Here is a 68684-nt window from a genome sequence, read left to right on the forward strand (position 1 = left end):
GAGTGGGGAGTGGAGCCTGACTTGGGAACAAGTTCTGGCACCTCCATCCAGATAGTGGCACAGGCTGAACCACCTGCCAGGAGGGACAGCTGTAGCAGCAACTCCCGCCCATCCCCAACCCCTGGTGGTCTATCTGGTCAGGGAGAAGGCCAGGCCGTGGAATCCAGGAGGGAAGAGGAGCCATTGAAGAGTTCCCTAAAACCACACAGGCAAGGAGGGGCCAGCCCAGACCCAGCATGGATGAACTCTTCTGCAGAAGTTGAGCCCTTGAGAAAGGCTGATATCGTGTTCTCATCCAGAAGGCAGTAGCAGTGGCTGGCGCTGATTACACACAATGCACTAAACACTGTGCTAGTTACTGTATGTTTATTTCATTTAGCCTTCATAACAATCTCCATTGTTTAGATAGGGGAACTTGAGCACAGAGAAGGTAAGGAATTTGACCAAAATCCCAGAGCTGAGAAGGGTCAGAGCCAGAGTTTGATGGGAGAAAGTGAGGCTCTAGCTTCAGAGCATGGGGGCTCCAGCTGGAGGAGCTGTATTCCCAGGCGAGGGAGCCCTGGGGGAACACCTTGTTCTCTCCCAGCTCTGCCTGTAAAGTGGGCATCACATGAACGAGCTCTGCCCGGGATGAGAGCTTGTTTGGAGAACGAATCTGATGACATGACGGCAGAAGAGTCTTCACCTCTGACTCAGGGCTGAGAAGAGCCTGCAAGTAATTTTCCCTGAGCGTTTGGTGTACACAGGGTGCTGAGAGACCCACGAGGTAATGGGTCATGGATTGAAAGTAGAGTGAGATGGGATCTGAGGGGCATAGAGGGAGGTCCCTGCAGGGGACAGTGGGGACACTGGGGGTCAGGGTGTCTGGGTGGGCGTCAACTCACCCTGCTGCATCCAGCTCCTCAGTGGTCAGGAGTCCCAGGCTGGCTCTTGGCCACTGCTGCATCTTCAGTGTTTGGTTCAGGACCATCATAAGCACAGAGTGATGGAAGTGGCAGGTGAACTGAGGAGGGTGTGTGGAGGCCCTATCTACGAAGCTGTCTCAGTGTGTTCCGTGCACACATCCATGATCTTTCTGTTCCCTAGGAATACCACAGGGAGAGCACAGGACCACTTGGCCTGAAGCCCCCACCCTTGCCTTTTGAAATTGGCAGGACTCCCTGCACTGGGCTGATGGACCAGGTGTGCCCCTGCACCCCGGCACTCACTTGCTCTCTCCTCTGTCCTGGGATAGGACAAGGTCCCCTTCCCAGGCTCCACTTATGGACTAGTGCTCCAGGTTTCATGCAGACCAGGTGTCTGCAGATCTCCTGCCTAGAGGCAGCACTTGGGTTAACCTGTGGTGTTCCTCTTAACATGATGGGATGGGGACCTCAACTGGGTGAGGCTCCCATGGGGGCAGTGTCTGGGGCACTCTGAAGTTCTTTCCTGAACACCAGGTGACCTTAGGAGAAAAGTGATTAAGTGGGACCTGGTCTTAGGGGCTGTTCAGAGTCAGAGGGCAAGGGTATCTTCTGCGCCCACCTCTGGGCACAATTTTTTTTTGAAATGGAGTCTCGTTCTGTCGCCAGGCCGGAGTGCAGTGGCACAATCTCGGCTCACTGCAACCGCCACCTCCCGAGTTCAAGCAATTCCCCTGCCTCCGCCTCTTGAGCCCTACTACAGGCATGCACCACCGTGCCAGGCTTTTTTTTTTTTTTCAGTAGAGAAGGGGTTTCACCATATTTCCCAGGATGGTGTCGATCCCCTGATCTCATGATCCACCTGCCTCGGCCTTCCAAAGTTCTGGGATTACAGGCATGAGCCACCGTGCCCGGCCTGGGCACAATTTTTAAAAGAGAGACCACATCTACTAGAGCAGGGGTCCCCAACTTCTGCACTGTGGACGGGACTGTACCAGTCTCTGGCCTGTTAAGAACCAGGCTGCAGAGCAGGAGGTGAGCTGTGGGTGGGCGAGCATGACCGCCTGAGCTCCGCCTCCTGTCAGATCAGCAGCAGCATTAGATTCTCATAGGAGTGCGAATCCTACTGTGAACTGTGTGTGGGAGGGATCTAGGGTGCAGGCTCCTTAGGAGAATCTATCACCTGACGATCTGAAGTGAAACAGTTTCATCCTGAAACCACCCCCACCACCCACCCCTACTCTTCCTCCCCACCCCACCCCTGTCCATGGAAAAATAGTCTTCCAAGAAAATGGTCCTTGGTGCCAAAAAAGGTTGGGGACCGCTGTACTAGAGAAATGATCACAAGGACCCTGCTGGGAGAGGGGGAGCAGGAGACAGGGCCCCAGACAGAGGACCCATCATGACCTCTTGTTGCTCCAAGGAGACACTGAGGCATAGGAGGTGGAGCCAAGGCGGCAGGTGGGGGTGGGGTGCAGTGCCTCTTTATGGGGAGAGGGGCTAGGACACTGCCCCAGCTGTCCTATCTGGCAAACTGGGAGAGTAGGGCTGGCACATGCCAGGAACTGCTGGTGGGTCTCCCAGCGCCCATGGTGAGAGCCCTCCTTGGGCCTGAGGCCTATATCCTGCCTCCCTGTCCATTCTGGGGGCACTTAATGATGGAGCCTTCTTGTCCCCACCAGAAGATGCTTGGATTCTGCTAATAACTGTGTCTCTTCAAACACACTATGCTGGCTCTTGCTTCTCAAACTTTCTATGTGCCGTTCCCAGCCTCACCCCCGACCTCTTCCCCTTGATTTTCTCCTCCTCACCCTCTAGCACTTGGCCTAGACACTCTTTCCTTCAGAAAGCCTTCCCACCTGCCAGGGCTATGCATCTCCCCAGCATCACACCCCCCACCCTCCTCTGTCACCCAAGGCTGGGACCTCTGCTTGCTGTTTCCTGCTGCTGGATGTGAGCTCTGTGAGCTCCATGAGGAATGTGCTGGCTTAAATCACAGCACCCCACACCCAGCACAGTGTCTAGCGTATAGTTGGTGCTCAGGAGGTATTTGAATGATTGATTGAATGAATGAATGAATGAATAAGAAATGAGGCCGAGACCCCAGGCTAAGACCCTCCCTGTGGCCCAAGGACCATTTCCTCTTCATCTCTCACCACATGGATCCCAGTGCTTGGCATACAGCACAGGATAACAGGTCTGCATTTTCTCCTGGAAGCATGAGAGCCATGCCTGCAGGAAGAGACGAGCCTAACAGAGTGTGGCACTGGGTGGCATAGCTGTGACAACACATGCTCTAGCAAGCAGAAGTGGATTCGCTCTGGCTGGGCGACCACAGGAAGCCTTTCCAGACACCGCTCATCAGGCACTTGCTGATGGGTGGCAAGTGGGAGCCAAGGGAAGGAATCGGGAATTGGGAGAAATTCCATCCCTAACAAAGGGATGGAGGGTCAAGAGAATGTGTCCTCTCAGGCTGTCCTCTGCAGAGGAGGATGGTGGCCTCTCATTGTTTCCTTGTCTTTCTGCCAACTGAAATCCATGCCACCAAGCTGTCCTCTTCAGCTCAGAACCCTGTGGTTTAAGCCCTCGAGGATGCGCAGATCATGGGAGGGGGAAACTGAGGCACCCAGATTAACCCACACCTCTCAACAACTCAGGCCTGAATAGCTGCCCAATAAAACCGGCCTTCCTTCCTTCCTCAAGAGCTCCCTGTCCCTCAGACACCTGGTTCCTAGGGCCCTGGCTAGGAGGAGAAGGAGAATGGGAACCATCCAAAGAGGCCTGCATTGTTCTCCAGTGAGTGACTCACACAGGGAACGCTCTGTCCCCCTCAACAGCATTTTTCCCATGTGCTGTTTTGGTGACTCCCAGGAGCTATGATCAGAAGTCCTTTCCACTGCTCTTGCTTCCTGGGCTGTACCTGGGCCCTCCACCCTCTCCCTAGCTGGAGGCAAGCAGGAGGACCAGACAGGGGAAAGCTCCTCCAAGCTTGGCAGATGCCGGGGGCCTGTGAGACGAAGATCTCACCTCAGTTTCTCTCTCTCTGAAGGGGAAGTGACAGAAATGCCAGTCAGTGTGTGGTGGCTTTTTATTACTGGTGTGAAGTGGGTGTGGGGGCAGGCAGGAGTGGTGGCTCCCACCTAGACCAGCTCCCCATTTCCAAACAGGAGCTGTCTGGGGTGCCCAGGAGGACCCAGGAACTGGGGAAGTGCAGGCTGGAGACAGGTGCAAGCGAGGAGCAGATCTTTGATGAAGGAGGCTGGGCTCTACTTCCAGCGCCCAGTGACTTTGGCCTTCCCGCGGGTCTTGGAGCTGCAGGGGAAGCAGGACCCAGTGACATGGAGACACAGGCAGGGTAGCAGGTCACCATGGGACTTGGGTAGGACAGGGGTGCCAAAGGTGAGAGGAGCAGGCTGGAGCTGCCTCCAGGGGCAGAATAGGGCAGCAGCCTAAAGCTGGAGGGAGGCTTCTCCACCCCATATCCCACACCCACCAGCAAGCAGAGGCCACAGGGAGAGAAGCACGAGGCCCAGGAGGACCCGGAGAAGGAAACCTGTGGGCTGAAGCAGAGGAGGAAAGCCTGGGAGCCTGGTGCGCTCCAAGGAGGAATGGGATGGCTGGAAGGTAGGGAAGGAAGGGGCAGGCGGTGGGCTAAGCGAGGATGACCTCAGACACTTACACTTTCTGGTTATCGTTGATCCTGTTTCGGAGAACATTGATCTGCAAGAAAAGTGGGAAGGACAAAGAACAACACTGAAGCTGATTGGCTCAGGTCCCAGGTGGCCTGGGGATGGGGAGAAGGGGGCTGAGTGCAGTGGTGCAGTAGGAGGAGCATCGAAGAATAGGAGGGTTTAGGATAGTCAAGGGTTAGGAGGGGCCCGTGTGCCATAGGCAGAAGCCAAGGAGCAGCTTCCAGGATGCCTCATGGGCCTCTCACGGTGGGGTTTCAGGGCCATAGTAGGTTCAGGATGAGTCCCATAAGGAGGGCCTCTGAGAGTTGGGCACAAAGCTAGAGGCTGTGTCATGGAGCCCTCCTAGCAGCCCCGCCCAAGACCCCTCTGGGCACCCCTGCCCAGCTGTCCACCATCCCAGAAGCTGTGCCCTTTGAGGGGTAGCATCCCCATGCACCACCCCGCAGGGCGCTGCCCCAAAGTTTGGCAAATCTGTGTCCTGTTGGCCAGTGCGGAGTTCAGTGTGGAACCAAAAAAAAAAAAGAAAAGAAAAAAGTGGAAGACGCAGGCCTAGAGAGGCCATAACAATGGCTGACACCTGCTGAGCATTTAGTGGGTGCCAGGCTCTGTCCCAAGCACCTTCCCAGATATGAACCCATAGGACTGCTATGAGGGCGTAATAAGTGAATACATGGGACATGCTCAGAACAGTGGTTGGAACACTATAGTAATAATAATAATTAGTATTATCTCTGTAACCCTCACAATCACCCTGTGAAGTAGATCGTAGTGTTACCTGTGGAAATGGAGGCAAGGAACAGTAGACTAACTCACCCAATGTCACACAGCCAGTGAGGGGCACAGGTCAGGCATTATGGCTCCAAAGTCCATGCCATTGTCACCAGGCAATACAGCCTTTCTCCGTATTGGGAGGTGGGGGTGCCCTGTAGCCACTGGGGCCTGAGCCTGCCTAGGGAAGGGCTTCTTGCCCAGGGAGGAGTGGTTTGGCAGGAGCAGCAGAGGAGACCCTCCAGGGGAAGCTGAATTCTTTCCTTAGTCAGCAAAGAGGCCCCAGGGCCAGGGCTGAGGGGCTGGATAGGGAAGGGCTGGTGCTCAGGTCTGAGCTCAGGCATGTAGCATCCGTGTCCTCTAAGCCATTTCCTTGCCTGGTATGTGCTCGCCTAGGACCCTCATTAGTGCACGTAAGACCCTGAAAGACTGTGGGCTTGAAGCTCAGCCTAACTGTGCCCACACCAGGGCCTTGGGTGTACATGGGGAGAAGCACCTCTCTGAGGGCAGCCCTCCCCCTCCACTGGGGGTCCTGGCTTGGTGCATCCTGGTCCTTGTATCCAGTTCAGATCACTGAGCTGCTGCCTCACCGTGTTGGGGACCCCCAGGATTGGAACCCCAGGAAAGTGTCTCTGCTCAGCACCAGCAAGCTCTCAGACACTTCCAGCAAGCAGTTGTCAATGCGGTGGACATGGAACACTGCTGAAGGCCAGGCAGCAGGGGCAGATGCAGGAGCTGAAGGGGGCTGGTGGGGCATAGGGACAGGGACCCAGGGACCTGCAGCAGTATTATGGGATGTAGTGAACCAGGAGGAGCATGAGATGGAGACGCTGGGCGGGGACAGCATGGCAGCCCACCTCGTATTTCTGCTGCTTGAACTTCTCCTGCAGGTCGAACTTCTCTGCCTCCAAGTTATAGATGCTCTGCCATAGCTCCTTGGCCTTCTCCCTGCACAGGAGAGGGTGGGAATGGGGTGAGGGCCAGTAAGGAAGGGCCCTCCTGGGCCTCCATCCTGGTCCCAGCCCACCCCCCAGGGTCCCAGCCCTCCTTCCCACCTCCGGGCCTGCCAAGGGTACCCCAGCCCACCCCCTGGGCCTGACCCAGCCTGGGGACCAGACGGTAGCACCCAGTGCTCAGGAATGGACACCAGCGGCTGCCAGGGCAAAGTTCCAAGAACAAACGGGGAGCGGGAGAAGCCCTTCTGGCGCAGGAGAGCATCTAGTTCAATCCCCTGTACTGACACCCGTGTGCAGGTGGGTAAGATGAAGCTCAGAGAGGTGGGGCACCTACTCAGTTCTCTTTGCCCATCAACAAAGCCCAGAAGGGAGCTGGCCCGACCTGTTGGAGCCCAGCTTTGGTCCCACCAAATTTGTCGTGGGAAAATATGTGAGGCAGTCACGCCCTCTGGTGGCTCATAGAAGAAGTGCCCTCGGCCCGACCCCTCCCGGAGCAGATGCGGGCAGTGCCCCAGGACCCCTCCTCCCAGCCCCCACCTCAACTGATCTTCATTCAGGTGGTCAATGGCCAGCACCTTCCTCCTCTCGGCCAGAATCTTCTTCTTCTTTTCCCGCTCGGTCTGCCTCTTCCCACTTTTCCGCTCTGTCTGAAGGATGTGGGAAGCAGAGAAAACTGACCAGATCGCTCCCTCCCTGTCCCCTAACCCTCCCCAAACCCCGTGGGGGTGGAGCAAGGCCTGTAGGAAGGCCAGATTCTTATGCTCATCTTCCTGCCACACCCCACACTACCAACTACATGCATTCCCTGGGGAAACTGAGGCGGGGCAAGGAGGATCACGTCAGCCTCTTCCTTCTTTGCCTAACTAATCTCTTCCATTTCTCGCCAGCTTCCCCCCACCGTCCCTAGCCAGCCCAATCTCTTCACTCCTCCCCTCCAGCAAGGCGCCTTTCCCTCCCAGGGAGCTCCCCAAAACTATGGGGAGGAAGAAGGCTTGAGGTTTTTGGTACCCACCTGGGCCTGCTAAACCGGGAAACCATGAGAGAGAGGCCCAGAGAAAAAGACCAAGACGGCAACAGAGACACAGAGAAGGCGGGAAGACAAAGGCAAGGAGAGACACGGAAGAGAAGATTCAGACACTCGCTGTAGGCAGTCGGGTTTACTAGGACGTGGGTCTGGGGGTTACAGCAGGGGCTGTGTGATAGACTTTGATGCCAAAGTCTTGGCTGGTGTGGTCACCATGGGAGCAGAGGCAGGGGGTGGCCTAGTTCTGAGCTGGGGACTAAGCTGGAAATCTAAGAAAATGTTTTGATTCCTTCCCTACCTGGAGAAAATAAATTTCACATACCCCTCCTCCCTTGAGAATGGAGGATCTAGGAGGAATGGGGCCCAAAAGTTAGGGATTGAGAGTCAGTTTCCAGGAACAAACAACCTCACATCTGTGTGGCACATAGACACTTTCCATGGTAGCTCATCTGAGCTTCTCAAAGCATCAAGGCAGGCAATATGAGTGCCAGTTAAGGAAACCGAGGCTCAGAGGTTGCAAAAGGTCACACAACTGTATGTGGCAGAGTTGGGTCTCCAACTAGAGCTCTGACTGTAGGCACAAGCCTCTTCCAGCTGCACCCAGCTTCCTTGAGGGCTCCTGAGCACTGCTGGGGCCAGGCATGGGGAGCACCATTGGTGCCCCAGGCTCTGCCTGTAGCCCCTATCCCAGCAGGCCCCTCCTAGTGCAAACCACGGTCAGGCTGAAAACCAGCTCAGGGGCTGGGCATGAGGAGACCTCAGTCTCCCACCCACAACAGCTGGGAATCTCTTCCTGGGATCTGACCTAAAGTCTACCTGCTGCAGTGGACACCTCATTCCTCAGGGCTATACCAGGACCTCCTGGCGACCCCTGCTGCTCCCCACCTACCTTCTGGATGTAACCCCCAAAATGCATCATGTTGGACAAAGCCTTCTTCTTCCGGGCCTCATCCTCAGCCTTCCTCCGGTTCTCCTCCTCCTCTCGTCGAGCCCTCTCTTCCTGATTTACAGCCAGGGGGAAGAAAGCAAATTAGGGGAAAGGATGGGAAACCCTGATTCTGAGCTGGAGCTTATGGTCTTTATGGGTGAGTTCAGCTTTCTGTCCGCTGGGCAAGGAGCTTTCTGAGGGGGTAGCTCCCAGCACAGGGCTGGCCCACAGGAGTCCACTGACTGAGAAATGACTGCATGAATAAATGAGGTCCTGATTCCCAAATGTGAGGTCTCGTCACCCCCTCAAGCTGGGAGTGCCTCTGGAAGACCTGTTGCTCTGGAAATGCCTTCAGCAGCTGCATGGAAGAAAGCTATGGGGCCTTCAGTTCCCACGAAGTCTGCACTGGGGAAGGGATGAGGGCTGGAGAGTGTTTTAAAATAACACGTTCATAAGGACCCAGGTGTTTCTCTCTTGTTTGCTGATATATTGTCAGAACCAAACAATGTCCAGCACTTCCTAGGTTGATACTGATTTTTTTTTTTTTTTTTTTTTTTGAGATGGAGTTTCACTCTTGTTGCCCAGGCTGGAGTGCAATGGCATGACCTCGGCTCACCGCAACCTCTGCCTCCTGGGTTCAAGTGATTCTCGTGCCTCAGCCTCCCAGGTAGTTGGGAGTACAGGCATGTGCCACCACGGTCAGTAAGTTTGTATTTTTAGTAGAGACGGGGTTTCTCCATTTGGTCAGGCCAGCATCGAACTCCCAACCTCAGGTGATCCACCCACCTTGGCCTCCCCAAGTGCTGGGATTGCAGGCGTGAGCCACCGCACCTGGCCAATATTGTCTCTTGACTGATTTCATTCATGTTGATGAATAGAGAGGGGTCTGGGGGCCCAGGAGGAGCTGGGAGCATGGGGGGACTCCATGGGCCTGGGCTGGGGGTCACTCACAGCCAGGCGGTTCTGCCGCTCCTTCTCCCGCTCATTCCGGATGCGCTGCTGCTCGGCCCGCTCTGCCCGACGTCTCTCCTAAGGCAAAGAGGCAAAGCCCACCCAGGTGTGCATAGGGAGAAGGTGACATTGCAGGTACAGAAACCTGCATGATGTGGCAAGGGAATTCCTGGGGGGGGGGGGGTTCCTCCCAGAGTCTTGAAGCAGTGGTGCCTGGTCTCCAAGGGCCTCCACTTTCAACCAGCTCCACGGACATGCACAGCAGGGTACCTGCGGTGACCCATCTCCAACATTCCTCATGGTGAGACTGCCCTCCACAATTGGGAAACATCAGGCAGGCTCCTCCTGAGCTCTGCCCCCACCTGCATCCCACCCTACCCTGGCAGCTGCTCTGTGCCATATGCTTGGATAGATGGCCAAGTCATTGCTCCAGCCAGAGCAGCATGTCTGTGGGAAGGCAAGTTTGATGGGGAGAAACAAAAGCAATGAAAGCAGCCTCCATGATCTGCAGGAGGATGTGGGATTCTGCAGGTCACACTCAAGTTCCCTTCATCTGTGGGGGAAGAGGAGGCAAGGGCAGGGGTGGGGCAGCAGGCCTGTGACCAACCAGTCCACAGCCTGGGCCTGAATTAGGCCCTGGGGAGGCCTGAAACAGATCAGACTCAGCTCTGGCGGTCAAGGAGCATCCAGTCGGATGGGGAGAGCAGGCAGGGACCAAGACGCCAGTTAGGGCTGCAGGAGCTGTGCAGAGTGCCAGAGAGCCCCTGAAGGAGAGCTCACACCTAGCTGGGTTTGAGGCACCAGGGAAGGCTGTCTGGAGGAGGTGGGGCCTCACGAAAAGGAAGGAGGACAGACTGGCCATCAGAGAACATTAGGTGGGCAGACTGAACACCTACGATCCTGTCCTTCAGAGAAACGAGCTCCTCCTCCTCCTTCTTCCTGTTCTCAAAGTGAGCCTCGATCAGCGCCTGCAACTCATTCAGGTCCTTCTCCATGCGCTTCCGGTGGATGTCCTGTGGGTGGACCACTGCGGTTCAGAGGCTGCCCCTCTAAAGAGGCCAGGGGAGAGATGGGTGGGCTAGACACACCCCACCACAATGCAGAAGACCTCTGGCAGGGTCTGGCGCCTGGCCAGGGAAGGGGCAACTGTGGCCTGAACCCAGGACCACACTCATGGACGGGCACCCACCCTGGCCAGTGCTGCACCCATCCCACCTGTGCTCTACCCCAGCCCAAAGTCACAAAATCTCTGTCACTGGGGGCCCTTGGGACTATCCCCAGCCAAGGCCTGCTCAACCCACAGCCACCACTCACATCAAAGTCCACTCTCTCTCCATCGGGGATCTTGGGAGGCACCAAGTTGGGCATGAATGACCTGTTGGAGAGAGGAATAGTCAGTGAGCATCAGCCCCATTCTGGACCCAGGGACTAAGAGTGTCCAGGACAGGGTCCTACTCCTTCCTAGAGAATCTTCCAGCACTGCCCCGACCAACCACAGCAATGACATTAACACTGATGTCAACAATGGCAGTCCTCAGCCTTGCTCAGCACCTGGGAAAGCACAAAGCTCTTTCACATATGCCATTTCACTTCATGCTCATGATATGCCCATGAAGTAGGTATTGTTAATCTCACTTCGGAGAATTGAGGCTCAGGGAGGTAGAGTGACTTGCTCAAAGCTACACAACTTGGAATCAAAGAATCTGTGACAAGATGGCATGCTGTCGGACTCCAAATCCCCTGGTGGACCCCGCAGAAACTCGCCATGGACCTGGGAGTCTTGCAGTTTGGTCCTGGTCCCAACACATACTGAGACCCAGGGGGTTCTCTGATTCTTCGTATCTCCACCTTCCCCCAGCTGTGTGGAGCTGAAATGAGATACCGCAGTGCACAAGAGGCCAGGAAAGGGAAAGGCACTGGACAAATGAACGGATCTAGGATGTCTTGGGCTGGTTTCAGAAGCCCCCACTGAAATGGGAAGAGCCTGTGAGTGGGGAGAGGTGCCGTCTGCTGGCAGGGTTGGCATCATCAAAAGGGAAATCTCCCTATACCCCAGCCCCCCAGCAGACACCACCTTCAGGTGGGCTTCACGTGTGTGGCACCAAGCCACCCTGCCCTGCCCCCTCTCAGCTCTCTGAAGCCACCATGCCTAGGCTGACATGGTTTCATTGTTTAGCTCCCCACAATTTGCTTCCCTTTATCCCCAGGTCCCACCTCGGCCATGGAGGAAGGTGTTCTGGCCATACTGTGAGAGAGGAGAGTGTCTGTTCAGGGCTCTTCGTCTAGAAGAACATAGCGTCATCCCTGCCAGGGTGCACGATCAGTGATGGAGTGTTGGGTGGAATTCAGCCCTCACTCCCTTAGGAAGAGATCCTTGTGCAGTACACAACTTGTACAACTGTATGTGGTGGTCTGTGCTCACCAAACCCCCAGCCCATGCCCACTGCCCCTACTGCACTCCTGTTCCATCATTATCCTCTCTCCCTGAGCCTCTGCTCCTGGCTCTACCCAGGTGCAACCCACTCACCTGGGCTTGGGTTTGGACTCCTCCATTGGGCCATCTGGAGGAGACAGAAGCACACAGCCATGGGTCAGGGGGCCCCAGATGTGGTCCCAACTCCACCCTCGATGAGCTAGACTCCTGTGGATTTCCATTGCCCCAGCTGCACAGAGAGTCCCTCCTGGCACAGGAAGCCCTGATTCCAGGAGCATCCAGGAGAATAAAGGCAGCAGGGGCTGCAGATGCCACACTCCCTCTCCCATAGAGTTCTGCAGAGCACACACTCACGCGGTGTGGAATTTCACACAAAGCCTTCTCTCACTCACCAGTTCTGGGCAAAGCAATTTTGCTTCTTTTGGGCTTCACAGTGGGGAGGATTCCTTTGGAAAGGTTCCCAGGGGTCCTGGCCCTAGAATCCCTTCCCAGGTCTTTGCCTCCTTTGTTACCCCCTGGACTTCCTGGTAGCCACAGGGCAGAAGCTGATGACATGATTCCAAGCCCCAGCTGGTTGTCCCCTCCTCTCTGGAGAAGTGACTGGGACCACCTAGAACCCTGGTGAAGGCTGCAGCATGACGATGACTGCAGCAATGGCCCACCATGACCATCTATGCTTTGGGATTTCATCCTACGGATGCCACATCCTACAAGTGACTTCACCTAAGCTCTAGGAGCTTCAGGTGTAGATATGACTTCTGGTTCCCATTGCTCTGTCCAGACCAGGGGGCTGGACAATGGTCCCCTCTCCCACTGGGTGCCACCAAGGCAGCTTCTCTGGGAGGAGAAGGGGCAAAGTTTAAAGCTCAACATCTAAAACTTTGGAAGTGCCACCAAGTTCTGTCCTCTCCTCTCCCAAACCCTCTCAGTGCACACCCACTTCCCTGGAAGGAGCACGGTGGGCATTCTCCTCCAAAGCTGCAGTGAGGGGTTCCTTTGCCTCCTTTGTACCTCTCTCCTGATATCCTTACCTTCAGCTTCCTTTGCTTCCTCTTCTTCTCCATCTTCTAAATGAAACACGAGAAATCAATCAAGGTCCTTGTTCTGAGCTCAAGTCCCCCCATCCCACCAAGAGCCTCCCCCACAAATAAGTCCTAGCCAAGATGCACTCTGTTGGTTTTTGGAGTCACAGAGCTCTGTCTCACATGCACATTCCCCTGGACCCAAGACTCTGCCTGACACAAGAGAAGGGCTGGGTCAATGTTTGTTGATTGGGCAATCAATGGTTGAATCTTAGCCAATAGGAGAATCAGGTGCACATGGGAAAGCCTGTTCTGGGGTTTCTTACTGCTTCAGGAATGGCTCCCAGGGCGCTCACCACCGCCTGAGCTCCCTGCACCCTCATCCAGAGACTTACCTTCTGCCCTGGTCTCCTCGGTCTCAGCCTCTGCTTCAGCCCCATCCTCAGCATCCTCTTCTGCTGCCTCCTCCTGCTCTAGAGAAGTGAAGCAGACAGAGTGAAGAAGCAGGCCCCACTCATGCTATCAGGCAGAACCCAGAGGAGAGAACAGGCAGTGGGGAGTGGGGATGGGGGTCAAGACATCTAGGTCCAGACGAATTTGGGGACAACCAACGTGAATGCCAGGGGGCTGCCATTCTTGGTTTTGACTGTCAGCTGCCTCCTCCCACCCAGCTTAGCCCCACTCATCCCAGAGACCTCCCTGATGACAGGACACCACCTCCTTCCCCAACTTTCCAGCCCAGAAGTTCCACCCCGTGTCTGGCACCACAGAACATGCCCTGCTTAAGCTGAGGTGTCTGGAAGCTCCTGTTCTGAACCTAGTGACTCTAGACACCCTCAATCCACATCTCAAAGAAACCAAAAGAGTATGACTGTGTGGCTGGATGGTACACCCAACATCTGGATCTTCATACTATCCAGAAAGTGGACAGGATTTTTCTATTTTCATCCATTTGTTTGGCAGGATGTTGCCCCCATCTCAATCAGGCACTTGGAGTAGACAGACAGACACAGATAAGGGAGACAGGATGCTGCCTGGCCTGGGCTCTGCCTGTAGGAAGTGTTCTGTGATGCCTGTTCACTGATGCACTGGGAAGTGGGTGCCTCTTGGCAGAGGGAGAAGAAAAAGCCTCAGGCAGGAGGAAGACACCATCATGGGAGAAGGGTCGGCCTTCATCCTCTCTGTCCTCCCTTCCCAGGTCTGAGTCCTCTCTGAAGCCTGGAGATGCCTTTTCTTTGATCCCTGCAGGAGTCTTGCCTCAAAATGATCCTTCTAGAAGGTGTGAAAGCAGAGGGCTAGCGAGGAAGGACATGGCCATTGTGGGGTTCACCTTTAGGCCATCTTGTTCACACCTCTGCCACCTCATCTGACATGTCACTTCTCTGTACAATGTGGCCCACCCCACCCAGTGGCCAGGCCACATCCCAAGGATGGGGAGCTTACTGTGTCCCCAGTCCAACTACTGCATCTTGAGATATCGCTGTCAAGACACACTTTCTAAAATTATGCCCTGGTCTCACTCCCTTGTCTTGGTCCTGTGCTCCCCATCAGCAGGGCGCATCTGAAGGCTGCCATCATGTCCTTCCTGCTCTGGCTATTTCCAGTCTCCCTGGCTGTTCTCCAGAGAACTTTGTCCCCAGACCCCCCAGTCAAAACCCTGGCCACCCTGCCTGGTGCTGTCCAGCTCCTAAGGAGGGCCAAGCACAGAACACTGGGATGTGCGCGGGGGCAGAGTGGCGCTGCTGGCTTCCAGATGCCAGGCCCCCTCTATGGCCACATTTGGAGCAGCTTGGGAGACCAGCCAACTTGGGTCCCTCTCACCGCCCAGCCCAGGGAAAGGATCAGGAACCAGGAAGAGGAGCCAGTGGCCCTGAAGGTCAGGCATGATGAGCAACTTGGAACTGTGATCCTGGTCCCTGGGACGACTGACCCACTCCATCCCTGACCCCAATTCACACCCCCCAGCCCCCAGAGCAGGGTCACTGGACAAGCAGGCTGCACTCGGGACAGCAGGCAGCAGAAAGCACCACAGAAGGAAAGGCTGTACTACCGTCTTCGTCCTCTCTCCAGTCCTCCTCTTCTGAGGTTCAGGGAGTGGCCGCAGCAGAGGGGAAAAGCGAGACAGGTTAGTCTAGGAGCAGAGAGCCCAGGGCAGGAGCAGCCACCCAGCGCAGTGGTTTTAAGAGTGTGGGCTTTGGAGTTAGGCTGGCGTTCCAATTCCCAAGCCACTACTTTCCAGCAATAGGGGCAACTCTCTTCTCAGTTGCCTCCCTGAGCCTCAGGTGCCTCATCAGTAAAATGGGGATCATTCTACTCACTTCTCAGCCCTGGTGAGGACTGAATGACCTAGCATGCATAGAGTGCCCAGCAGGTGCCTGGCATAGGAGCAGCACGCTATCTGTGGTAACTGCACTGCCTCTAGACAACAGAGCCTCGGCTTCCTTCTTACGAAGACAGAGGCCCCTAAAGAGGAGAGAGTGGGGGATAATTCACTCCCATCAAACTTCCTGCTCTCAACGAGCATGCCTATGTTCCTGCTCTGAATGAGGCTCTTGGGTATTCTGCAAACCATGTCCAATTTCCAGAAGCCACACTTTAGAAAGGCTCACTGGAGAGCCTGGCCCCAGGGGAGATTTTCCCGGCCTTTTGGGAGGAGGCTGCCCCATCTGAGAAGGGTCCAGCATTATAACCCTAAGGAAAGAGACTGCATCTACAACAGTTGTTCTATGTACAAATATCTGCCCAAAAAAACAGTTCCAGCAAGTGGAACAATTCCTCTCCTGGAAGAAGGACACTTGGCACTATCTATCCTGCAGGCTTAGTGGACACCCATCTAGATGTTGCTCTCTATTCATCATTTGCAGCCAGATCCTCAGCTGTGTGGGAGGCGGGTCTCATCTATTCATGGCAAGCAAGGCAGATGCTACATGGCTCAGACCCCAGTGCAGTGGACAATGACTCTGTTAACTCACAGCCAAATTCTACTGTGTGTGGCAGGCAGATTGGTCGCAAATCCAGAGATCTATGTCTCAAACTCCACCACCCCAAACCTGTTACAAGGAAGTGGAAAATCCTCCAAAACAAAGGAAGGGCTACCATATCAAGAGTCTGTTCAGGGAACACAGCAGAATTTGGAACCAGCTAGATTTTTGATTCAAAAATGTATTTCCAATAGCTTCTGAAGTATCTGGTGTTCTTTGAAAACCAAAAAGGATACCTGTGGCCTCTTTCAGTTTCTCCTGTGACTTTCTCTTTTGTCTCCTCTTTGGCCAGACACCCCTGGAACAGCCCTAAATGTGCAGGAGGTTCCCCATTTTCCCTAGGAGCCATGGGGAGCAAGGGAGGGGCCATCTGAGCTCCCCCCTTGGACCTTCATAGAGACCCTTCTCCTAATGTCTACACGCCACATGCTGAAGTGATACCTGAGCCACTAAAAGGCAGGGTCCACCTGCCTGGGGTGTAGGGGGAGGACTGGCATGAAGCCTCTGAATCACTTCCATGCGCCAAGCTCTCAGGAAGAAGGAAAAGTGAGGGCATTCTTTCAGAGAGATGTGGGACCCACAGCTGAGGAGGGCAATGGGTTAACTGATCAGAACAGGAGCAGCAAGAGGGCCTTCTGCAAGCTCAGAGTCATAACAAAGCTTCATGCCGAGAGAAGACTTCTCAGATCACTGAGCAATTTCATACTCACAATCGCATTTGAGAAATTACTAAATGGAATCTTTTGGGGCGTATCATGGCATTGTGGTTATGTTTTTTAAGTAGTACTTATCTCTTAGAGATACAGTGTAGCGAAATCTTGAAGCATGAAATGACATGGTGCCTGGGAACAATTTTGGACATCTGCTCCAAAATAACTGGGGGAAGGTGGAGTATAGAGGAAAGAAGATTGGCCCTAAGATGATGATTGTTGAAGCTGGTAATGGGTACATTGGGCAGGGGGAGCATTATTATTATTATTGCTACCTTTATATGCATTTAAAATTTCCCATGATAAAAGGGAAAAGAAGCAAAAATAATTGGGAAAAGTGGTCACTGGGTTTGAAGCAAATGACAGACAGAAGATACAGGTTTAAATTGTTTGCCTCAAGACCCGAGCAACCCAGATAGGACTGATTCCCATTTTAGAAGGCACCGCTGTTGGAGGATCTTGCTGAGCTGAGAGTGAGGAGCAGGGACAGATGAGCTGCTTTCCCAGGGCTCCCAGGATTTCCACATTCCTGAGCCTGCCCCTTTCTGGCTCTCGATCTGCCTGAGGTACATACCTTCAACAGCTGCTTCTGCTCAGAAGAGAAGTCCAGGCAGCAAGAGAAGAGAGAAGAGGTGGGTCAGTTTCAAACCAGGCTGTCTTTGATCCAAATGAGTACACACGTTTACGCTTACCTTCCTGCTCCCTGAGAGCAACAGGAAACACTGTTAGTAGCTCGCACACATGCACATGCAAACACACATGCCTGCACACATATGTACACATGCATGCATGCACACACATGCACGCACAGGCTTGCACACACTGGCCTTTCCCCAAAGATAATCCCCCTTTTTTCCCCTTGTTGGCTAGTGGAGTCCACGCTGCCCTGCCCACCTTGCGATGACACCTACTAGTCTGGCCTGCCCTTCTCATGCAGGGCTGCCTCCTACCATCCTCGGCAAGCCTCCGTCCCGGCCAGCTTGGTCTCACCAGCTTTCTGCTCACTTACTTTTTCCATCTTTGCCCAGGCTGTATCCCTTTCTAGAAAGTCCTGCCCTCTCCCAAATCTCTTATCTCTCCAAATTCTACACAGGTAGGACCTGCCTTCTCCACACAGCCCCCTGACTATTCCAGCCCCTGATCTCCCTCTCCTCAGAACTCCTGCACTACCAACCGCCCGCCTTTCACACCGGGTCCCATTTGCTAATGTCTTCCCCCAGTTTATGTCTTCATATCTCAACAAGATAGTAAGTTCTGTGAGGGCAAGAGCTGTGCCTATACCTCTGTCTCCTCCCTGGTAATCACTATCCTCCATAGTTATTGGATTGGCTGTGTCCCATCCCCTGGCTTCCCTCTGGGACAGGACTGTGGGCAGGGCACTGTCAGGGAGAGTAGGGATCCAAGGCGGGGTGATAACACTGGGTTCTTTGGGACGGGACTGTGGGCAGGGCACTGTCAGGGAGAGTAGGGATCCAAGACAGGGTGATAACATTGGGTTCTGAGCTGGGTTTTGGGGAGCACAATCAGTTCTGTGGCCTCTGGAGAGTCATTGAAACTTCCTCAGTCAGTTTCAGGAGACCCAATGTCTCAGCTTCTCTGTTCATGGCCAGTCCCCTAGCCAGGACTGGCCAAGGACCCCAAAGACTCTGGAGCTGAACCTCTGTGCTTCCCAAAGTCCCTCGGCCTGTGCTCTGCCTGGGATCTATAACCCAGGGGTACAGGAGTGGAAAGGAAATGGCTATATCTCTCCCCAGGGTGCCCAAAACACACATAGCCACTTCTACCCAGAATCCTAGGACAGCTGGGAGGCTCCTGGACCAGGCGTCAGGGCAGCGGGGGGAGGGAACCCCACTCAGGCAGGATGCTCCAGATACTCACTCCTCCTCGTACTCTTCCACCACCTCTTCCATGTCAGACATGGTCTCTGCTCTGCCTCCAAAAAGAGAAAAAAGTCAGTGCTGGTGCAAAGGGAAGCCTGCCTTCCTCAGAAGAGCTCTGGCCCCTGTTTTACAGAGATCAGAGAGGCCTGGGCTGAATCTAGCTCCACCCCTTATGAGCTGTATGACCTGCAACAAAAAGCCTCTTTCATCCCCTGCCAGGGGAGATAGTGACACCCATATGGCAGCAAGGTCACCTGCTGACGTCCACTTCATTCCTTGCCCCTGAACAGGCAACACTGCCTGGGATGCTGCGTTTCCATCTGTGACACTCAAGACAATGTCTGCAGTTTCTCAACCTTTCCGTCCACTCTGCCCACCCCCACTCCACAGGATCTGTTTAGCACTGCACAAATCTTCACTGCACAAAGGCTCACTGCAGCCTCAACCTTCTGGGCTCAAGCGATTCTCCCACCTCAGCCTCCTGAGTTGCTGGGACTATAGTTGTGCACCACCATGCCCAGCTAATTTTTATATTTTTAGTAGAGCTGGGATTTCGCCACATTGCCCAGGCTGTTTCAAGCTCCTGGGCTCAAGGGATCCTCCTGCCTCAGCCTCTTGAAGTGCTGAGATTACAGGCGTGAGCCACCACACCCATTTCATCTGTGCTGGACAAAAGTGAGACCTGGACAAAAGGTATTTGGGCACCCCAAGAGACCGGCCTGGACAAAATTTATTTAGAGACCCTGTCTCTAAATAAATAAATAAAAGCACACAGAAGGGATCCTTGTGGTTTGGGATCTTTTCAGTATGTCAACTATGGTGATGGATACATGAACCTACACAGGTTAAAGTTGTTTAGAGTTTCTCACACACAAGGTGCAATTGTGGGCAAATCTGAATAAGATCATAGATTGTATTGATGTCCAATCTTGGTTTTGATATTGTACTAGTTTTGCAAATGTTGCCCTTGGGAGAAACGGCACCGTGTGTAAGGGCTCGCTATTAAAGACAACTGCATATTAGTCTTTAATTATCTCAATGAAATTCTGATTAAAAAAATGTTCCCCCAGGAAACTCATTCTGAGATCATCTTCTCACTGCACTGGGAACAGATAATCTAGATTCAGATCCTCTTCCATTAGCTTGCTGAGGGTGTTTAGGCAAGTCTTTTTAACATCTCCAAACCTCAGCCCTTTCTCTGTCTCATGGAGATAAAGTGTACACATCCTGGCTACTCAGGGTCTTTATGAGGCTCCAGTTGACATTAACAAAAGGGGAAGGCATTAGGCAATGTCAGGTGTTACAGTGCGGGTGTAATCACAGGGAGGGGGCAGACAGCAAGCGCTTGAGTGTGAGACTAATCTCATTTTGAATGCTGGCTCCAGCATGCATTTGCCTGCGACCTTGGCAAGGTCACTTAACCTCCCTACATCTCAGCTCCCTTTGCTGTGAAATTGCTGCTCTTCTTGGGTAGGTATGAGGAACAGAGCTGGTGTGAAGTGTAGGCATTTAGCTAATAACTGCTATGACCCAACCCTCCTGGGCCATGACGGTGCACTGCTCCAGGGACGCAATCACGTTGTTTGAAACGTGAACAGCAGCTTCTGTTGTAGTGCAATATGCCAGCCCCACAGCCTCCCTGATGTTGGCTTCCAAGGGAGAGAATGGACGGGGTGATGTGACAGTGAGGCTGAAGTGAGGTGGGAGAAGAATGAGAATGATGGCAGGACCACCCTCCAATGCTCCTCCTCTGCTGCCCGCCTCCTGCCCCACTCACGCCTGCCAGCGCTGCAGCACCAATTTCAGACCCAAGCCTCAGGATGAGGCCAGAGGCACATAGATAGCCCTGCTCACTCCCTCTCCACCTCTCCCTGCACACCCCCGCAGAGTGGCTGAGACCAACCCCAGGCATTCATCTGTGGACATCCAGCAAGAGCCAGGGCTCTGGTTGGGTGGGGTGATGACCGCCGTAAGGCAGCCTCTTTGAGGCTGAGCCATTCCAAGGGAGCTGCCACTGCCCAGCTGCCCCTCTAGGTGGAGACTTCCCCAGACTCATCACCCACTGCAGCCCTGGATTGACTGCCTTCAGACCCTGCTCCCATTGTGTCCAGTCCTGCTGGGTTAGAAACAAGCACAGCTGCAGCAGAGTGGTCCCTCCCCTGCTCCCTCTGCTGGAGCAGGATGAGGACAGTGAGGGAGGAGCCTTGTTTACAAGGAGCTCTGGACCGCAGCTCTGAGCCACTTTTTTGCCCCAACCCCCAGGGCGGGGTGGGCGGGTGAGCAAAAGAGACGTCAAGTGTGCGAGGTGCTATAATGGGGGATCAAGCCTCATTCTGCTGAAAAAAGACTCAAACCCCAGAGAGTCTCCAAATGGGTCTTAGGATGAGCGTGGCCAAAGAGAATAGCCTTCCTAACCCCAGGATGGGTGGGGGTGACAAGTGTTACCCAAAGCCCCAGAGGAGTGGCCAGAACTAGTGACTTGAGAACTTGAGGAGCTCCTACCTGAGCCCCAGAAGGAGCCTGTCCCTCAGTGGGAGGGAGAAAATTCTCAGAGGAACCGTGCATGTCCAGCCTGGGTGCATAGCTTCTAGCTTTCTCTCTCCTCTCCTATTGTGCCCTTCCACCAGTTCAGAGCCACTGGGCATGGTGCTGGGGGCTCACAGGAGGACAGAGCAGCTTGGACTCCTCTCCCTGTTCCTGGGAGCACCATCCAGCTCCCAAAAATAGCATGCAGACATGGAGGATGGAGGAGGGCCTTCAGCCAGCCCAGGGGACACCACCACACCAGTGACTCAAAGACAGGACCTGATGCAGGGGAAAGAGGTGGGCTGAGACTGGAGGCTGCAGAATGGGAGAGGGTCAAGAACCTGGCAGGGCAAGGGTCCCAGAATGTCTTGAAATACCTGTGTCCTCACACCCAAGTCCCACCCCCTTCCACAGGCAGCTTTCTAGCCTAACACATTCACAGCCAAGAGATCAGGGTCACCTTTCTTGGAGAGTAAAGCAAAGACAACGGAAGGCATAAAGCATACTGACCTTGGGGTCAAAAAATCTGGGCTTAAAACCCAGATTTTGCTGTGTGGCTTTATTTAAGTCACCTAGCCTCTCTGACTTCAGTTAACCAACTATAAAACAGAAGAGCCTTGAGTCCTGTCCTTGTAGAAACAGTCTCCGAGTTTCTGAGAAACACAGGCCCCACCCCTCAGTTCTTGTCCCCAGCATTCGACTGGGATTTTCCTGAGCCAACAGCTGTTAGCGCACCAGGAGAGCGGAGGTAAGGGGATGGGGAGAGAGCAGGGGGAGTGGAAGTGGCGGGCAGAAAGTAGGAGGCAGCAGGCAACCTGATCCTCTCAGATTCCACTTTTGCAGAGAGAAGGAAGATTCGCCCTCTAAGACACGGGTCAGAAAAGGAATTTGGGAGGGCAGGTAGCTTCCTGGCTACAGCAGGCCAGGAATGTGCTCTGAAATTCCTTACACACCAGGCAACCCCCTCCCCGAATAGTCTTCAGCCTGCCCAGGAGAAACTAGAAACCAAGGGAATCTTTCTCCACCACTCCTGGGCACAGGGCAAGGCCTGTCCCAAGATGGGGTGTGGGGTGGGATGGAACAAGGGTTACACTTACAGGGACCCAGGTTAAACCCTTTAATGCCAACCAGCTGGGCTCACACACAAGGAGAGGTTCTCCCAGTGAGGCCTTTCCCCATCTGCCCCTCAAGTGCAGCTCAGTTCAGGGTCCTTTCTGGGAGGGAATGGCACTGAGTCAGTGGCATCAAATGGAATTCCTGCGTCGGCCTGGAGAGGCGCTGCAGTGGACCCTGCACATCTGGTGGTTCTCAGTGCTTCCAGAACAGTTTCTGAGTTCCTGGCCTTGAGAATATGACCAGGGGACTCACCTGACTGACTGACAGGGCTGCAGTCTCACTCTGCTCTCTGGGACTCAAGAAGGACCTGCCTGGAAAGGTATAGGCGACCCTCGGCCTGGAACAAGCAATTTGGGGGAGTCCCTGTTGGTTAGAACCTCATTGTATTTAGAGTAGGCAGAGGCCTAGCAAATATTTAGCCCACTCTACAGATGAGAAAACTGAGGCCTGGGGAGGGAAAGTGCCTCACCCAAGAGTTTACAACTCTACATCTTTAGTGGCAGGTCCAGGACTCCAACCCTAGTCTCCAATGGCTACCATGGGATTCTCTCTCTCTGCTCTATTGTACCAATCTTGGAGCCCAGTCCTGGCAACCCCTCCTCTGAAGTGTGACTTCCACCAGGAGGGGCCATGGACTTCTGTGGACACAGGTGGACTCTGGGTAAAGATGCCAGGGCCCAAGACCCTCACATCTCCCCGTCCATTCTCTGTTCTCCTCTTCCCCAGAGCCCTACCCGAGCCTTACCTCAGAACAGCAGCTGCCGACAGATCCTGGAGGTGTCTGCTCAGCCTCGGCAGGGACTGGGTGAGGCAGAGGATGGAGAGGGCTTTAAGCAGGCATGTGGGCTGGGGCCTGGTGAGCCAGCCCTGCGGAGGGAGGAATGCAGGACAGGGGATGGGTGGGGCAGGGGGATGGCGGTGGGGGTGGGGGGTGTTGGCTGCTATTTTGGCAGGTGCCAGGGACAAGGCTACAGGAACATGTACCCCACGCCATATAAGCCCATGTGGTCCTCCAGCTGCTCAGATAAGCTATTTAAAACCAGAGCAGATATGCAGGGAACAATCATGCAACATAAACCAGCTGTCCCTCTTGAGAATCCTGATAAAGCAGAGGCCAGAAACCCAGGCCTGGGAGGGCCGGCTGGGAACAAGGTTGGGGGGCAGAAGGTAACCTCCAAGACACTCCGTAAGTCTCAGCACCAGAATCTTGGAAGGCAGAGGGCAAAAGCTATGTGCTGCTCCACTTGAACTGATGCTGGGGGTGAAGACACCTTCCAGGCTACCAGCTCCTAATGGGCTGAGCAGCCTTGGGCAGGTGACTGGCTCTGCCAGCCTCCGTGAGGGCATCTGCAAGATGGGTCTTCTCCATGACCCCCAAAGTCATGTGGCACACCCTCCTCACAGGGAATGGACTTAAACCACTACGGGCGGCCAGATACAAGGTAGAACTTTCAGTCAAGAACCTTGAACAGGCGGCTCGTTGTGCGAGAGGGGTGATGCGGACTCTCGAAAGTCATCCCCTAACGGCTTTAAAATCAAACAGTGCCGGACCATGACCTGCTAAACCTGCTAGAGTGCAGATGCATGTGTCAGGCCCTGGGCTTTCGCTTGCTTGCCTGTGTCTGACCATGTACATGCACTTGTACGTTCAGGGCTGGCCCACCCATTGCAGGGTTCGGTAGATTATGAAAATGAAAGAGACAGGAGGAAAGCAAGCCAGTGGGCAGCTGAGCTGACTCTCCCCTCCATCTCACTCTGAATCTTCACAGCCTAGGTCCTGCTTGACTCTGAAACAGGAATGGTCCTCCTCTGGACCAGGCCCTCCCCTCCCCCATGACCCCCCTGGCACTTAAAGATCTTGCCCATTCATGATCCACACTCCTCTGTTTCTCTGTGGGCAAAGAAAGCAATCTCGCTATTGTCTGCTCTCTTCTCCCATCACCCAGTCACGTGTCCTGCCTTCCCAGTCCTCAAACTCTTCTCTCAAACCCTCTATCTTGGGAGTTACTATGCTGCCTCTACCACTAATGTCCTTGAAAAGGTCCTCTGCACAGGGGACTTGCATTTGCTCCATACCCATGCTGCTGTTAGACTCTTGTCCCATCACTCAGCTGACTCCGTCCCCTCCATAGTTCCCTGTGGCCTCTGAGTCCAGTGGCCTTGATTGCCCAGCTCCAGGCTTATCCCCTGCCACGTGGGTCTCCACACTGCCAGCAGATCTGTGGCAGGGCAAGCTGAAGCCAACCGCCTGCTGGCCAGCATCATGGGACTGAGGAGGACCACAGGGAAGTAGGGAGACTTTGTAGAGAGACAGGCAGATGGAGGGGAGATTCCCGAGGGATAGTGAGGAAGGAGCCAGGCTGTCCAGAAGAAAGTAGGGGGAGCCCCATCATCTATCTCTCCCAGTCTAGCCCATGAAGCAGGGCCCAGTCTTCCCTCGGGTCCTGGCCTGTAATAACGTAGAATTTGGAATTACTTTTCCCAAACCCTTTTTTAACTTGAGGGTGGGTTACTGTTCCTTGTAAGCCCAATAAACTTTCAAACAGGCCACAGTTTATTTGCATGGATGCCTAGAAGAGGGGTCTGGGCACCTAGATCACTACAGAGCCCCATGGGAAAAGCCCAGTAGATCCTTAGTGTCGTAGGCCACACCTGTACGGCTTCGAATTGTTCTAAGGCAGGAGCTTCGTTCAGAGCACTGAGACAACTACTCAGACGAGGAAATCCAGCCCCCATGCAGCAGCCACTCCTGGGCATAGCAGGGTTACGCTCAGCCCTTTTTTTTTTTTTTTTATATCCCTGTCCTTGCAAAGAGATGTAAAGTGAAAACAAAGCCAGAGTGGAATGGGAAGCTTATGCTGAAATAGTGCATGTAAATTTGAGGATCCACAACAGGACGGGCCACTTGTGGGGTCACAGGGCCCCTACGGCAAGAGAGCAGGAGGGTGCAGCCAGGAGTGGTGAGTGGGAGCCCTGTTCTATCTCCAGAGGGTGCCCAATGTCACCCGTCCAGAGGCCTCCCCACCTGCCTGGACATCCAGTCGCTACCACTCATCTATCCCCAGCTGAGGTCATCTTGGGCACACGCTGGTCTCCTTGTTTACTGGCTGCGTCCCCAATAGGAACAAGGGCAGGGCCCTCCCGTATTGGATTCACAGGGGAAGGGGCTGTGCTGTGGCACCCCCTGACATTTCCCCTAGCAGCCAGCCCTCACTGGGCACTCCAGGGGAAGGGGGTGCAGGCATGAAGGGCCCTGCTGAGGCTGCAGCTGCAGGAACAGGCCCCTCAGTGTCCTCCTAGGCTCTTACTCCAGGGTAGGGCCCTGCCTGGGGAAGGCTTTCAGGAGGCTCTCCTGACTCTGGGTGGGGACAGTTTTGTTTACTGGAAAAGTTCACCTATCATGGCATGAACATGTGAAAGTCCTCTGAGGTCATCTGCTTGAGATTCAGAGAAGGGAAATGGCTCAGGGTCACACCTGAGGTCTGGGCAGAGCCACAGCCGTTTAGATGTCCCGAGGCTCCAGGCAGGACTCACTCCATCCCTTGGCCCTGCCCATCCTTGTCCTCCAACTCTTAGCTGTGAAGTTGGAACACTCACAAAGCCCCAGCACTAGCAGTGGGTAGGGGGGTGCTCAGGACAGGGCCCCCAGGTCCCTGTATCCCTTACTCAGGCACAGGAGACTCACTGGCCAGAGGTGGGCCAGCCTGGGGCACTGGGACCTCTGCACAGATGGCACTTTGAGGGCCTGTCCCCTGGGGCAGATCTGCGGAGCCCTCACCCAGAGTCACAGAGCAGGGGTAGGGCTGATACCCCACACACCTGGGGAACTGGACTGATGATACCCTTAGGAGCCGTGTTAAGGGTCGTGTTCCAAAAAGACCTGGAGCTTCCCCAGGCATGCAAAGGGGGAGTGGGCAGGCGGCTCTGCACCTGGCCGCATCCCCATCTGATTCTGGGTAAAACTACAGCAGTCAATCAAGACAGAGAGTTCTAATGATTTAAATTTTTGAAAAGTTGTAAACCACAGCTTTAAGGGGTTAACAGGGCACCAGGCTGATGTTCCTAACTTGGTTGGTTCTAGATTCTCTGATGGTTCCTTCACCAAGCTCATAAGGGCCATGATGTCCGCGCATGGGGGTGGGGGCTGGAGGGGGCTTGTTGGCGAGGAGGGTAGGCCTGGCCCTGTGTGTGGCAGTTCCCCAGTCACCAAGCTAGGACTGCTGAGTGGCAAGCCACCACCTTAATGTGAGAAGAGGGGAGATGAGGAAAATGATGATCCTCCTCACACACTTCAGATGACCTCTGCTAGAAAGCAAGGCCTCTAGAGAGGAATTCGCTTTTCAGGTCTCATCAATCACTTACACCTGAGAGTGAATGAGTTTATCAGATCCTTCCTGAGAATAGGATTTTCAGAGAAAGGGGAAGTGGTTGCACACAAAAAGGCACTTAGCTCCTGGCCAGGGCAGCAGGCCAGGGAAGGGAGGGGAGAACCAAGCAGGGAGATGGGCCACAGGGAAGACGCATGGCAGCTCCTTCCCCATCTGGCCAGAGTGGGCCTTGGTGGCTGGGAGCAGGCCCCAGGGACAAAGATGGGTGGGTCCAGGCCTCAGTGAAGGGGACATCACAGACACAGAGGCACTTGCTGGGAGCAGATGAGACAGGTGACTCTGGAGTTCTTGAGGGATGCCATGCCCTGACCCTGGATGTGAGCAGGAAGGAGCAGAGGTCTCTGGGTAGGACGTAGGCCCCATAGTGCTGATGTGCGCCTGTGCTGTGCCCTGGGCAGAGGCTGGGTCCCAGCATCTGTTGCGCCTGCCGCGTGATGAGAAGTTCCCAGCCCCAAGAGGCTGGGCTGGGAAGGAACTGGCTGAGTCTTGCAAATATTTCTGACCCCAGGGGCCCTGGCCAAACAGATCCAGAGGCAAAAAGGGAACAGAGGCAATGAGAGGAAGGGGTGCTGCTGTGAGAGGCAGGGGCCTGGCATGAGGGAGGTCCCTTGAGATGAAGACTTGCAGGTCTGTCTTGGCAGGGCTTATCACACCTGTGGGGCAAAGAGCTGTTAGCACAAGGCAATGGGGTGCTCAGGGATGGAAGGGGAAGGGGGCCACTGGATAGGAAGGCATCTCTTTGCCCAAGCCCCACACCCACAATGAGTCAGAGCCCTGCAATCTTGCCAGCTGAAGGGACAGAGGCTCTGAGAGCTGCAGGCAGCAAAACCAGCTGAGGGCTCAACCTTGTTCTCACGGCTGGCTCAGACCAATCTGCATGAGCAGGGATGGGGGGCTTCTGGGTGGACTGTGCGATCGCAGGCCAATGTGTGCACACGGGGGTGATGGGGTCTCCCACAGTGCACTGTGGCCCTCTGCTGTGGGGCCAGGCCCCTCCCCACCATTCACCTCAGCGTCCAGCGAGGAGTCAGATTTCTGTCCCCACTGAGTCCTCTTGGTAGCAGATGACGCTTTCTGTGCCTCCTGATTGAGGGTATCAGGGTGGAGACCAGGGACTAAGACCAGGCTCCAAAGGGCTCGGGATCCCCCAGGCCCAGCTCCCAGCCCAGGATGTCCTTTCTCGTCCCATAAGAGAAAAGGAACCCAGACCTACCCCTCCTCTCTGCTAGAGTCTGACCCACATACCCATCCATCCCCCACTGTTTCTACTCCTGAAATGACTCATCTCCCGCTGTCCCTCCTCTGTCCCCAATCATCCCACCACAATGGTCCCACAGTAAGAGACATCAGAGAGGGCCAGGGTACCTGGGGGTCCTGATCTCCAGACTCTTGGGTCCTGCTGATCCACAGGTTGAGTCTTGATGTCACAACCCCTGAGAGCCTCAAGTTCTCCTAAAAAGAGAACCTTCCATCTCAGGGTTTGGGGCCCTTGGCAGCAGCGAGGCATGTTCAGAGGCCCTGGAATGGGATAGGACTCTCCCTCACTCCCATATGCATCCAGCATGTACCACATATACCTGGAACAGCCCCCTCCCCTTCTCCCAGGGAGCTGTGTGCCCAGCTAAGGAGATGGGCTCAGGAACGTGAATGGGAACTCAAGTGAAGGTTCTGCCAGCATTAAGCGACACATGAAAACAGTTTTCTAGCACTGCCACAGCCAAGATTTGGGTTTTGGAGATGTCAGGGCTAATCACCCTAAGGACCCTGGTGGGGCCTGAGCCCCTCACCTTCCGGCTGGAGGCTGGTTCTGCCCGGCTCTGGCCCACCAGTTCCTTCTCAAAGAGGTGACGCTTGCTGGCTACACCCACAGGAGCCACGAATAACTCAGTGCGAGGGGAACCCGGAGACTTGACAGATTCTGATCTCTGGGAACCAAGAACACCAACAGTTGACGCATGCTGAGGAGGGGCAAGGGCGATGCCCACCACTCATCCTGCCCTCCACCCCTCGGGAGAAGCCCCCACCCACCCGTATGGCTGTGTGGTATCTCTCCAGCTTCTCTCCCAACTTCACTGTGTTGGCTGGGAGCTTCATACTGGCACTGCAGGATGGAAGATGGAACAGGTGAGCCAAGTGAGACACCCAGGGATACCAGGCCTGCCCCCATGGCCTGAGAAGCAGAGCAGCCCCATCACACTTTCTCTTTGTGGCCAAGAGAAACGTGGCCCTCCATCAAACAGCAGGCTGTGTTGACTCGGCCAAGGGGAGGAACTTACAGACTCCAGAGATTTCCCTCCACTCCCGAGAAACGTCCCATTCAACAGGACATCCCCAAGATGTCCCTCCTTCCCTTCTCCTCCATACCTCGTCATTTCCACTGCAAAACACCTCCCGAAGCAGGCCCTTCCTTTCCATCTTCCCCATCACAGCAATCGCCACCTACCTGCTCTCCCGGCCTGCCATCGTGAGCTCTCCACATGGCTGCTCCTACCTCACATCTAATCCTGTCCTTCCAGCTCGGACCCCGCAGGCCTTGGCAGAGCACACAAGGCTCTAGTGATCTGGGCCCTCCCCTTCCCTCCCCCACAGTATGCCTGTGTGCTGGCCAGCTGGACACCATGCTCTTCGCTCTGCCTTTTCACAGGCTGTTCCCACTATTTAAAACGCTATTCCTCCAGTTTTATACGTGCAAACTTCCTACTAGTTCATGGAAAATCGATTGCTCCATGACACCTTCCCCAGCTCTCACAGGCTGAGCAGGTGCAGCTACTCCTGAGCTCCTAGTCCTGGGTTCATATTCCTGTGTCCCTGTCCCTCCTTGGTTGGCCAGTATGTAATGGTCTTATGTTTGAGAGAACTGCTATAGGTTCGCCGGGAGGGTGTGAGTTGCTTGAGGACAGCAGCTGTGTCATTTGTCTTTGCATTCCTCCTCCTCTGCCCCAAGCCTAGCCTAGTGTAGTAGGCTCCAGTAAATGTTCATGGGGCAGATGAATACAGCATGAGTGGATGACATTCCTAACACATAAGCACATCTGCTTCTCAGATCCTATTTCAGTTTTGCTTTTTTATTTCAAAGCATAGTCCTCAGGCTACTTGCATCAACACCACTGAGCCCAGGAATCCTTGTTAAACCTGCAGACCCACAGCCCCCCAACCAGGCCTGCTGGAGCAGGGGCTTCCCCTTCCTTACACTGTCCGTGGTCTCCCTCCCAGAAAGCCCCCTTTCCCTCTCCTAACCTCAAGGCTAAACCCTTAATCCCCTTTTGGGGCCCCACCCAAGCCCTGCCTCCTCCGAGCAGCTCTCCCTGATCCCTCCCCCTCCTTGTTCCATCTCATCCCGACTGAGTCCATCCTGTTAATCCCATCCCCCTGCCAGATCTGGAGCCCTGGGCAAGGACTGCACCTTCCTCTCATGTACCCTACCACACAGCCTGGCACAAGGGGGGCAGGTGCAGGTACTCAGAAAATAGCCTGAATATGGCCAAATAGGAAAGAACCAGAGCCTCTAGGCCGCCCACCTGCGAGTTAGGATTGTTTCTGAGTTGTCTTTCTTGGGGTTCATCTGAAATGAGAAGGAAAGGCATTGGTGTATGGGAGTCCCCGGGAAATTGGTGGCCCCCTCGAGTGAGGAGCCCCACTCTCCAGACATGTCCTCCTCCTCTTCAGACCTCCCACCCCTTCTACCAGGGGTCAACCCCCACCAAAGAAATATGTGGACAAGCCTTCATTAAAGGTCATTGTTTGTATCTGGAAGACACAGGTTCCCACCCACTAATATGGGTCAGAAGTCTTTCTTCAGGCTTCCTTCTCAGGACACCTGTAACCACCTATTTCCTATCTGCCTCCCACTGCCCATGAGCTCTGTGTGGGGGCACCAGTCACTATCAGGCCACCTCTCCAGGGCCTGGCACACATTAGAGGCGTGATACAAAATGATTGAGTGAATGACCCAGTGAACAGAAGAAATAAGAGTGAACACCAGGGCAAAGCAAGATGAGATTTCCCCAATCCACATAGTTTGTACTATTGGGACACTGGCAGAGCAGGGAGCACTAGGAGACCCTTGCTGCTGCTCTCTGTTCCTCCCCTCCGCTCCTAGACAAGTCTCCTAGGTGAGGCCAGGAACTGATGAAGGCAGGTGTGGACCTCCCTGCAGCCCAGGACCTGCCCTGCCTGTCCAGTCTTCATGCAGCCCTGGCCTTGCCCACTAGGTGGGGCTACTCATGCTTATTGGCAGCTACCTCCCAGGTCACTAACCTGCTCTTCTCTGCTGAATACAGCCTTGTCTGTTCAGGGCCACCCATGGGAATCCAAAGCCCCTCTCTATCCAGAGGACCTTCCTAACTAACCTATGGCTCCTATGTTGTAATGGATATGGGCTTCCTCCGCTTGCCCTCCACAGGCTCGCAGACCAAGGTGCCCAGCATTCTCACCCGAAAGGAGATGGTCCTGGGGCTGGAGCGTTTGAGGGAGCTGCTGTAGGTTCGCTGTGTGGGTGAGGACATATCTGCCTCTTCCTCCTTGCTGGGGATTTTCACCTGGATGGAGCAGGGGGAGTGTCACACAAGAGGTCTAGGGCCCACCAGGCCAGGGCAGCCATAGACCCCATGGCTCACCCCAGGAGCTACAGGAAGAGGGGAGAGTGGGACAGCCCTGTGCCTTCTCTCCTGCCTCCTTCATCTGTTGTGGGAGTAGCTCACGGACAAAGTCCCTTGGGGCTAGGGCACCAAGCAGAGCTTTCTAAGGGAGCTTCTAGAAGGATCTGAGGCTTCCCATTAGTCTGCCAGGGTCCTGGAGCCCAGGCCCTGGATGAGGATATGCTGGAGGGCACCAGGTGCTCCCTGCCCCATAGCTGGTGCCCCTTTAAGCTCCAGTAGCCTGCCCCATCTCAGCCTCCCTGCTCTGACCGTGGCTAGAAACAGGCAGGGAAAGAAGAGACTTCCAAGGCCAGCCTGCAGGTGGGAGGATGGAGGGAGCCAGGGAACCAGGGACTACCTGGGTGGGACTGGCTGGCAGGGCCAGCCAGGTGGCAGAGTAGAAGGGTGGGAGGGACAGGACACTGCCAACCTGGAGTGTGACGGGTGGAAGACGGGAGGCCACAGTCGGAGGCTCTGAAGCCCCCTGCTCTGTCAAGGAGGGCAGGTTCTTCCCAGGGAGGGCCCTTCCTCTTTGCTCCTTGGTGGTGGCTGGGCTTCCTCCAGAGGCTGGCAGCTCCTGTGCCAGGGGCTGCTCTGAGGCTGTGGCCCTCTTTGGGGCCGGCTTGGCATCTGCAGTTGGGCTCTTCTCTGAGGCCAGTGCCTTCTCGAAGATGGATGCTTTCTCAGACACCAGCCTCCTTCCTGAGCCCAGTGCCATCCCTGGGGCTGGCGACTTCTCGGAGACACTGGTTTTTTCTAGAACAGACTTCTTCTCTGAGCTGTTTCTTTTCTCTGACACTATCTTCTCTGATAGGGATGTCTTCTCTGAGGCCAGCACCTTCTCGGAGATGGAGATTTTCTCGGAGACCAGACTCTTTTCAGGCGCCGTCTTCTCTGGCATGGATGATTTCTCCAAGACTGGGGACTTCTCTGGAACCCCTTTCTTCCTCCCTCCTGGCTCCCTGCCCGTCAAGCTCTCCTCCTCCAGGGCCCAAGGGCCCCGCTGTTCCTGACTCAGTCTCCGGCGAGGTGGGATTTCCAGTTCCTTCTTGGGGACTAGGGGTTGCTGTGTGGCCTGCCCAGGGCTCAAGCTGTCCCTCCCCTCCTCTGCCTCCAGCCTCTCCCGGATGGGGGCCTGTGCAGCCTCCACCACCTGCCGCCTCTGCTTCCGCTCCTGCCGTGTTCTGAGGATGGTCTGGATGTCCTCACCCTCATCTTTGAAGGCTGGGGGCAGTGGCTTGGGCACTTCTGCTTCTTCCATGCTCGGTAGTCTGAGTCAGAAGATGGGAGACAGAATCAGAGGATAGAGGTGGAAGAGACCCTAAGTATACCTAACCCAATGGAGATGCTGCCAGGGCTACCAAGGAGGAGGTGAGGAAGTCAGGCCCTGGCCTCCCCGGTTCACCACCACGTTTATCCACTCGATATATTGCACTTCCAAGGTATCATCTGAACAAAGCACTCTATGTTTTTTAAAAAGTTTATAAATTCCTATGAAGTCCAATGACTCCATGTTCAGACATAGTCAACGGACCCTGAATAACTACTTTAATATGGGCCAGAGCCTGTGCAGGGCATTGGGGATCAAAAGGAATAAGCACAGTCGCGCCCCTTAGATCTTAGATCAAGACTAAAGATGTCCACGGATTTGTTCAAGGTCACACAGCTAATTGGTGGGGGAGCTGGGAGCAGAACCTAAGGCTTCTGATGCACCGTTCCACACTCCTGTCAGTCTTGTGGGTACAGCCGAGACTAGGTGACAGCCACAGGTACTTGTGCAGCCAAGCTCTGGACATCCTCCAGAGTCTGGGGCTAGGCAAGGCTAGGGGCTGGGGGAGGGAAGGGGAGAGGGAAAGGGGGAGGAGGGAGGGGGGAGGGGAGGGGAGGAGAGATCAACACAGACCTGTTCTCCCTTCTCGGGGGACCCGAAGAAACAAAAGCAACATGAGAGGACTGTCCAAAACCCTTAGCACCTGGCCTCCAGCAAAAGGAGATTCTTTTCCTTCCTTACCACCCTGCTCTCCATGTGCTTTTAGGCAAGTTAGCTTACTGTCTGAGCCTCAGTTTTCAAATCTGCAAATTGGGCTTGTTAGGAAGCAAAATGAGACTCATGAGGGTGCCCAGCACAGTCCTGGCACATAGGTGGCATTCAGTAAATCCCAGGCTCTTCCCCACCTCATAAGCCCAAAATCTAGATGGCAAAACTAGCCCCAGGGTTCTTCTCCTCAGAAGTAAATTATAGGCCGGGAGCAGTGGTTCACACCTGTAATCCCAGCACTTTGGGAGGCTGAGGCAGGTGGATCATCTGAGGTCAGGAGTTCAAGACCAGCCTGGTCAACATGGTGAAACCCCATCTCTACTAAAAATACAAAAATTAGCCAGGCGTGGTGGCAGGTGCCTTTAATCCCAGCTACTTGGGAGGCTGAGGCAGGATAGTAGCTTGAACCTGGAAGGTGGAGGTTGCAGTGAGCCAAGATTGTGCCACTGCACTCCAGCCTGGGTGACAGAACGAGACTCCATCTCAAAAAAAAAAAGGCAGCCAGGTATGGTGGCTCATGCCTGTAATCCCAACACTTTGGGAGGCCAACGTGGGCAGATCATGAGTTCAAGAGATTGAGATCATCCTGGCCAACATGGTGAAACCCCATTTCTACTAAAAATACAAAAATTAGCTGGGCATGGTGGTGCACACCTGTAGTCCCAGCTACTGGGGAGGCTGAGGCAGGATAATTGCTTGAACTAGGGAGGCGGAGGTTGCAGTGAGCCGAGATCACACCACTGCACTCCAGCCTAGCAACAGAGCAAGACTTACTCTAAAAAAAAAAAAAAAAATTTAAATTAAAAAAAATGAATTAGTAAATTAAATTATAGAGGGTCAGGGTTAGAGGGAGGCAGCCTGGATAATGGAAGGAGGTGGGAGCTTGACAGATCTGGATGGACATTCTGGCCCTGCCCCTCTTAAGGTACATGATCTCAGCAAGTCACCTAAGTACTCTTCAACCCTGTTTCTCCACCTGTAAAATGGGATAACAATACCTCTCTCCCAGGGATATTGTGAGAATTACGTGAGCTATGGCCATAAAATGTCCAGCACAGTATTGGTTCATGGATGGTCAACAAAAAGTAGCAAGCATTGTTTTTTTTGTTGTTGTTTTTTTTTTTTTTTTTTTTTTTGAGACGGAGTCTTGCTCTGTCGCCCGGGCTGGAGTGCAGTGGCGCGATCTCGGCTCACTGCAAGCTCCGTCTCCCGGGTTTACGCCATTCTCCTGCCTCAGCCTCCCGAGTAGCTGGGACTACAGGCGCCCGCCATCTCGCCCGGCTAGTTTTTTGCATTTTTTAGTAGAGACGGGGTTTCACCGTGTAGACCAGGATGGTCTCGATCTCCTGATCTCGTGATCCACCCGTCTCGGCCTCCCAAAGTGCTGGGATTACAGGCTTGAGCCACCGCGCCCGGCCTGCAAGCATTGTTATGAAGAGGACAGAAGCTGGCAGGACTGAGCCTGAGGAAGGTGGGGAACTTGAAGTTCATCATCACACCCTTCAGCCTCATTTCCTGGACCCCAACTCCCTGAGGAGACTGAACATGCTGCACTTAGTCTGAGGCAGCCAGTCCATCCCCATCAATCAGGATAGAAACCTGAGCACCTACCTCTCAGAAGCAGAGGTCTGCCGGTCTCCATTCTGGCTGAGCCTGGGAGCCTCATCATCCATCGTGGAGCTCAGGTTGCGGTGCCGCCGCCTGCGCTCGCGCTCCTGCTCCTCCTCATCCTCCAGAGTCCACTGTCGGGCAAGGCTGGGGGAGGGGAGGAGAGGGTCAGCACAGCTGGGGAAACCCAGGACCCTCCCGAGGCAGGCTCCTGTAGGGCTGGGAGAAGAGATCAAATGCCCTCTAGGCCTGCACTGGCTACAAGTGGCTCAGAAGCGCTTGAAACGTGGCTGGTATGAACTGAGGCATGCTGTGTGAAATGCACGCTGAGTCTTGAAGACCAGAGAAAGGTCTCATTAAGAACTGTGTACATTGGCCAGGCGCAGTGGCTCATGCCTGTGATCCTAGCACTTTGAGAGGCTGAGACAGGTGGACTGCCTGCACTCAGGAGTTCGAGATCAGCTTGGGTAACATGGCAAAAACTCATCTCTACTAAAAATACAAAAAAAAAAAAATTAGCCAGGCATGGTGGCGCACACCTGTAGTCCTAGCTACTGAGGAGGTTGAGGCATGAGAATCACTTGAACCCAGAAGGCAGAGGTTGCAGTGAGCTGAGATTGTGTCACTGCACTCCAGCCTGGGTGACACAAGAAGACTGTCTCAAAAAAGGGGGAAAAAAAAAAAGGAAAAATTGTGTATATTGATTGTGTGTTGAAATGGCAATATTGTGGATATATTGGGGTAAATGAACTGTAGTATTAAAATTAATTTTGTTTTTTCCTTTTTTTGAAACAGGGTCTCACTCTGTTGCTCAGAATGGAGTGCAGCGGCGTGATCACAGCTCACTGCAGCCCCGACCTCCTAGGCTCAAGTGATCCTCCCACCTCAGCCTCCCGAGTAGCTGGGACTACAGGTGTGCATCACTACACCTGGTTAATTTTTAAATTTTTGTAGAAATGAGGTCTCGGGGCCGGGCGCGGTGGCTCAAGCCTGTAATCCCAGCACTTTGGGAGGCCGAGACGGGCGGATCACGAGGTCAGGAGATCGAGACCATCCTGGCTAATACGGTGAAACCCTGTCTCTACTTTAAAATACAAAAAACTAGCCGGGCGACGAGGCGGGTGCCTGTAGTCCCAGCTACTCGGGAGGCTGAGGCAGGAGAATGGCGTGAACCCGGGAGGCGGAGCTTGCAGTGAGCTGAGATCCGGCCACTGCACTCCAGCCTGGGTGGCAGAGCAAGACTCCGTCTCAAACAAAAAAAAAAGAAATGAGGTCTCACAATGTTGCTCAGGCTGGTCCTAGACTCCTGGGCTCAAGCAATCCTCCCACCTTGGCCTCCCAAAGTGCTGGGATTACAGGCGTGAGCCACTGTGCTGGGCTCCTTTTTACTTTTTTTTAATGTGACTACTCAAAAACTTAACATTTTAGACCGGGCGTGGTGGCTCACACCTGTAATCTCAGCACTTTGGGAGGCTGAGGAGGGTGGGTCACCCAAGATCAAGACTTAGTGAAACTCTGTCTCTACTAAAAATACAAAAAAAAACAAAAAAATTAGCGGGTGTTGTGGCGCATGCCTGTAATCCCAGCTATTCGGGAGGCTGAGGCCAGAGAATCGCTTGAACCTGGGAGGTAGAGGTTGCAGTGAGCCGAGATAGTGCCATTGCACTCTAGCCTGGGCAAGAGTGAAACTCCGTCTTAAAAAAAAACTTAACATTTTAAATGTAGTTCAAATTATACATCTATTAAATTCCTACTAAAGCTGCAGGGCTTTGGATTAGACCGGGGTTTCTCCAGCTCAGCACTGTTGACATTTTGGCCAGACAATTCCATGTCGGGGGCTGTTCTGGATCACAGGATGTTTAGCAGCATCCCTAGTCTCTACCTGCTGGGTGCCAGTAGTACATTCCCCAGCTGGGACAACCAACGTGTTTCCTGACATTGCCAAATGTCCCCTGGGGGGCAAAGTCACGCCAGATAGGAACCACTGGGTTGACCTGTACTCTGGACCCAAGGATGGGAATGGGGGGCCTCCGTCCCTGGGGGTGACCAGGAACGTGGAAGGGCGAGCTTGGTCCTGCCTGAAGGAAACAGATGGACTTGCCAAGTGCCTTTCTCTTTTTGGTCCTGGGATTCTTAGGTAATACCCATCAGTGGACAGTCATGGAGGTATTTCCTCAGTTACTCAATTCCCCATGGAATTTCTTAGCTTTTTGGGAAGGGAAGACTTACAAACAAAACCACTTACACCTGGAAAAAACTCCAGTATTGCCTTCCTTTCACTTTCCCAGGGGCTCCTGGAGCCTTCCTCACCTATCAGATGGAAAGAGCTTCATGGAAAGAGTTGAGCCACGGAGCTCCACAGAGTTGGATGAAAATCCAGACAACTTTCACTTCTTCGGGGAGCAAGGGGACACCACACCCTACTTTTGGTTCCTGCCCCAGTCATCCTTCATTCATGGGGCCAAGCAGGCATTCTATAGTCAGTCAGCCAACCCCACCAGTCTATCCATCTACTACTGACCCACACACCCATGTACTCAGCCACCCACCTGTTTCCACCATCTTTATCCACCTGCCCTACCTACCACCTCCCACCAGCCCATCTTCCATCCAACCCACCCCTTCCAATCCAACCAAAGAGCAAATGAAAACTGAGTGACTGTGACAGGAGAGTACCATGTCAGGAACTGTGTGGGGGTCACAGAACATGGCAGGGTCTCTGCCCTGGAGATATTGACAATCCAGTGAAAAAGAGAAGTGTGTCCACCACTAACTCCCCCAACCAAAGTGCAGAAGTTGTTCTGCACAGTGAGAGAACAAATGCTATAGGCCAAGATTATCAGAAAAGGCTCATGGAAGAGATGAACCTGGGCTGCATCTCAGTGAGGCTGGCAGTCCAGGCAGAGGGAAGGTACCCGGGTTCAGGGTTTGCTGGGGGTGGGAAGCTGGGGGGGGTGTGAGCAGGGAAGTACCAGGCTGTGAAAGTCAGATAGAGGAGCCCTTCCGGGCACCTCCCTGTGGCTCCCCCTGCATTGTCTGCAAATCAGGTTAAAAGGTTCTAGAAACGGCCTCTGTCTTCCCTTCCAGAGTTATAGCAATGACTGCAAGGCCTCCCCTTGCCACTGCCAGATGCCCAACTCTTTACCCTTTGCTGTCCCAGCCTCTCCTGCTGCCCAGCCCTAGTTCCCACTGAGCCTCTCTCCTCTGCAGGGAGACTTTGGTAAGGCAAGGTCAGGTGATCTGGTTTCTAGTCCTCCTGCCCTTGGGCAAGTCACTTCCTTCTCTCTTCCTTTGTTTTCCCTCCTAAAATGAGAAAATGAACCACATGACTGCTCCGATTTTTTTCTAGGTCCAGCATCCCCCGGATTGAGCCAATATTCATGAAAAAATTACTTTTGAGGACCTATTATGTGCCAGGCATGGTTCCAGGGGCTGGGAACAGCCGGGAATGAGACCGACAGTCTTCCCCTTGACGGAGCACATTTCCAGCATGGGGGAGTCAGATCATGAACAAGGAAATGAGCCCATAAACAAAATGACACCAGCTAAGTGTCACTAGGACAAGGGAACAAAGTAAGTGACATGAGAGAAGGTGGCTGGGTGGGGAAGCCCCCTCGGAGAGACCTGGTTCATGAGAAGTAGGCAGCAGAGCTGGATCTGGCAGCCAGTGTTCCAGAAGGAGGATCCAGCCAGTGCAGAGCCCACATGTGAGGAGCTGGGTATTCAGGGGAAGACGGGAAGCCAGGGCCAGAGTGGCCCTCAGGGAAGTTGGAGAGGGAGGCAAGGCCAGAGCAGAGGGCCTTGAAGACCAGGGAAAGGACTTGGGTTTTAGTCCAGGTGTGCTGGAGAGCCCTGGAGAGTGGTACACAAAGAAAGAACATGATGGGATCGCTGTATTTTTAATCTCTCTGGCTGCTGTATGAAAAAAGAAAAAATTGAAAAGGCTAGGGGAGAGGGGAAACAGGGGTCAGAAGGCACCTGCAATCCCATAGGCAAGAACTAGAACTATGGTGGCTTGAACTGGGGTGATGACAGAAAATATGGGGGGAAAGTGACAGATTTGGGACATGTTCTGAAGATATAGCCACCAGGGTTGGCGTTGGATTGGATGTTGGGTGGGAGGAGGGGGAGGAAAAGAGAAAAATCAAGAACTGCTAGATTTTGGGCCCGAGTTATTTCTGGAGCTGCCATTAATAACATGAGAAAGACTAGGGGAGGAAGGAGTGTGGTGGGCTGTTGGGTGGTAGTCGGGAGGGACAAGGAGGAGATGAAGAGCTGTGCTTCTGGTTTGCTCCAAGGGAGAAGACACCAATGAAAAAGCAAAGATGAAGACGCTGCAGCCAGGGAGCTCAAAGGAAACCAAAGGAGGGTGCTGGCATGAACAGGGGAGTAAAGGCCTCAGTCAGATGCTGCTGCGAGGGGAACGAGACCAGGACGGAATTGTGAGCACAGAGGCACCAGGTACCACAGGAATAGCAGATGCCAGGACTGTGCCAGAGCCTGAGCAGGCTGGCAGGGGTAAATGGAAACCAAAAAAGGAATTAGTGAGTAGCAACAACTCTTTTGAGAAGCAAATAGCATGGGACAGTAGTGGCCGGGCACAGTGGCTCACGCCTGTAATCCTAGCACTTTGAGAGGCTGAGGCAGGTGGATCACCTGAGGTCAGGAGTTCGAGACCTGCCTGGCCAATATGGCGAAACCCTGTCTCTACTAAAAATACAAAAATTAGCCAGGCATGGTGGTAGGCGCCTGTAATCCCAGCTTCTCAGGAGGCTGAGGCAGGAAAATGGCTAGAACCCAGGAGGTAGAGGTTGCAGTGAGCTAAGATCATGCTGCTGTACTCCAGCCTGGACAACACAGCAAGATTCCATCAAAAAAAAAAGAGGGGGGGTGGACAGTAGCTAGAGGAGGATGTGGGCTGAAAGAATACTTTAAGGTATAAGTTACATAAATGTACAGATCTTAAGTTTTGCTTCTTTTTTTTTTTTTTTTTTTTGGATGAGCAAACAAAGGAGAGAGTGGAGAAGGTCTTAGAGGGTTGAAAAGAGTGTGACTGGCTGGGCATGGTGGCTCACACCTGTAATCCCAGCATTTTGGGAGGCCAAGGTGGGAGGATTACTTGAACCCAGGAGTTTGAGACCACCTTGGGCAACGAAGCGAGACCCCTGTCTCTATATAAGAAAAGAGCGATTGAGTTGTCCTGCAGTGAGAGAAACAACCGCAGGATAGGGTGTCTTTCATGTCTAGTGCCCAGCACGGCGCCTGGCACCAGCAGGTGCTGACAAATGTGGAAGAGCAAGTAAGTGTCAATTTCAGGAGTGCTGGGCTCTCCTCCTCCCTACAAATTACAAAACCTCTGCCTGGATGCCAAGGCACACAAAGAGGGAACAAAGCCCACTCCTCCCCCAAAGGCAATCTGCCCGGCTGTCTGCCCAGGGAAGGTGAGTGCCTGCCCATCACCCCAAAGGGAAAGGAGGTGCCTTTGGAGAACCTTCCAGACCCCCCCAATTCTGCCAGCAGCGCAGCTCTTCCTGGTGAGAACCTCAACCCCTCCTCTGGCAGTCACACCTCTACTTCCTCAGGGGAGATGGAGAGGAGCCCAAATCAAACTTTCCCCCTATGACCTTGGCCACGGAACTTAAACAAGATTCCCCTGGGCCTCTGCATGACTCCCGTGAGCTCTGGGTATTTGTAGATTGAACATTCATCATTCCTTCATCCTTCATTCACTACACACAAACAGATGCTCTCTTATGAGGCAGGTTCCAAAGTCCCACCTCTCCTCGGTTTTCTTATTCAGACTTAGAAACGCCAGTTTCTGCTGGCTTACATGTGAGGCCACATCTCCAGCTCCCTCCTCTGGATGCACCCCGTCCCTTATCCACAGCCTGGAAACAGCTCTTGCCCTCCAAAGCTGAGGGATCCAAACACTGGGGAAAGTGACCCACAAAGCCCAGAATGCCTCTCCCCTGACCACACCCATAGCTAGCTGAGCTGGAGCCTCCAGGATTCCTAGGTCTTGAGCCACCCAGCTCCCACATGCCACCCTCAGCCCTTGGGGAAGTGGCCAATTTGTTTATCCTCCTGTGGGGCCCTGGATGGTGCATGAGCACTCAGGGCCTGGTCTCCTGGTGGGTCTCCATGGCTGAGCTGCAGGACTCAGAACCCAGGGATCTTTGAGTGTCCCCAAGCTTTACACTAAGACCCCACAGCTCACCCAAGGTGACATGGCCACCATCCCTGCTGCTTGGCAATCATGGGGCTGCCTTCAACCCTGACATCTGGCAAAACAGGAATCCCTACAGCAGCACCACCCCACCGTGGGGAGAAATGTTATCTCGGATAAGCACAAATCATGAGGGAGGGAGGGACGGGCAAAGGCCAGTCCCCAGGAGGGGACTCCGTGGGTACAGTTGTTGAAACCCCAGTAATAAATAAAAAATTGAGGGCTCAAAACAGTGTTGGGCACTTGTTGAACATGGTGAATACGAATAAATCCATAACTAAAGGAATAAGGGTGGAAGTGAGCACACTCGTGGAAGTGCTTACTCTAACACCAGTTACTGTTCTAATACCCCTGGCATTCATCTTTATAACAGCCACTGGGTGTGGTGGCTCACGCCTGTAATCCCAGCACTTCAGGAGGCCAAGGCGGGCAGATCACTTGAGGCCAGGAGTTCAAGACCAGCCTGGCCAACATGGTGAAACCCCATCTCTACTAAAAATAGAAAAAAAAAAAAATAGCTGGGTATGGTGGCGCACACCTGTAATCCCAGCCATTCAGAAGACTGAGGCATGAGAATCACTTAGAACCCAGGAAGCAGAGGTTGTAGTGAGCCGAGAACGTGCCACTGCACCCCAGCCTGGGTGACAGAGCGAGACTCTGTCCATCTCGTATATAAAGAAACGGAGGCTCAAAAGAGTTAACAACTGTCCCAGGATTGCACAGCTAATAAAAACAAGAAACCAAGATTTAAACATAGGTCAGCCTCTCAAAAGCACCTACCCTTAACCACTATACCAAGTGTCAGAAAAGGATGTCCAGGGAGGGCCGGCCCTAACCCAGAGTGAGCTTAACAGCTGAACCCTCAGAGGAGGGAACAGAGGCCCAAGAGGGCATCTAAAGGTGTGGTATTCCCCACCCCAGGACAGGTTGGGGCCCAGGGCAAAGCCTGGGAGGGCAGAGGTTTGGGGAAACCCCATGGCCCATGCAACATTGATCTTCAAACCCCAGAGCAAGGCCCAGGGTGAAACCTGCAGGCCCCAACAGCTGGGGAGGCTCAGCTGCTCCTACTAGCTGAGGCCACAGCACCAGCCAGCTGCCCACCACTCCTTCCCTCTCGACAACCCTTTCCCCAACCTCCTGGCCTTCATTTGGGGACACACATCCCTCTCAGTGTCTCCACGTAATGCTAATGCTGCTATCCTCCTCCCCACTCCAGACTTCAACTCCATCCTTTGGAGATGGGGTCCTCTTTTTCTCTTAAATAATTCTAAAGGACATTCTGCCCTGTTACTCACTAGGGAGTTTGTTTTGACCTCTCACCTGGGAATTTTCTTCCTGAAGTCTAACTTCCAGCTATTCTGCAGCAACTGATGGCAGGGATTTAAGTGAAGTGGTTAAAAGTCATGTTTAGCAGTAGAACCCATCTTCCCAAATTGAATCAGACAGAAGCCCATTATACAACAGATCAAGGCTCAGCTGCTCTGCTTAAAGCTGGGAGAGGGTGAGAAGGCTGCCCCAGATGCATTTTGTGGAACCCTGGGGCTCAAGGAGCATAATTTGAAAATCTTGGGGGCTGGGGATAGGGAAGGGAGGACAGAGGAGGGATGGGAGAGCATGCCCATGACCTTGGCCAGTCTCCTGAACCTGAGCAGGGCAGGCCTTAAGCTCCCATTCTGCATGGTCACTGTAGGGGGTAACTCAGGTCTCTTCCAGCCCCAAAGGTCTAGAGAGAGGTGTCAGGAGAACCCAGGGCAGCAACTGGAAGTAGGAGGGCGGCTCAAGGCCCAGGCAGGGAAATGATTAACCACTGGCTGTTCAGTCCCAGGCATTCTCAGATCAACCCCTCACCCCCTGCAGACAGGCCTGGCCCAGCCTCACTGGTCACCAGGCCAGTCCAGGGAGAAAAGGACAAGGCCTCTGACCAGGGCACCCAGCCAGCCAGCTCACCACAGCCCCCCCATCCCATCCCAGGGCTGGAGGACTTGAATTTCTGCTCTATGCCAAGGATGGGCTGCAGGCTGGCCCCCAGCTACCCACCCACCTCTCCATCCACCTCCCCACCTGGGACCATGCTGTCACACCCTAGCACGGTCCTCCCCAGCCCAGGAGGCTCCGTTGACAGTGACTCACAGCCCTTTCCTGCCTGCCCGCTGAGGCTTGTTCACCCAGGGAGCGGTCCTCTGTTCCAGGTGCCTCATCAGGGTGACTGTTGGCAGCAGCTGCGTCTGCCCACGGGGCTCTATGAGGGCTGGGACCAGGCAGGGAGGGCAGGCCAGGGGCCCCTGTGGCAGGACTGGTTCCCCAGAGCTTCCCTGGCACTTACCCTGGACATCTTGTGGGAACCTGGCTGTACCCACACGAGTCCGTGTCCATCTGAGCAGTGGACAAGCTTAGGCCAGACCTTGCTCCCATTTTCAAAGTTCCAGTGCCCCAGCTGCCTCCCCACACACAACCCCATGCATATCCAGGCATGTTTTCAGACACAAAATCACATATATCCCACCAGACTATGAACTTCTGAAGGAGTGTCTGGTTTGTATTTTTAACCCAATGCACAATACTGAGGTCTTCAATAAACAGTTCAACTGAACATATGCAGACTGACAAGCTCAAGACTCAGCAACCTTAAGAACCAACTCCACACGCAGATGTCTCATCTCTTCATAGGCCATAAACACACTTGTCCACAAGTACGCCACACACACAAGCATACATTCATAGGCACAGGTAGGCCCACATCTAGAAGCAAAGACACTCCCACATCAACCCCCAGGCACACTGACCCACATGCAAAGTCCAAGACCTTGACTCCTCAGCCGCACCCTCAGCACAGACCTTCCTCTGTAGCAGCCTGGGTTTCTTTTCCAGAGCACTGAGTTCCCTCCATTCGTGGGGCTTACCTTTTCCCCTCTCTAGAGCCCATGGGCTGCCCACAGTGCTTCAGGGCACTGTGAGGTCTTGAGGGTCTGGGGAGGTGGCCCCCCACTCCCAGTCCCAGGCGATGAGCTGCTATGGAGAGGCTAAGCCTGAGACAATGAGGTAGTTCTGGAGCCCTTAAGGGAGGGCGGGAGCAGGGTAGAGGACATACTAGAGCACTGGAAAAACCTGTGAAAGATGCCTTGATGGGGAAAGCCTGCAGGACCCAAACGGCTGGAGGGTGCTGGTCTGCACCTGGCAGAAATAGCCCTGGCTCAGGAAAGGGCAAAACCCAAATGCCCACCTGGGAGGAGCCAAGATGCTAATGTCTACCTGGCTAGAAAGGGATCAAAAGAGCAGGCTCCAGCTCTGGGCTATTCAGGAGCCTCAGTTTCCTTAGGGACAAGATGCCGGAGGGGGGTGCCCAGTGGAGGAATGAGGTGAAAATGCTCACAGGGGGCCTTCTTGGGAGAGGTGCAGGGTTGCTCCAAGAGAAGTCAGTAGAGGTCACCAATCTCCATGAGGGGTGCCACCTTCTGAACACCCACCTTCCCCAGGCCTCTGGGACCCTGATAGGATTCCAGTAGGCAGGGAAAGGATGCCTCATCCCCTGACCCTTTAGGAGACCAATGTACAAATATTGCAGCAGCACAGATGAGGATGGACACTATCTTAAGGTTCCCAGCCCAGATGCCACCCCAAAATGCCACGCTGAGATTTTTAGCCTCCTTAGTGGGAGATGGGTCTGCTTCCCTCCAGTCCTCTTCACTGACCCCTCCAAGACGGCTCTCCCTGCTCCTCCGCCTCCCAAGAGGGGCTGTGGGACACCTCCCAGGGGTCCTCTCCCCCGGAGACACACGGGGGCAATGAGGGAGACTTCTCTCAGGAATGAGGCTTGGAGGTTACTCCTGAACACCTCCACAATCCCCCAAAACCTTCCTTCCCGCTTCCACCTTCCACAGGGAGGCCATACCCCAGGGGGCGTCCAGGCTGGGGACCAGCCTTCCCCCAAGTACCCTGTGTGGGACCTCAGGCCCCGATGGGAGAAGACCTACCCTGTAACCTCAGGGTCCCCGAGTTTGGCCCCAATCCTGTCTCCCGCGAGTCGCAGCAAGACCAGGGTCCAGCCTTGGTGTCAGGGTCCCAGGCGGGGAGGAGGCCGGTTCCCGGGGAGAGAAGACCCAAAAGCTCCCCGCCGACCCCGCGCCCCTCCTGGCTCCCTCGGGCGCTCACCTGGACAGCGCGGACCAGTCCTTCCTGCTGACAGCCATGCTGCAGGAGCCCCGCGTGGCCGCCCGCGCCCGGCCGGCCGCCGCCTCACCTGGCGCCCCTCCCCCGCCCGCCCAGGTGGGGTCACATGGCCGCTTATCTCACCCCCGCGCGCCCCGGCCGCGCTCCGATTTGCCGACCCGGGAGCGGCCTCTGGGGTGTGGGCGTCCCAGACAAAGCCGCATTGATCGCAGCCCAGGCCGGCCGGGCCGCGAGGCCGCAAGCGCTGGGTGGACCGTCGGACGGATCGCGGGACCGACCGACGGACGCCCGGGGCCGGCGTGGGGCTGGTCGGCTGCCCGGGGCGAGGGCGGGAGACTTCCTGCTCAGAACCAGTCCGACCAGCTTGGCGCTGGGCCGCCTCCCTGCGCTGTGTCGCGGCCCGGGTGCCGGGGAGCTGGGCTGGGGGCGGGGACCCCTGCCGGGAACCCGACTTAGCCCGGAGAAGCTCAAGAGCAAGAAGCCGAGCGGAAAAGTTAGCGCAGGTACTGTAATCTCGGAGCTCCCGCGCCTTCTGGGCCCCTTTCCAGAGAACGCCCTCCCCACTCCCAGGCTTCAGAACCCACCCGGGCCCACCGCGCCAGTAGGCCTGGCTGAGATGAATGGGGCTTTGCTTTCTGAGCTGCACATAAGACAAGCCCCTGGTAGAGCCAGCCCCACCCAAAGGGAGAATCTTAGACTCAATTCAGCAAACATTTGTGTGCCCACAGCCTGAAAGCACAAATATGTCAAAGGCACTGTCCTTGCTCTCTGATACTGGACTTTGGCAGGGTGTATAATAGGGGCAGAGGAAGCTCAGTTTTTCTTCCCGGAGGAAAGATTAAACACAGATATCTAGGACTCGAATTTTGGAGCACCGTGAGACAGCTCAGGCACCCCGGCACCACCTGGCTCCCTTTATGTGCCCATCTGGGCTGGTGCGGGGCCAGGTGCTTTCTTTCCAGGAACCAGCGTCAGGTGGGCTAAGAGAAGGTCAGGTGCTGAGCATGGGGAATCTTATCTTCCCTGATGGATCCGAAACACAGGGTCAAGGCACAGCTGCAGTTCCTGCCCTGAGAGGAAGGAAGCACAGCCGCCAGCGCCAGGATGAGAAGACAGAAAAGGAGCCGAAGTAGGAACTGCCCTCATGCTCCCGGGCCTCACTGCCCAGCCTCAGCCTCTCTCTGGTGCTCATCTCAGGCCCTCCAGCCCTGAGATTCATGGTGAAAGGCAAGCTGGCTGCCGGGCAGAAGCCTGAAAACACACACAGCCAGCCTGTTGAGATTCCCCCTCCCAAAGTACCCCCTCCTCCAGGGAGCCTTCCTTCTTGGCATAGGAGGGGCAGGATGAGGTCCAGGACATGAGAACTGGACTGATAACTTGCACACTTGAGATCTGATTCTGACATTTGTGAACTGTGTGACTTGGAACAAACTCCCTCAGTTACCTCATCTGTGGAGTGGATGTTAGGATACCTTGCTCTGCTTCCTTCCAGGTTGTGGAAATCGCATGAGTTCCCTGCTAGTGACATTGGAGTGAGCAGATGAACGTCGACAAGGCACCAGGGAGCTCTGAACAGAGGCTAAGGCAGGCCCTGGAGCTGTTTGCTGTCTACAGGAAAAGAGAAAGAGGGGACCCCAATAGTCTAGGTCCCTGGATCCTCTGACCTGGGGCCTGACACTGTCAGGGAAGCTGCTGTCTCCCTGGGGACCTACTGAATGTTCTTCCCATGGCTGGTCAGTGGTGACACCTCAACACAGGAAGAAAAATACTCCTATGAAGTCATCTGAAGCCTGGTCATGCCATGGACACTTCATGAAGCCAGGGAACAGTGGGGTTTCTAAAAGCCCAAAATCGAATAGCCTCCCTACAGATATAAAAGCCCAAAGACATGGAAAGTTTGTATGCAGACAACCCTAGAAGTAAGGAAAAGTGAATGCCATATATGTTAGTGCCCAGAAAGTTCCTTGAGGGCAGACATTGTACATTTACGGGATACTTTCTAAGTGCCAGCTACTGCACTTGGTGCTGGATCAGTGCATTCATTTCCTGGGGCTCCTGTGATGAAGTGCCACAAACTGGGTGGCTTTAAACAACAGAAATTTACTCTCTCACAGCTCTGAAGGTTGGAAGTCTGCCATCAAGATGTGAGCAGAGGCGGGGCGTGGTGGCTCATGCCTGTAATCCCAGCACTTTGGGAGGCCGAGGCGGGCAGACCACAAGGTCAGGAGATCAAGAGCATCCTGGCTAACACGGTGAAACCCCATCTCTATTAAAAATACAAAAAAAAATTAGCCGGGCATGGTGGTGGACGCCTGTAGTTCCAGCTACTCAGGAGGCTGAGGCAGGAGAATGGCGTGAACCCGGGAGGTGGAGCTTGCAGTGAGCAGAGATCCCACCACTGCACTCCAGCCTGGGTGACAAAGCGAGACTCTGTCTCAAAAAAAAAAAAAAGATGTGAGCAGAGCCAGGCTCTCTCCAAAGGCTTCAAAGGAGAATCCTTCCTTGCTTCTTCCTAGAGCTCCTTGGCATACAACTGCATTACTCCAAGCTTTGCCTCTCTCATCACACAGCGTTCTCCCTGTGTCGCTTGTGTTTGTGTTCAAGTATCCCTCCACTCTAATTTAGTATGACCTCATTTTAGCTTGATTATGCCTGCAAAGACCCTATTTCCAAATAAGGTCACATTCACAGGTACCAGAGGTTATAAATTGAATACATCTTTTCTGGGATGTGTTCTATCCACTATAGTCAATAAGTGGCTTTGACATTCAGTGACACAAAGATGATAAGGACTCAGTTCCTGACCTCAGGATATTCTCAGTCTATCAGTGAAGACACACACATGCTGGTGAACACACACATACACAAGCACACATATACCCCAAGCCTCATTCAAGTCAGACTGTGATTAAAAATGAAAATTGTGTCATCAGGAGGGACTGGGGATGTCTTCACACAAGAAAGAACATCTAAGTTGGGCCTTGAAGGGTAAGTGGAATTCAATTGTCAGGGCGTAAGGGCATCCAGCTATAGGATACAGCATAAACAAAGACATTGGGACATAAACATGAAAGGTGTGTGTGGAACAGAGAGAAGACTAGTTTGCTTGAAGCACTGAGCCCCTTCCAAGGCTGAAAGGAAAGGTTAGAGACGGATAGTAAGGACTTTGTGTGTTGTGCTAAAGAGTGAGTCAGCCTTAGCTGGGTATCGTGACTCACGCCTGTAATCCCAGCATTTTGGGAGGCTGAGGTGGGCGGATCACTTGAGGTCAGGAGTTCAAGACCAGCCTGGGCAACATGGCGAAACCCTGTCTCTACTAAAAATACAAAAAATTAGCTGGGCATGGTGGCACACATCTGTAATCCCAGCTACTTGGGAGGCTGAGGCAAAAGAATCACTTGAGCCCAGGAGGCAGAGGTTGCAGTGTGTCGAGATCACACCACTGAACTGCACTGCACTCCAGCCTTGGCAACAGAGCAAGACTCCGTCTCCAAAAAAAAAAAACAAAACAAAACAAACAAAAACCAGGCTTTATCCTGTAGAATAAAGTTGAATATAGAAAATGAGAAGGGTTTGGAGGCAGTGTGGCGAGAGATCACACTGGAAGGGAGACTGCTTCGGGGGCTATTTTTTATAGTCGACAAAAGAAATGAAGGCCCTGAGCAAGGACACCAGGAGGATGCGGAGGAGAAGGTATTGGCAGGAGTTTTGGAAGGCTAGGTGGCCAGGACTGAGTTGATTGACTATGGCTTGTGAAGGGGGAGAAATCTAGGTGACTCCCATCTCCCTGCTGGAGGGACTGGGTGAATGAGGTGCCATTGATGAGACAGGGATGTGAGAGCAGGGGACCTGGGGAGGGGTGACTTTGGACCACCGAGGGTTTCTCAGCCTCAGCATTATGGTCATTTCAGCCTGATAATTCCTTGTTTTGGGGGGCTGTCTGTGTATTGCAAGATGGTTAGCAGCATCCTTGGCCTCTATTCATTCGAATTTAAGGTTCCTGAAGACAGCTAGATGGAGCTGCCCAATAGATGGTTGGTTGTTGGAGTCGGGGAGCTCAGGAGACAGCTTCGCACTGTGTTTTCCGTAGTCCCGAAGGGCCCATACTGAGTAGGAAGGAGGAGGGAATGACTCCTTGTGAGCAGAGAGGTTGGAGTTCAAGTTATCTGTGCCCATGTCCTGGCTCCCCAAGCATCTTGTAGGTGCCTTGAGAAGAAAAAGAATGTCTTATTTGCCTCAGTATCCCCTCAACCCTATGCCTGGCAGAGTTGGTGCTTAATAAAGGTTTAGAGAATTGCACTAACTTGATTTGGGAAGAACAGGAAAACCCAAATAGCTTGAGAGTCCCTGCCCAGAGTAACATTAGGAGGCTGGGTCGGGAAGAAGCTGAGATCAGGTGGGGTTAAGTATCCAGCATCCTTTGTCTTCAGAATCTGCCGAAACCAACTATGAGCATCAGCTCATAGTTGCTGATGCGAGTGTAAGTGGTACAACTAGCAAAGGTGGGGATGTCATTCTTGTCGACCCAACAGTTACACTCCCGGGTAGAGAAGCTCTTGAACATGAGCACCAGAAGTGAGACTCATGAATATTCAAATCAGCACAATTGGCAGTGGCAAAAATCTAAATGTCTATCAGCAGGAAAGGGAATGAATGGTGTTTTCATCATTTCATCATTTCATGGCAGTGAAAATGAATGAACTACAATTATCAACAGGGATGAATTTACCACCTTAACATTGAAGGGGACAAACCAAAATGCATGCACTTGAGTAAGGTTTACAAAAAGATTCAAAACTCAATGATGTATTAGGCATTCATAAATATATAGTAACATTATGAAGAGAACCAAAAGAATAACAAACACAAAATTGAGGATTGTATTTACCTTTGTGGAGAGGAAGGGATTGTAATGGGGGAGAGACACATGAGGGCTTCAAAAGTACGTACAATATCCTAGTTCTTAAAATGAGTGGTTGGCAGATAGGTGTTCACTTTACGATTCTTTATACGTACACTAAAAACGTATGTGTGTGCTGATTACTTCCTCCAGGGAGAATCCACCAGGCAGGGCTTAGCACAACTGGGAATTTCTTGGTCAAAGTCAGGGAATTTCAAGATTTTTCAGCCAGTGGTTGGGCAAGGGGTCATCACTCTCGTCCCCTCCCCTGAGGTTCTGAGGAGCCTCAGAACAGACGTTCAACCTCTGGAATCCCCCAGAAAAAAAGGCTCATAGGGCAGCTTCTCCTTTCTCAGAGAGGACAGAGTGGAGATCTAGGGGCATCCCCAGCCCCAACCAGCTGGCTCGAGGTCACATCCTGACATTTCAGTTCTGTTCCCATTCATGTGTCTCAGCTGAGCAACTGTCATGTTTGTGGCACTCTTGGGGGAAGGGAAGAATTGAATGAAGTGATGAGACCCACACCCTAAAGAATCCAGGACGGTAAGCTCCCTGGCTTTCGGTTTTTACAAACTAACAATATTGTTTAATATAAACACTGACATTGTGCTACCACCATTTTATTTTGTGAACTAAGAGAGTTAGAAAACAATTGCCACCTACTGTCCTCCTATTCCATAAGTAAGGGCTAATTTAATACTCCAGTAATGAAATAAAGGCATGCATGCTTTTAGATCAGAGGAATTCCACTGAATACATTTAGCTTTATGAAAATCTCACTACATTTGTGGCCCTGGTTTCCTCAATGTGAGGTGAAGCAGTTGAAATTTGGGTCACAAAGAGCCAGTCAGGAGAAGAGCATCTGGGAGGCACTAATACAGGGGACACCCAGGTGTCTGTGACACTCAGGGCAGGCAGGCAGACAGGTCATCACCCTGCATTCAGCATGCCCCCACACACACACCATGCTCACCCTTTCTGATGAGTGGCCACAAGCGTTCACACACACGCTTCTCCCCCAGGGGCTCCCAGGTTGGAACACCTCCCCTGACTGCCAGGCAAGGCCATACCTCTCTCCTGAACCCAGGGCAAAGGGCCAGGCTTACCCAGCCTGTGCCAACCAGTGAGAGAGGCACTGGAGCCAGTTGGGGTGCTGACTTGAGGCCAGAGATGGGCAGCCTGTTCGGATCCCTGGGCCTTTGCCTCTGGCCAGGAACCAAAGCCCTGTCAATGTCCAATTTTCTCAGACTGGGAGTCTGGGGCCCTAATTCCTAGTTCCAGTTAGGTTTGTGACCTTGAGCAAGTCACTCTCCCTCTCTGGTCCTTCAGACATTGACCACAGTGCTCTAGGCCAGTGCTGTGGGGTTTTCGAGGCTCACCCTGCTCAGCCTTGGTCTCAGGGGACCCACAGGCCGGCCTAGAAGTATGTCTTGGAAGAAAGAGAAAACCCTTGTCCCTCATCTTTAATGAAGGACCCGCAGGCAGACAAGCTTTGGGGATGTCTGAGGAAAGAGACCTGATGGGGGTCAGGAGAAGAGGCTACCATTAGCACTGGTCCCAGCGAACTGTCCCGGGCTTCCGCAGCTTGGTCACCCACCTGGAACGAAGCTCCCCCACCCCGCCCCCGGCTGCCCAGCCCAGAGCCTTGTGGGGAGTATGACTCACTTCGTGGGGGGCCATTGTGGCTAATGTTTAACTCTGCCCCTCCTTCAGCAAGGCACTTTAGCCCCAGCAGCCCTGAGCACTGGGCCCTGCCCTGATCATGCCTGCTGCTGAGTGGGCTCAGACACACAGCTGAGCTTGGCCTCCTTGCCCCATGGGGACTGGCCACCTTGTGGGGAAAGGTGGGGGCAACAGCTGGTCCCCCAAGGGCTCTGGGACAGGCAAGAGTGTAGCAGGTGGCATCCTGCCCTGGTCATTCCTACCAAGCAGAGAGGAGCACCAGGCCCATCTCCACCAGCTGCAGAGAGGGGGGATGCCCACCCAGCTATTGTGTGCTGATTAATAACAGATATCCCCCAAGTAGCACCCATCCCTCTACCCTCAGCCTGGGCCCCATGTTGGAAGAAGGCCTCACCTTAGCCCATTTGGATGTCACTTGCACCTCCTTTGAATGTTTCCCCTTCACTAGGGATGTGGGGACTCTCCGGGTGCATATGCAGGACCCTTGACCCCCAGCTGTATCCTTCCAAGAAAGTGGCTGGTTGGGCTTTGTTAAGGCCAGTCTGTTCTCAGAAAAGGGCAACCTCAAGGCAGAGTGACCTGGGATCTGGTCTCCAGTCTGCAGCTAGCAAACCCTGTAACTTGGAGTGAGCTACTTGAACGCTCCAGGCCTCCATTTCCTCATCTGTAAATTTGAGCTAACAAATGTACCATTTTTGTGAGAACGCAATTATATAATTCAGATAAAGCATTTAACATCACATATTACTATTATTGAAATGCTGTTATTAAAATAGTAACAGTATGGATTCTAACAGACTTCTTGGGTTGAATCCTGGGCCCACTACTTATTAGCTGTGTGATCATGAAAAGTCCCTAACCTCTCTGTGCCTCAGTTTTCCCACCATGAGAATAGTAGCTGTACCTTTCTCCTAGGGTTATTGTGAAGGTTAAATGAATTAAGGTGCACACGCTGGTGCCTGACACATAAGTGTGCTACATGTGTGAGCTGTTACTCAGTGGCAGGCCCCAGCTCCCAGCTCTACTGGTGTTGTGTCCAGGCTGGGTGGTGTCGACCCTCCATGGTGAGAGAGCACTGGAGTAGAATCAGGGCTCTCCGGAGGCCAGGCCTCTCACCCCCAGGCCACATTCTTGGCTACAACAGACACTTCCTTAGATCCCTCTCCCACCCCCAAGCTCTCCTTCCCCTTGTCCACAGGGCCTCTCAATCCTTGTGCTCTGGATGTGTCTATGCCTATATTTGCTCTTGCTCCATCCTCACAGGAGATGAATTAGGTCTGTTCCTGCCTGGAAGCAGAAGGAGGAACCCGATGACCTCCAGGAACCCTCTGGTTGGCTCTTCTGCCCCTCCTAGAGGGCCACAGGCTTAGGTGCGTTGAGTGGGCCCCACCTCCTCCTCCCACGGGCCTTCTGCACCCACGTGTTTGCTTTGAGTCAGGCCCAGAGCAGGTCTCCTGCCTTTACATGACTGGGTGGATACCCCAATCTGCCAGGGCCCCAGGTTAATAGTTGACTGCAAAACTGGGATTTGACTCTGGAACTTGGGGCCAGGCTCTAGGGAAGGGCTGGAAAGAGGTGAAACAAGGAGACTGCTTTGGACCCAGGCCAACCAAAGGAGCCCTGTGAGGCACAGAAGAGTGGGTTTCTGTGGCTGCCTGGGCATGAAGGCATGAAGCCTAACCCCATCCTCTGTGGCCTGGACCAGCCCTGTCAGGTTCTCCAACTTCGTGCATTGAGACTGGGTGTGTCTGTGCCTACAGGTTTGTGTGTGTGATTGGGGTTGTGCTTTTTGCACACATCTGCCTCTCTGCCCACTGACCTATTTATAGCAAGAACCCTGGGCAGAGTGCTGCTTCCCCTAAGGTAGCCCAAGTTGCTGGTTCCCACTGCCATGTTTTCTGAAAGGGGCTGGCAGGCCAGCAGCCCAGGGAGCCAGACCATGCCCCACGGAGTAGCTGGCACTGCACTTTGTACCAATTCCTGGCATTTATGGCAGATAATACATGGGATTTGAGGGCAGAATGGGGACTTAGTAAGGTGGGTGGAAGGATTGCTGCTCTGATAACTCAGCCCCTCCTGGGGCCAGTGCTGCAGTGGTCAAAAAGCCAAGGGACCCCAGATCTGGGACCAGCCATTTCCCTTGCAAGCTTAGCTCAGGAGTCACTATCCCACTGCCCTGAAAAGTCACAACTTGACCGGACGCAGTCGCTTACGCCTGTAATCCCAGCACTTTGGGAGGCCAAGGTGGGCGGATCACAAGTTCAGGAGTTCGAGACCAGCCTGACCAACATGGTGAAACCCTGTCTCTATTAAAAATACAAAAATTAGCCGGGTGTGGTGGCACACACCTGTAATCCCAGCTACTCAGGAGGTTGAGGCAGGAGAATCGCTTGAACCTGGGAGGCGGAGGTTGCAGTGAGTCGAGATCGTGTCACTGCACTCCAGTCTGGGTGACAGAGCGAGACTCCATCTCAAAAAAAGGAAAAATAAAAAAAGGAAAGTCAGAACTTTGGTCTCTGCTTCACAGGAGCCTCTCTCACGAGTATGTTGGGGGAAGAGGGGCTGCCCCAGACCCCCACTCCACCCCAGCACGCCCTATGCCCTCACCAGGGTTTGGACCCAGAAGTGAGTGGGATGGAGAAAGGACCTGAGCCAGAGGACAGATAAGTGGCCGCCCCACCTCCGGGAAAGAATCAGTCCTGGGGGACAGGACCAGTACAGGAGTGTGAAGGGGAAACAATTGGGAGGAGGGTGAATGAAAGTGGGGAGAGCAGAGGCGGGAAGGACAGGAGTGCTGAGGACAGAAGGAAGGAGTCACCTGGTGGCCAGGCCTGGAACTGCAAGTATCTCTTCTGCAAGGCCTCCTGCCCTGTGCAGCAGGACTAGGTGAGGGATTGAAAGTGCCCTGACCTCTCAGCCCGGAGCAGTCAGGTACACACAGCAGACATCAGGGAGAGTTAATCTAGGTTTGCAGAGGAAGGAGAGTATGAAACCCGGCAGGAGAAGCGGCTCTGAATGGAGAGGCCTCTTCTGATGGCCAGAGTCAGGGGCAGGACGGGGTCAGTTCTCGGAGGTCAGGGCTCTGGTGAGCTGAGCATCCTGGGTGGTGAGTGTGTGCTGTGTGACATCACAGGGACTCGGCAGAAGGGGCCCCAGGGGACCCTGGCAAGCAGCCACCAATTCCTTAGCCCTCCCTTCAGATCCTGAGCTCTGGACTGCAGACAGGGTGACTGGAGCCCAGCACAGCCCTCTCTTCACAAGCCCCAAGTCTTCCCTTTCTTCTCAGTGCTCACAGTCAGAGCTGCAGAAATGACCAGGAAACTGGGTTTTTAATGAAGATGGCTGTGGACACTGTACACACATAGAAGGGGTGTGGCACAGGGCTAGAGGACAGGTGCTCTCACTCCCTCCTCCTCCTCCACCTGTTACACCACAGGGTAGCTGGGAAGCCCCAAGTGCCTCATGGATGGGTGGGAGCCCACCCTGCCGGGGTGATGTCTTCAGACACTCGAGTTTGTCCTGCCTCTTGGATATCTGTTTAATCCCAGTTCCAGAGGAGAGAATGCAGGATGGAGGGAAGAAGTGAGGGGGGAAGTGGGAAGGGATGCTCCAGACACGGGCAGAGAAGTGAGTGAGCTGGGCTGGAGAAGAAGCATGAAGCAGGAGCTCAGAGCGCAGCACAGCAAGCTGGCCTGTAGGGGCAAAGAGGCGAAGCCATCAGTTCCCAGGGACCTGTGTGCAGTGCATGAATCCCTGACTTACCTACAGCACATGCAGTCTCCGGGGCTTCTCACCCCTAGCGCACCCCTGGCTGGATTTTCATTCATAGGGGTTCCTACAAGACCTCAGCTTCTCGGCCCACGGGCACAGTTCCTCCCCTTTTGGGACCCCTCACACCGCTCCTCCGCACTGCGGCCCTCAGCTCTTACCTGGCCTTGCCGTGCTACTCTGTGGGTGGTTAATTCCCACCTCCATGCTTCTGTTGCGCCATCAGCCCTTCAACGTGCCCTTCCCTTTATCAGCTAACACTTGCCCATCACGTCCTCAGAGAGCTCCTCCTCTCCAGAAAGCCTGCTCTGACCAGTGCTATCTGGTGGATGCCTGCCCTATTGCACATTCTCTCAGCACTTTCACAGAGGGTTTTATGTGGCCTGATTTCCTTGCCTTGCCCAGTTTCTCCAGCTATTTCCTCAGAGAGTGGGAAGTCTTAGCTTCTCTGAGTGGTAGCTCCTTGGGAACAGGTACTGTGAGTGCTGGGTACTTCGCAGGGAGCACAAATAAAGGACATCACCAGGAGGTATTTAAAAGAGCACAGATTCTCAGAAAGTCAGAGATGAAGGGACCCCAGGGATCCTCTAACCTAGTGGTTCTGAAACTCTCATGTGCATCAGGATCACTTGGAAGGCTGGTCTCACCCCAGAGTTTCCAATTTAGTGGACCTGGGCTTGCGGGGGGGATCATTTGCATCCCAGGTGATGTAGATGCTGCTGGTCCCGGGACCACACTTGGAGAACCACTGATTTGATACAGCCCCCAATTTCATAGAGGAGGGGAACAAAAAGGGCCCCCAAATAGAAATGACATGCCCAAGGTATCACGGTGCTGGAGCCAGGACTGAGCCCAGGAGAGCTGACTCAAATCAGTCTCATCAGTGCCTTTGTCCCTGCACCACACTGAGTACAACCTGCCTGCCCATTGTGGACTCCCTCATTATCCTCTAGACTCTGATGGACCCCAGAGAAGGGAGCTGATCTCTAGGTACCTCTATTGTGAGGTCGGAGACTTGGCAGCATCAAACATCTTCTTCCGGCCTTCCATACCAGACATGGCCTCCACATTCTTCCTCCAGTCACCCACCTCCACAGGCCGCTCCTGTGGACAAGTGGCACACACATCAGGGACTTACCAGGCTGGATGCCCCCCAGCTTAAGAGAAGCTGGGTGATAGAAAATCGGTCTCCTCAGATGATAAGAAATCCCGATGCCCCTCCCCAGCTGTTAAGGTCCTAGGACTCAGCCAGGCAGGTGGACACGGGCCAAGCCGAGGCCCCACAGGAAGCTGTGTGGCTTGGGAGCACTGGGTGATAGTGGCAGCTACGGGGCTAGTTCCCACCTCAATGCACCTCAGCAAAACCTCCTCCAAGGCCCCATGCCACCCTCCTGGTCTAGCACTCTGCAGGCTCAAGGCCACCTCTTCCGAGAAGCCTTCCCCTGCGAATGTGACTGCTTTTCCATTTCCTCAGTATACTGCCTGGCTTATCTCTTCTCCTCTGAAGCTTCTTGGGCCAGAGACTCTGTTCCTGTCATCCCTGTTCCTTACAGAGCCTATCAATTTGGGGCACATATACTGTGAGTTCAACCAACTTTGAATAATTTGTTGCTGGGTGGTTGAACTCAGTTCTCTAATGTCTGTACTCATGTGTGGCTATCACCAAGATGAGCTGCTGTCTTCTTTCCCTGTGGTGACCAGGCAGTCACCTCCAACATTACCCTAAATCTCCACGTTCTCTTCACACTGGAAACAAGATTTTTACTTCATGTCTCAGTCTGGGGTCTAGCTTTCTTTACGTCCTAGTTTCTTCATCAGACTGGGAACAGCCTGAAGGAAGGGAGCAAGTCTTCTTTCTTTCTTCCCACACTGGTCTTCCAAAACATTCTAGAACATTCTCTCTGTCAAGCTGACTGGTCTCCAACAGGAGCTCCTGGGCCTGCCTGAGGCCATGTGAGGGGTTGACAAGGGGAAAGCTGGTAGGGCAGAGGGTGGAAGGTTCTGAGGAAAGGGACCTCACCTTCTCTGTGTCTTCCTTCTTCACAGACTTGAGGTTGGCCCGCAGATCCATGGACACCTTGTGCTTGGAACCCAGCAGGGCCCGGAGCATGGCATCAGCTGAGACACGGACCCGACGCAGGGGCGGGCGCTTGAACTTCCCACGGAGGTCCATCACCTTCAGCTTCAGGTCCTTAATCTGCAGGTGAGAAGCACCCGGGGCTCACTGGAGAGGGAGCTAGCCACAGGGCACCCTTCCTAAGGACTTCAGACTGCTAGGGTTCCAGCCAGAGATACACCTTAAATTGTCCACCCTTGAAGCCAGACCTATCAGGAGTCACCAACCTTTTCGTCACCAGGGACCAGTTTTGTGGAAGATGCTTTTTCCACGGAGAGGTGGTGGGGTGGTTTCAGGATGAAACTGTTCCACCTCAGACCATCAGGCATGAGTTCGATTCTCATAAGGAGTGCACAACCTAGATCCCTCGCATGCACAGTTCACAATAGGGTTCACACTCCTGTGAGAATCTAATGCCACTGCTGATCTGACAGGAGGCGGAGCTCAGGCAGAAATGCTCACTCACCCACTGCTCACCTCCTGCTGTGCGGCCCAGTTCCTAACAGGCCACGGATTAGTACTGGTCCACAGACCAAGAGTTGGAGATCCCTGCTCTAGGACAGTCAGACCCACCCATCCCTTTGCAAACAGCCACTGCACATTTGCTGATAAACGGATGGTTAAGCGGACAGATAAAGCCTATTAGCCATTGCTAATACTGTAACCTTGAATAAAAGGGGTAGCTCCACCAGACTGAGACTTGTCTGGTTTGGAAGCCCTATTTGGAGTGCAGGATTGCTTCCTTTTGTTCCTGTAGCCTCATCCCTGTTTCTAACTTATTCCTCCCCAGTGAGCCTTCAAAGCAGCTCACAGCCTTGGTCCAGCAGGGTGATAAACTTCCAGGTCCTAGACCCCTGGAGGAATTTCCAGGGTGTGATCTCTAGAGGGAATTCTTAGGAGCTTGGTGACCCCACATGTCATTCCTGGTGGGCAGAAGTGGGAAGGAGGGAAGTGACTTGTTCTCCCTCCCTGCCCCCTCCTCACTGCTTGGACAAATGACCCAAAGGAGCCCTGTCCTTCCCTGTTCTGCCCCACCCCACTGGAGCAGGGTCTGGATGGAGTTAATCCTCCCACACTCCATGCTAAGGGAGCACAGAGCACCGAAGTGGGAGCCAGAGACCAGCAATGGTCCCAGGACCACCACTGTGCAACCTAGGACAAGTCCTTGGCCTCTCTGATCCTGAGTGTTCTCCTCTGCAAGGTGCAAATAGCCCCTACTTCATCCACAGGCCCATAGGGAGGATCAAAGGCTACAACGCACATGAAAGCACTTCACAAAGGTAAGACGTTATTAACAGGCATATGATTATTTGTGTGGGTGGATAAAGAGAGCAGCTTCTGTTAGGCTGATGAGCCCACATGGCAGGTAGGGAGGAAGTTTGTACTTTTCATGTGTGATTATCCACTCTGCCCATCTCCAGCCCTATGGGGCTAGGGCAGAGAAACCAAAGCTGCCTGCTTAAGTGGCCCCCTCCAGGCCCTGTGGAAGGAGGGGACCTCCCATGGCTGCTGCATCCATGCCCATGCCCCTGCCTAGCCCATCCTGGCCATGCCCCTTCCCTTCCTTAGACTCACCTCCCTGGTGTTGTGGAGACATTTGGCCTCAATGTCGTATCGCTCCTCATCCACCACCTCTACCTTGGCATGCAGCTCCCGGCACAGGTCCTGGGGGCGGCAGATGGATCAGGCAGGCGCGAAGAAGAGCGGAACAGAGCCATCAGTTTCCAGCCCTTGACCCTCTCCCCAGCCCCTTTGCAAGACCTAGGATCCAGAGAGGAGCTGACAGTTTCTTCCACTCTGAGGCTCATGACAGGCAATAGCTCAAAGGGTATACCCTCTGTTCTGTCTATATGTCGTGCTTTCTTAACAACAGTATTCCTTTGCTTGAACCCAGGAGGCAGAGGTTGCAATGAGCTAAGATCACACCACTGCACTCCAGCCTGGCAACAGAGTGAGACTCCATCTCAAAAACAACAACAACAACAACAACAACAACAACAACAAAACAGTATTCTTGGCTGGGCATGGTGGCTCATCTCTGTAATCCCAGCACTTTGGGAGGCCAAGGCAGGTGGATCACCTGAGGTCAGGAGTTCAAGACCAGCCTGACCAATATGGTGAAACCCCGTCTCTACTAAAACTACAAAAATTAGCCAGGCATGGTGGCACGCACCTGTAGTCCCAGCTACTCAGGAGTCTGAGACAGGAGAATGGCTTGAACATGGGAAGTGGAGGTTGCAGTGAGCAGAGATTATGCCACTGTACTCCAGCCTGGGCAACAGAGTAAGACTCTGTCTCAAAAAAAAAAAAGAAAAAAAAAGTATTCTTTCATCACGGCTTATTGCAGCCTCAACCTCCTGGGCTCAAGTGATCCTCCCATCTCATTGTTTTAATTTTTTATAGAGACAAGGTCTCACTTTCACTATGTTGCCCAGGCTGGTCTCGAACTCTGGGGTTCAAGTGATTCTCCTGCCTCAGCCTCTCAAAATGCTGGGATCACAGGCATGAGCCACTGTGTCCAGCAAAATAAAATAGTTTTCTTATGATTAAAGTAATGTTTTAATTTTAGACATTTTGAAAACTATGTATTAAACAAAAATAATAATAATTAAAATACCTAGTGATGCCACCACCCAGGGATACTTAGTAACATTTTGATGTATTTCCTTCCAGTCTCTTTTCTCTGTAATCCCTGGCATTTAAATAATTTACCAGTGTTCTGAAAATGTTAAAGACCAAGCTCTAAGAAACGATAGACAAGTCCTTGGAGAAGTGGGGCTTCTCCAAACCCTGGCCGCCTCCCCATTCCACGCCACCACGCTGACTGATTGTGAAACTGGGCCCCTGGCTCCGCTCAGCCCAGGCAAGTCATGCCTCCCCTCTGAGGCTCAGTTCAGTGCCTGTAAAATGGAATCTAATGTTCCTACCTCACAGGTGGTTGTGAAGATTAAATGAGACCATGGAAGTGAGGAGTGCCCTGTAAATTATGGAACCTTGAGCTGGTGTTAGTTCAGGCTCTTGCCGCCTGCTCCCTGGAGCCACCCACACAGTGCCTCCAGCCCCATCCTGCCCTGCCCCACCTGCCGGGCTCACCTGCAGGGCACTGAGGGACAGGCCACGCGTCTGCAGTGTGGGGATGCGCTCTGCCAGGTAGCGCACCTTCTCAGCCTCGCGCTCCTCGTGCTCCTGCTCCCAGCATTCCTTGGCCTTGGCCAGCATCAGGCTCTGGACAGGACAAACCTGCTGAGCTGGGGGCCTCGCATCTCCCACCCGGCATCAGGGAATGAGGGGAGGGTGGCCCCAGGCTGAGTCAACTCTGAGACCACCGTCCAGTGTAGAAGTGTATGCAGCAGCCACGGACAGGCCTTGCATGAGGGTACACCAAGTGGCCACATACAATGTTCCTGGAGTCCTGGAACTTGTTTTCCCCTGACAGTCTTCCTCTTACCCACTTACTGTCTGTTTTGACTCACAAAGCTCCAAAGAGAAAAACACATATGAGAATAAAGGAAGTCTCTCTGCCTGCACGAGTAGCTTCTCACTCTGAAGCTGGTCACCACCTACTCTAGGGACCCCAGGCGGGTGCCAGGATCCATACTCGAGGATCCCACCCACTGACCACCTGAGCATGGCACTGGCTCCAGCAATGCTGGACTCCTTCTGCCCCTCATCATCCTCACTCTGGCCTCCTTTCTTTCTCCTTTCCATAACCCTCCACATCCCTTCAGAGTTGGCTCTCCTGCCCCTCTGCCTCTCACTGGGCATCCCCCTGCAGCCAGCCCCCAGCCTCACCTTCAGCAAGAGTTTGCGGGAGGCAGTGATCTTGGGTTTTCTCTGTGAGCAAAAAGAGAGAGAGACAGGTGGTGAAGCAGAGGCTGCAGAACTGGAATTCTGGTCTAGGCCAAGACAAGTGCCAGCCAGCGTTCTCTGTCTTTATCCAGAATCCTCTGCTCACCCTATGGTGCCTTAAAAGCTCATCTTTGTGATTTAACCCCTGTAGTTGAGACAAGGCTGCAGTCAGCTACCTTGACCTAGGGGCTGAAGCCTTAACCTCCCACTCTGATTCTGCTGCTGCTGAAATCTTGTAAGATACTATGAGGGTCACATGGCTTCTACAGGCACCTCTTTCCTCATCTGTAAATAAGGATATTATGACCCCCCCTTGCTTAGTTCACAGAGTTATTGCAGATGAAATGAGATCATGGATGTGCAAATCCTTTGAAAAGCATAAAAGCTATATATGTTTTCACACTTCAGGTAGTAATACAGCAATACCTTGATGGTCTATCATGCTGCATAAATAAGCTGTGAATTTCCCAAATAAATGAAATGTATCTATGTAGACCTCAAAACTTTAAAAAATGTTAACATCACCCATACAAATCTTTCTAAGATATAAAACCACTGTTTTATCTTCTTATCAAAAATCCTAAACATGTTGTTGCTTACTAGTCCTAGGCCTGTGACAGTGGTCCCTCAGGGGTGGCAAAGGTGAGTAGGGCTGCTTGGCTCCCAACTAATGAGACTGTGATGCCTTTTGAGCACTAGTATCTCTTCCGGGCCATAGGCGGTCGCTTCTCATTGCCAGCAGGAAGCATCCTACCTAGACTTAATGTGCTGCAAGCTGGGAGAGTATGGCTCTCAAATGTTATTCCAGGGTGTAAAGTAGAAGTGATTAGGCTTTGAGAGGGAAGTTCTCATGAGAGACAATGGATGAGTTTCAGCAAATGGAATGTGTAACTTCTTGCCTAGTTCTTTTTTTTTTTTTTTTTTTTGAGACAGAGTCTCGCTCTATCGCCCGGGCTGGAGTGCAGTGGCCGGATCTCAGCTCACTGCAAGCTCTGCCTCCCGGGTTTACTCCATTCTCCTGCCTCAGCCTCCCGAGTAGCTGGGACTACAGGCGCCCGCCACCTCGCCCAGCTAGTTTTTTGTATTTTTTAGTAGAGACGGGGTTTCACCGTCTCTACTAGGTCTCGATCTCCTGACCTCGTGATCCGTCCAGACCAGGATGGTCTCGATCTCCTGACCTCGTGATCTGTCCGTCTCGGCCTCCCAAAGTGCTGGGATTACAGGCTTGAGCCACCACGCCCGGCCGGAATGTGTAACTTCTATTCTGACTGTTCAGAGTGGTTTGTTTGTCTTTTCCTCTCCTAAAGATTTTTGTTACATTTCAGATAAGTGTGATTTCAAAAGAAAGAGCCTATGCCTCTAAGCATTATTACCACAGTTTACACACTGTAATGTACACATGGCAAGCGTTTTACTGCTATCTTGTTTCCCCACCACTTGGTGAGTGAGCTGATGGTCACCTCATCTGACCATCAGTCAGTGAGGACTCACTTTAATATGAGCCTCAGCAAAAACTTCAACATTCATATGAATGTTCAAAAGTAACATTTTCAATTCTTTCTGAGAATCTCTGTGCCAAATGTCCCCTCCGTCAATACCGCTAATTCGCACTGTTGCCATCCCTGAGTCCCCATCCCTATCCCTGCCATCCCCATCCTTGGACTGTATATAGGCTGTGATCTCAGCAGCCTGTTAAGTCTGGAGTGTATGGAATGGCCAGTGTCAGGGTTATCTAACGCCTGAGGGATTTAAGGACATCTCTTTGCTCCTCGCTCAATATTCAGCCATTGGGCAAGGGTGGAATAACCCAATGACTATCCCTTACCCCTCAAATATAGCTTTGCACAGGATCAGCTCTGCATGGAATAGGATGGTCCCCCCAGGACTGGACCAGCTCTCAAGAGTGGGTGAGGAAGAGCTTGTGCTCAGCAAAGATGCAGAGTCACACCCAGCCCTGCTGCAGTGCCAGTCCCAGGACAACCTTCCAGTGACACTGTACACTGGCACAGCAACTCCCTGGACACTAGGAAGCCCCACATCCAGAATCTTCACCTGATGTTTCCATCTCCTGGGAATTTGTTCAGCCACTAAATACCCTACACCTCCCAGACTCCCACCAGGGCTTAACACAAGCTCTCCCCTCTCCTCAGATGCCAACCCCACCTTCCCACCTTTACCAGTCGGAAGAGTTAACCAGGACAGAGATACCCCAAATATCACTTACCTCGCTTCAGGCATCCATCACAGGAAGAACAGGGAAAGAGCAGAACACAGAGTGAGTATGAACAATGAGGATTACATGTGCAGCCGCAGAACCTCGCAGACCAGCTTGGGGAAGGAGGGGGCCGGTGACAACAGTGAGCCAGAGAAGCATCAGGCATCAGGCAGGGGGAGCAGTTCGAGGTTCCAGCAGAACAGAATAAAAACTCAACAGCCCTTTGAACTACCGGGCATTCTTATTGGGAGGTACTGGGCATCATAAGTTGGGGAGAAGTGGTGGAAGGGGAGGGAAGCCTCAGGGTAGGGTTCCAGTAACGTGAAAGCATCCATCCGTGGGCATGTGGGTAAATTCCCAAAGCTTTGTTCACCTACTGCGTCAGTGTTAAGTGGTGGCCTGGTACACGCAATTCATGTGTTAGATCAAGACAGGAAAACTCTGAGGCACAGGCCAAAAAGGCACTCCCAGGGCAACCTGGGAGTGAGTTCTGCTCAATGGCTAGGAGGACACAGGCAGCACGGGGAAAACCATCAAGTGCTGTCCCTGTTTGAGGACCTTGTCTCTTAGGGGAAAGCTTTGAGGATTGAAAACATGGTGCCTCCACTGTGGGGCTGAAGTCTGTGGCAAAGGGACTTGCCTTCCTGGGGCCCCAGATGGCAGTGAGACTACTTACACTTCCGGCATGGTGGTAGTGGGACAGCACCTAGGGGGCACAGAGGAATAGTTCACGAGGGAAAGTAGAAACCCCTGCCCCCCACCCAGCTGGGCCTTGGGAGCCCAGCCTAGGAGACAGAGTCGGAATACAAAAGGAAGAAATCAGACACACTGGATTCCAGCAGGTCAAGATGGGACAGGGTTGCAGGGCAGGGCATAAGCCTAACCTGGCCCCCCGTCTGTTTTTGCTTAAAGAGTTGTGAGATTTTTTTTTTTTTTTTAAGAATTTGCAACAGAAATCTTTTTTTTTTTTTTTTTTTTTTGAGGCGGAGTCTCGCTCTGTCGCCCGGACTGGAGTGCAGTGGCCGGATCTCAGCTCACTGCAAGCTCCGCCTCCCGGGTTTATGCCATTCTCCTGCCTCAGCCTCCGGAGTAGCTGGGACTACAGGCGCCCGCCACCTCGCCCAGCTAGTTTTTGTATTTTTAGTAGAGACGGGGTTTCACCATGTTAGCCAGGATGGTCTCGATCTCCTGACCTCGTGATCCGCCCGTCTCGGCCTCCCAAAGTGCTGGGATTACAGGCTTGAGCCACCGCGCCCGGCCTGCAACAGAAATCTTACGTGAGCTACAAAGCTATCTGGCCCTTTCCAGATAAAGCTTGCTAAGCCCGGTGGAGAACAGAATGGAGTCCATAGGAAATATGCTTGGAAAGTGAGAGCAGCCAGGCGCAGTGGCTCATGCCTGTAATCCCACCACTTTGGGTGGGAGTCCGAAGTGGGCAGATCATGAGATCAGGAGTTCAAGACCGGCCTGGCCAACATGGTGAAACCCCATCTCTACTAATAATACAAAAATTAGCCAGCGTGGTGGCGCACGCCACCAGCTACTCAGGAGGCTGAGGCAGAAGAATTGCTTAAACCCAGGAGGCAGAGGTTGCAGTGAGCCAAGATCACGCCACTGCACTCCAGCCTGGGTGACAGAATGAGTCTCCTTCTCAAAAAAAAAAAAAAAAATTGAGATTGTAGCTCACTCATGAAGGCCTTGAAGGACAGGCTGAGTTTAGACTTTATCCTGTGGATTAAGAGTGGTCATTGAAAGGCTCAGAGAGAGGAAGGCCTGAAAAGTGAATGAGCAGAGTGGATGCTGGAATACGGGTAGCTGCCATGTGGCACAACTCCATCCACAGATGGCAATGCAACTGGCACCCCCAGGGTGGGGCAGTGAGAGGCCCTGAGTCGGGGAGGATAAGCCTCGAGGAAGGGCAAATCCTGTGTTCACCCAAGTCTGTCTTTCCCCCTTCTGGGTTGGTTTTCCTCTCGGCAAAATTAGGGGTTAAATCAGTGGGTTTCCACTTGATGTTTATTATTAATTAATATTAATTAATTAAAATAATATGTAATTAATATTATTTGGTTGAATCCTTTGTTCTAACCAAATCTTACTTGGAAGTAAAATAAATCCAATCAGTATAAGCAACATGGCATTTTGCCTATCAGAAGGTGGCGGGTGGAGGAGGGAGAGGCTCAGGAAAAATAACTAATGGGTACGTCTCTCATATCTGAGTGATGAAATAATTGATACAACAAACCTCCATGACACATGTTTACCTGTGTAACAAACCTGCACATCCTGCACATGTACTTCTGAACTTAAAATAAAAATCAAACAAACAAAAAGAGCCAAATGGTACTGGTTGAAGGGGGTTACCATAGCAGCCCTGTGGTCTTCTGTGAGGATACTTGGCCGTGGAGCACAATTTGAAGCCCCCTGACCAGGTGATCCTCGGGCCCAGGCCAAAGAGGGGGTCCATGAGGCTGCAGAGGGAGATGTTCCAAAGCCAGACATAATTCACCGTCTTGCCTGGGCCTGGACACAGAGCATTCCAATGCCAGAGGAGGGAGGGACTGTGCAAATGCTCAGGGAAAGGAAGGGGACAGCTGAGGTGGGGAGCAGGTGTGCAGGGGCGCACAGGAGCTTTGAGCCAGGCTGTGAGGTGAAGGGTGGGAGAGCCCAGTGTGTGTGTGGAGGGGAGGGCAGGCATGGAGCTCAGGGTCAGGAGTTTGGACTTGGTTCAAGAACCTGGTTGCGGGGTCTGGGAGGTGGGGAATTAAAGTACACTTGCAAAGTGCCTGCCAATAATTTCATCCCAGAGCCGCCCCTTCCTCTGCCCTAATTCTCTCCTTTTACTTTGTGCCCATGAAGCACTGTCTCAACCCCAGTGAACACAGCTTTGGCCACCTCCCCTGAATCTACCAATGGATCAGAAAGCCTTCTGGGCCTCCCTCCACCTCTGCCTCCACCACCAGGGGAGGGGAAGGCTGGGGTGAGGATGGAGGGGTAGTGTGACCCCAGAGTCTCAGCTGTCATGCTGGGGTACAGAGGGAGGGGTATGGAGACAACCCATGAATTCCTGAGATGCTTGGCTAGAATTAGATTTTATAGGCAGCTGCTTATTCTGAGGGCTCTGCTTCTCCAAAGGCGCTGAGGAAATCCAAAGGAAACACCAGCTGGCGAAGAGCCACCTCCAGGCCCATCTGTCCATCATCAGCCTCCAGGAACGCCAGTGTCCAGAGGGCACCAGGTCTATGTCTGTCTCCCTGGGATGTGCCTTGTCCTTGGTGGGCATTTGGCAGTGATCATGCCTCCCTCTCTCCCTCAGAGAGCCAACTGTCCCCAGTGTGGGGCCCTACCTGCCAAGGCCAATTTGCACCTCATGCCAAGCTCTGGGACCTGACCCCAGCCTGCCTCACTGACAAATGCCAGACCAAGGGGTCCCACGTCAGGCAAGAGGCCTCAGTCTGTGCTCTGACACCCACCAGACGGGGGCCCTTGCCAGGCTCTGTGGAAGTCAAGCAAGGACTGATAAGTCAGGATGTAGATAGCACGGGAAGGCTTAGAGAGCCAGGATTCCATCTCCTCCACAAGTAGCAAGCAAGAAGATAATGAGAAAATCCTCTACCCGAGGGAGGGAGCAAAGAGTCTCTGGTGGTTGCCTCAGAGCTGGGCTTTCCCTTTCTTGAGGCTCTGCAGCATGGCAGGGACTATCAACTAGACTATGAGATTAAGTCTGTGTGTGTAAATGTGTGTAAGTGACTGTGTGTGAGAGGGTGTGTGTGTGTGTGTGTGAGAGAGAGAGAGAGAGTGTATATATAGGGGAAAGAACTGATCTCTGCACATCCAATGATCACGTCCACAAGTATCTAGTTAGGCTCATGTGCTTCCCCCTGCTCCCCGCCCCCTGACCTTGGAACCCCATTCAAGGGCATCCCTGTCTTCCTTGACTGACGGTTAACACTCCCAAGCCCATGGTGCTGGGCTGCCTACCACACACCACACCCCCATCTTGAGCTCTGAACAGCAAAGCCTAATCTCAGAGTTGCTGTGGGACTGTGACTCCCAAACCCGGTGGTAGGTGCTGCCTTCAGCCCTCACCCAAGTCAGGGACCGCCACATGGCCCCCTGCCCCAAGCCTTGGGTGGCCCTGTGGATACTGCCCTGGCTTATATGTTCACTGGCTCTTGTGCCTCAACCCAAAATGCTGCCATCATTGCCTTCCTCCAAGAGGACTGCCAGTATCTACTGCTGCTCCTCAGAGCCAGGAGCTCTGAGCAGGAGTGGTCAAGAGGGTTTGCCGGTCTGCCCTCCCCTGCTCTTGTGCTGCAGTATAGGGATGGGGAAAGGGAGCTAACAGCGTGGCTCAAAGACAAAGAACACAGAAGCAAGATAGTTTCCTTGGTCAGCAGGGGGCTCTGGCCCTGCCTTCTAGGCTCCCTGGGAGTCCTGCACGCCAGGCACCCTCCTTCTCTTCTGCTGCAGGTATTGCTGACTTTGAGCACTCACCCAGCTCTCTGGTCCCAGGGCCACCCCTTCCCCTGGGTGCACTATCCCTCCCACACCCTGCTGGGCATCCTGTGTGAAAACATCATCCCTTAGGCTCAGCCTTGGGGCTCCTAAGAAACCTCACGGAAGATTCTTCTCCTCGCTCCCAGCTTCCAAATGGCCAGGAAAAGTTTTCACCTCTCACAACAGTTTTGCAGGAGATAGGCCATTCTGTGGGACAAAACGCTGTGGGAGTATTTTAGGAATGTTCTACCAACAAACCAACTGTACAGGGAAGAAACGGTTTTCTCCAGCTCCAGGACCTCGCTTTCTCCTTAAACAAAAGCCCCAGGTTCTCTGCCTGGGATCAATCTAGATCTGAAGTCTTGGGCTGCAGACGCTTACCTTGTTCAGTCCTCGTGGAGCTGGGCTGGCCTGTGCCTCGCCGTAGACTGCAGACTGTGAGGGCCAGAGCCGAGGGGAGGCTATGAAAACTGTGGCCAGCAGCAACTGGCCGGTAAAAATAGAACAGACCCACTCCCCCTCCTGCTGCCCTTCCTCCCTTCCACCCCTCCCACCACACACACACACACACACACACACACACACACACACACCCCTACCTCACAGGGCAGATGCGTGCTGCGATGCACACAACAGGCACACAGGCCGAAAGCCACGCGAGTCTGTGGCTCAGGAGCAGAGGCAAATTCTGTGCACATA

General features: G+C 53.5%; 3 protein-coding genes across 24 annotated transcripts; all 3 read right to left on the bottom strand.

Moving 5' to 3' along the window:
* Positions 1–3972: 3972 nt before the first annotated feature.
* On the bottom strand, positions 3973–22771 carry TNNT2 (troponin T2, cardiac type). Of its 21 annotated transcripts, XM_033200735.1 has the most exons (17): positions 22636–22759; positions 18247–18301; positions 17061–17071; positions 16943–16957; positions 14728–14757; positions 13073–13150; positions 12687–12722; positions 11749–11782; positions 10536–10596; positions 10118–10234; positions 9222–9299; positions 8232–8342; positions 7331–7339; positions 6856–6965; positions 6220–6310; positions 4582–4622; positions 3973–4214 (listed from the first exon to the last, which is right to left on the bottom strand). In XM_033200735.1, the coding sequence occupies exons 2-17, from the start codon at positions 18285–18287 to the stop codon at positions 4169–4171; spliced, it is 909 nt and encodes a 302-aa protein (XP_033056626.1). In that variant the 5' UTR covers positions 18288–18301; positions 22636–22759; the 3' UTR covers positions 3973–4168. The 21 variants fall into 21 exon arrangements, with proteins under 21 accessions (XP_033056626.1, XP_033056627.1, XP_033056628.1 ...); XM_033200736.1 differs by lacking the exon at positions 7331–7339 and having other exon boundaries at positions 22636–22762; XM_033200737.1 differs by lacking the exon at positions 14728–14757 and having other exon boundaries at positions 22636–22758.
* A 3102-nt stretch (positions 22772–25873) lies between these two features.
* Positions 25874–45271, bottom strand: LAD1 (ladinin 1). Of its 2 annotated transcripts, none has more exons than XM_033200718.1 (10): positions 44759–44901; positions 34565–34708; positions 31346–32186; positions 30712–30816; positions 29797–29840; positions 28307–28379; positions 28066–28203; positions 27644–27730; positions 27287–27361; positions 25874–26931 (listed from the first exon to the last, which is right to left on the bottom strand). In XM_033200718.1, exons 2-10 carry the CDS (start codon positions 34624–34626, stop codon positions 26926–26928), a joined length of 1431 nt encoding a protein of 476 aa, XP_033056609.1. In that variant the 5' UTR covers positions 34627–34708; positions 44759–44901; the 3' UTR covers positions 25874–26925. The 2 variants fall into 2 exon arrangements, with proteins under 2 accessions (XP_033056609.1, XP_033056608.1); XM_033200717.1 differs by lacking the exon at positions 44759–44901 and adding an exon at positions 44937–45271 and having other exon boundaries at positions 25885–26931.
* A 9568-nt stretch (positions 45272–54839) lies between these two features.
* Positions 54840–68468, bottom strand: TNNI1 (troponin I1, slow skeletal type). Its single transcript, XM_033200740.1, has 9 exons — positions 68367–68468; positions 64162–64191; positions 63495–63498; positions 61214–61255; positions 60515–60646; positions 58997–59086; positions 57326–57502; positions 56300–56409; positions 54840–55229 (listed from the first exon to the last, which is right to left on the bottom strand). The coding sequence occupies exons 2-8, from the start codon at positions 64170–64172 to the stop codon at positions 56302–56304; spliced, it is 564 nt and encodes a 187-aa protein (XP_033056631.1). The 5' UTR covers positions 64173–64191; positions 68367–68468; the 3' UTR covers positions 54840–55229; positions 56300–56301.
* Between the last annotated feature and the right edge of the window lie 216 nt (positions 68469–68684).

The sequence above is a fragment of the Trachypithecus francoisi genome, unplaced genomic scaffold (assembly GCF_009764315.1).
Source record: "Trachypithecus francoisi isolate TF-2019V2 unplaced genomic scaffold, Tfra_2.0 Lachesis_group5, whole genome shotgun sequence".
Classification (NCBI taxonomy): domain Eukaryota; kingdom Metazoa; phylum Chordata; class Mammalia; order Primates; family Cercopithecidae; genus Trachypithecus; species Trachypithecus francoisi.

Bases quoted from the DNA above. Each gene is read 5' to 3' on its own strand.
- TNNI1 (XM_033200740.1), bottom strand. The intron at 57,503-58,996 runs GTGAGTCTAAGG...TCTCACCTGCAG, and splicing joins GTCTCCACAACACCAGGGAG to ATTAAGGACCTGAAGCTGAA. The intron at 56,410-57,325 runs GTGAGGTCCCTT...ACTTGTCCACAG, and splicing joins AGAAGGAAGACACAGAGAAG to GAGCGGCCTGTGGAGGTGGG.
- LAD1 (XM_033200717.1), bottom strand. From the start codon at position 44,974: ATGGCTGTCAGCAGGAAGGACTGGTCCGCGCTGTCCAG. The intron at 30,817-31,345 runs GTTGGCAGTGTC...TGCTCCATCCAG, and splicing joins TTCCACCCGTCACACTCCAG to GTGAAAATCCCCAGCAAGGA. The intron at 27,731-28,065 runs GTGAGGGGCTCA...TTCTCTTTTTAG, and splicing joins AACCAGCCTCCAGCCGGAAG to GAGAACTTGAGGCTCTCAGG.
- TNNT2 (XM_033200722.1), bottom strand. From the start codon at position 20,893: ATGCCCAGTGGCTCTGAACTGGTGGAAGGGCACAATAGGAGAGGAGAG. The intron at 11,783-12,686 runs GTAAGGATATCA...TGTCTCCTCCAG, and splicing joins GGAAGCAAAGGAAGCTGAAG to ATGGCCCAATGGAGGAGTCC. The intron at 8,343-9,221 runs GTGAGTGACCCC...GCTGTAAATCAG, and splicing joins AGCGGCAGAACCGCCTGGCT to GAAGAGAGGGCTCGACGAGA.